Genomic DNA, 66,464 nt, shown 5'->3' on the forward strand with positions numbered 1-66,464 from the left:
GTAACCCGAGAGTCGCGTGGATAATGTCGCTGTGATGGAATGATTGGGGCGCGCGAACTGGACTTGCAATATCAAAATCTCGCCGGTTCGATCTTCTGGCATGGTGATTACTATTACACCTGGTTTTATTATTTTACGAAGTTCTTTTTTTCAGAAGCGACCTGGCCATCCCAAATGATAGCTCAACGAAGTGGCTCATCGCGCGGAAATGCACAGCAGCCAAATGCTCTAAAACGCGTGACGTTGATTCTAAATGTGGAGGGAAAAAACAGGAGGACTCGGAGAAAAATACACGCGACCACGGGGAAAGAGACACCGCAAACTCCAAATACGCAGCGGGCATCAGGGTCGGGTTCGAACCCACGACCTCCTGCATACCAGGCGAGGGAGTTAACATCTCTTAGCCACCGTGGCATCCGTGGTGCGAGTTTCTCGAACCCCCGATCGCCTCTGCCCACCCAGCGCTGTGAGTGATGGGTAACAAACACCTGCACGCTTCGTACTCGCCGAGTATCGGGCGCGGGTGGTGGGGTAGAGCAGAGTGTGGGGAAGCATTTGCACTGAGACACCTCCTTTACCAGTGGCAAAATATAGATAGGTTTTTACCCTTTCCACTGGTACAAAAACTGACACATTTATACAAGGCATCATGTTTGCAATAACCACAACACAAGCAGTCAAAATGCAAACAAAATATCATTATGATTATCAGAGTTGTTTCTTTTTGTTTGCATGTTTGACTGCTTATGTTGTGGTTATTGCAAACATGATGCCTTGTATAAAGGTGTCAGTTTTTGTACCAGTTGAAAGGGTAAAACCCTATTACTACAGAGTGTGGGACTTCTGCATCTTCAGAGATATCTGGCCAGCGGTTGGAAAAGAGTAGGCCAAATACCATGTAGCTACAGGGCTCCCTCTAGTGGAGGCGGCTTCTTCGCCAGCAGTGGCGTGGGCGAGCAATTGCACGGCTGCGCCTGAACCATCGCCGACCAAGCTAGGGCGGTGACGCGGCCTACAGCGGGTTCGATATACAGCGGCAGCCCTGGTTAATCCTGCGGGTGGAATTTATAACGACACGTCGCTCACGCACCGACTGCTTCACCCCATCGTGGACGTTAAAGACACCGTGACGTCTTTCACGGGTCCGAGAAACGACACCGCGTGCCACTCTGCTGGGTTCACGGCAGCTGCAGCTGCAGCGGCAATAATCGCCCGCAAACTGGCCAACGGATTTCCCAGGTCACAGTTCCGCGTGCGTTGTATGGAAGAGCGCAGCACTCGCTGCTGATTAATGTTATACGAGAGAAGGAATTGGGCGCCACGGTGGCTAGGAGATGTGAACTACCTCGGCCTGATATACAGGAGGTCGTGGGTTTCGATCCCGACCTTGACGCCCGCTCTAGATTTAGAGTTTGCGTGTCTCTCTCTCTCTGTGGTCGCGTGGATTTTTCTCCGGGTCCTCCGGTTTCCCCCCTTCACGTTCATTTGGCCGCGATAAATCTCCACGTGGATAAGTCACTTCGTTGAGCTGCCATTTGCGATAGCCAGGTCGCGTAATAAAAATCGCTATATAGCTCAGTGGGCGTAACCTGGAAAGATAAAATAATACAAGTTATGTAATCTCTCTCCGTGGCAAGAGTCCAGACTTTTAAACGAAGATTCGTGCATCCCACGACCGGCCGACACGGGCTGGCTGGGACACGTGCCAAACACATGGAACATACATCTCTGAAAAACCAAGCAACCCCCCCCCCCCCCGTATAGCCTTAACAGACTGTTGGGGCAAGTGCTGTTAGCGAGTACCTATTAAGGCCGGCACGGCACACGAAGGGGTTGGGTGGCCAACGCTACGCCCGGACGCCTTTGTCTTTCCAGTGGGCCAACCGTTGCGCCACCGCTCCCCATTGAGTCCACACACCGCCACGTCTCCAGATTAACAACTCTGCCAAGTGACCTTGTTTAAAGGGGGGTGGGGGGGGGCACGACGCAGTCGATGCTAAACAAACTTTAGACGAACGTGAAACATTACTGAGTAATCCGCTGTTGCCCATCGTGAATTCCGCTCTGGCTCTCGTGTCCCCGTATTACACACACCACGTGCGCACGCACCACGTGTGTACGGCCCCTGTGCGCACGCACCACGTGCACACACGCACCACGTGCACACGGCTCACGTGTACACATACCACGTGCGCACACGCATCACGTGCACACGCATCACGTGCACACGCGCCAGTGTACATGCACCACGGCCACACGGCCCACGTGCGCAGTGCAGGCCACCGTTGCCGCAGCAACATTCTTCGGCTAAATATAATAACGCAGCAGCGGCAGCAGCGGCAGCAGCGGCCAGAGCTTGACAAACATGTATTTACAAGAGAGGCTCTGAAGTCTTCATTAGTGGGGCTAGAGGGAGGAGGAGGGGGGGTCCACAATCCTCCGCTCAAGGGGGTGCGGTGGGAGAGGTGGGGTGCGGTGAGAGGGGGGATGCGGTGAGAGGGGGGGGGTGCGGTGAGGGGGGTGCGGTGAGAGGGGGGGGGGGGTGCGGTGAGAGGGGGGGGGGGTGCGGTGAGAGGGGGGGGGGTGCGGTGAGAGGGGGGGGGGGGTGCGGTGAGAGGGGGGGGGGGTGCGGTGAGAGGGGGGGGGGTACTGCAGTCCGTGGGTGACCGTCTTTGGGCTGGGGTAGAGAGAGAGGAGAGGGGGGGCTTGTCAATCCTTGCCGGAGTAAAACCGCCCGGCCGGGCGTGGCCGGCGGCTCACGGTGCGTCCGCGGTATTTATATTTCGGCTTTCACCGTCGCGTCCTTGCGCCCCGCGCCCCGAGATTAGAGCCCCTGAGAGGCTCCAATCAACTCAAGTGCCGCCACTGCGGCTCAACCCGGGCGGGCGGGCGGGCGGGCGGGCGGGCGGGCGGGGAGGGCGGCGCGGGGGAGAGAGGGAGGGAGATAATCTCCTGCTGACGAGATTAGCGGTGGGGAACACGACAGCCAGCAGAGACAGAATGTTCACATCTGCACCTGCCTGGCCGCATGCCCACCTGGCTCGCATATTCATCTGCCCACCTGCCCACCTATTCACCTGCCCACCTATTCACCTACCCAACTATTCATTTACCCACCTGCCCACCTATTCACCTTCCCACCAATTCACCTGCCTACCTATTCACCTACCCACCTTCCCACCTACCCACCTGCCCACCGATTCACCTACCCACCGATTCACCTACCCACCTGCCCACCTATCCACCTGCCCACCGATTCACCTACCCACCTGCCCACCGATTCACCTACCCACCTATTCATTTACCCACCTGCCCACCTATTCACCTACCCACCGATTCACCTACCCACCTGCCCACCTATTCACCTACCCACCGATTCACCTACCCACCTATTCATTTACCCACCTGCCCACCTATTCACCTACCCACCGATTCACCTACCCACCTGCCCACCTATTCACCTACCCACCGATTCACCTACCCACCTATTCACCTACCCACCTGCCCGTCTACCCAACCGCCGCGGTGCCGAGATGTTAACTCCCTCGCCTGGTGTACAGGACGTCGTGGGCTCGATCCGCTACCCAGACGCCTGCTGTGTATTTGGAGTTTGCACGTCTCTCTCACCGTCCCCGTGGTCGCGTGGAATGTTGTCCGGGTCCTCTGATTCCCCTCCTCCTCCACATTTAGAATTAACATCTCGCGTACTTGGCGACTATGAATTTCCACGTGATAATCCACTTCGGTGAGTGAGTATTTGTGGTCGGGTCGCTTATGAAAATGAGCTGTGTAGCTCAGTGGGTCCTGCCGAGTAAAACAAAAGTTTCACTTTCCCACCTCCACGCCCGGCCATTCGCGAAATCGCCGTCAATCAACACACGTGGATTATTCTCTTACACCATTGGAACCTCATTTGCCAGTAGCAAAATATGATAATAGGTTTTTTACCCTTTTATCTGGCAACAAAACTGAGACCTTTTTTTTTTACAAGGAGTCAAGTTTGCCTAGACCACAATACCTGCAGTAGGAATGCAAACAAAAAACATAACTCTGATGTTTGCACTGTCCTTGAAGTTGATTGGTCCACACCAGAGACAGCTTTCTTTAGAGCCTAGTCTCACCCTGGTGTTGGACCAGATGACGCCAAAAGGCGCACTCGGGTGTGGACCAATCAATTTCAAGGACCGTGCATACATTATCAAAGTTATGTTTTTGGTTTGCATTCCGACTGCAGGTATTGTGGTCTATGCAAACATGACTCCTTGTAAAAAAAGGTGTCAGTTTTGTTGCCAGATAAAAGGGTAAAAAAAACAATTATCGTGGATTATTCTCTTCAACTCAAAAACACTTCCCCCCATAGCCGACGTTTGGTGCAATGGTCCTTCTTCGTAGCAGAGGCACCAGAGGCTGAATGCACGAAACACCACCACACGGTAACAAGAATACTCCTACTGCACCATGAGTTTTAACAGTGTTCACAGGTGGAGTCTTAACATTGGAATATGAAGATTTAGCCATGAGTGGATATTCAGTAACACATTCACAATTATGTTTTGCATGCATTTGTAAAAGGTAAACATCATCATCAGCCATGGTCAATCCACTGCTGGATGAAGGCCCCCCCCCACCCGTGACCTTCCTCAATGAGTGCGACGTTAATCATCAACCTGCTGACACAAACCGATGTCATCGGTCCCATCTCCGCAATCCATCGCTCCTCTCTCGGGCGCGTTCCGTGGCCACTGATCCACCCTCACTCCCTCCACGCTGGCGAGGCCGGCTTCTAGGAAGAGCTGGGAGGGGGGGGGGGCAACCACACTTGACCCCACCACGGGCACACCTACCGATGGACTCTTGACCTCTGCTGGACCCATGCGTGCCGCTGTGTGGACACAACGCGGGGGGGGGGCTCAACCGCCGCGCGAGGAAAATCGAACTGAACTGGTGACCTCTGGAATGGATTTCGTTTTTTATCGATGATTAGCGACTTTCTTACCCTGTTTTTGCACTCCGATCGGGTTTTTCGTATCGATCGTTTGTTGTAACTTGCTGACCCCGTCCCATACGGCACCATCCGTGAAGATTTTTTTTAGCTCATCGGATTCCTCCTGCAGTTTAAAATAAAGATTCTGATCCTGGAAAGGCAACCGGTTACCGCAACCCATTGAAGAGCACGGCAGCGGTCGCAAGCAGCAAGCAGCAGCAACTCCGTGCGTTGCGTATTCACTTTGTTTTATTTAGCTCGCTTCAAATTCCAGAAACGAGATCGGACAAACCAGAGCGAGAGCGAAAACAAAACCAGCAGTAAACAGTAAAACTGTACAGGGCAGTGAGGGTGTGGGAAGGGGGGAAAACTCGCGACAAAATAATCCCGGCGGAGTTTCAAAAAAAAAAAAGTCGTGGTGCCGGAACTTCCAAAAGTCGTCCCGAACACGCCGCTCACAGCAAGCAGCAGCACGGCGCGCAGAAGCTGCCGCCGCGAAACGACGGCCAGGGAATCGAGAACCAGGGGGGGGGGGGCATTCCCCGAGTCGCGTTTCACAAAACTGGGGGGGGGGGGGCAGCTTAAGTCGGCGAGTTTCACGATGCACGGAGCTCATCTCGTGAAAGACCCAATCCCGACTGATGGGGGGGTGCGGGTGCCGCGCCGATTAGCGGACTGCGATCGCCCCCCCCCCCGCACCACTTAGCAGTCCACAGCCGATTTGTGGCAAAGCCGCGTGTGGCCGTGGTCTCTCGTCTCCCGGCTCTCCCCGATTGCAGCCCGGTCAGTGTCTTGCTGACGCCAACCGGCTAGCCGAGTCACTGCACCCTCGTGCACGCACCGACTACCGGAGGAGACTTCGCATCGGCACGGTGACGCCGCCACTTGCCACGAAGTGGCAAGGGACTTCCGATTTTGGTTTTTGTTTCGTTACTTTCATAGAGGTCTGAAATGTCAAAGCGACGGACATCGTCAAGAGCGAACGATTGAGGCAGGCTTTGCAGCTAACTCTCCACGATGGTGAGATGTTGACTACCTCGCCTGGTCTACAGGAGGTCGCGGGTTCTATCCCGACCCGGGCGCGTGCTGTAGATTTGGAGTTTGCGGCCTCTCTCTCTCCCCGTGGTGGTGTGGATTTGTCTCCGGGTCCGCCTGGTTTTACCCCTCACATTGAGAGTGAACGTGCGTTAGAGTATTTGGCTGCTGTACAGAAACAAGAATCCACATCATAAGCCACTTCGTCGAGCCGTCATTTGTGGCCAAGTCGCTTCTGAAAATGAGCTACACACCTCAATGAGCCTTAGCTGGCAACATAAAAAAGCGGAACAGTTTGACGCACGCCGAACACACACACGGGGTCATTGGTATCCAGCGATCCCACGAACGACGAATCTGTGGCGCTCCTCTCGCTCGCTCACCGCGGTCCCTGCACGCCCACCAAGCGCCCCCCCCCCTCTGGTCTACGACTCGACGTATGAATAATAATAATACGCCATCGGCCGATGTGGCTTTCCAGATCAATAATATGTTCCAGCAGCATTCATCATCATCACGACGCATGGGCAGATCGCCCGAAGGTGTCCACTGCACATTTAATCAATTGTTTCCACTTTCCTCTGCCTTGGTGCCAGTACGCTCAAGCATGCGCGCATCATCCTGGCATCAATCTCGCAGGCTGCCATCAAGCCATTCTGTGATTAGGCCTTCCTCTCTGTTCGGCTCCTTCACATATTTCCCCCGAGCAACAACAACAACGACGATGTTTTCAATGTTCCTGTTGTTCTCCATCCTACTGCATGTGCCCAGCAACGTTATCAGGAACATCACCGCACCTGATAATTGTTTTTTTCACCCTTTTATCAGGCAACAAAACTGACACCTTTTTTGACGAGGAGTCATGTTTGCATAGACCACAATACCTGCAAAAAAGGTGTCAGTTTTGTTGCCAGATAACAGAGTAAAAACCCAATTATCATATTTTTTACTGGCAAATGAGGTACCAATGGTGTTAATCACCGCACCTGTCACGCAAAGGCTGGTGAAATATAATGTTGCCAGGGGGGGGGGGGGGGTCACCAGATGTGATTTCGTCGATGCAAGGCGCAAGCCTCGCGACTGGTCGGCGTTGTCGAGACGGGCAACAGGCGAGCGTCTCTCTTGTGTTTGGTTTGGTAAAAAAAAATTCGAAATAAACAGTCGACGCTTTTAAAGTGACCCAACATTGCGACTTCGAACTAAAGTGAATATTTGTGTTTGGTTTGTCGCCCTTGCCCCCCCACTACCCCCCGTCCACCGCACCTGCGATGAGCAAGGTTGGCTGTGCAATGGTATGGTGCGAAAGAAGCTCAACGTACACACGTACGTACGAAGTAAGCGAAAGCACTTTCGTGGGAAATGAACTGCACGCCGGACACAGATTGCACGTGGCCTTCAACACAAAAACAGACTCACGCCACACCTCCAGGGCCTTCCAGACTTCACCGGCGACTTGCGGCAAATCCGCGGCCTCCATCTCCATCTCGCCATCAGATGTCGCTACGTGCAGGGCGCAGCGTGACAGCCGGCACACTACAACAGTGCCGAGAAAACTGTTTCTGAACCCCAATGATAATTATGGAATTCCATAGTTCCGCCATGATAGTCTTCTTGAATCAAAACTGGTATTTTCTTAAATATCCAATAGGGTTTAAATGAAGCAATTGCATGTATTTTGAAACAAAATCATGTACGAATTAAATTAATAATGAGAAATGAAGGTTCCGGGTGTGTGAAAAAGTAAGTGAACCCTTGGTTTCATTTGCCCAATTAAGGGAATAATTAGAATTAGGAGTTTAAATAATTAGGAAGATCTTCAGGGGTGAGTTTGGAAGGCCCCCACCCGACAAAACGATCAGAATCTTTGCGAGCTTGAGCCTCACCATACAGGTGCGTGTGGACACAAGTGATGCCACGATCAAAAAGAAATCTCTGAGGACCTCAGAAGAAGAGTTATTGATGCTCATCAGTCCAGAAAGGGTTACAAAACCATTTCTAAGGATTTGGGGCTCCACCAATCCACTGTGACACAGAGAGTCTACAAATGGAGAAAGTTAAAGACCGGAAAATTATCAAGAAAGTCACAAAGAAGCCCAGAGAAACATCCAAGGATCTGCAGGCCACTCGCCCTGGCTAATGTGAGTGTCCATGACTCAACTATCGGAAAAAACTAACAAGAATGGTGCTCGTGGAAGGATATCAAGGAGAAAACCACCGCTCTCCAACAAGAACATTGCTGCCCGTCTGAAGTTTGCCAAAGAGCGCACAGATGATGAACAATAACTCTGGAACGATGTTCTCTGGACAGACGAGTCAAAGGTGGAACTTTTGCCCTCAGTGAGAAACGTTTTGTTTGGCAAAAACCACACACCGCTTTCGAACAGAAAAACCTCATCCCAACTGTCAAGCCCGGTTAGTGGGAATGTGAGGGTTTGGGGTTGCTTTGCTCAGGACCTGGACGGCTTGGCATCAGACACATTTCTGCATTGCATTAGAAGATTCTAGAGGAGAATGTCAGACCACCCGTCCATGAGCTGAAGCTGAACCGAACGTGGGTCTTGCAGCCAGACACTGATCCTCAACATACAAGCAGAGCTACAAAAGAATGGCTGCAGAAGAGGAAATTCTACATTATACAATGGCCTAGTCAAAGTCCGGACCTAAACCCCATCGAAATGTTGTGGCAGGACCTGAAGCGAGCCGACCATGCAAGGCAACCCTCAAATGTCCCCAATTTGAAGGAGATCTGTGAGGAGGAATGGGCCAAAATCCCTCAAATCCGAAGCGAGAGACACTGACGAACGGGTTACAGGAAATGCTGAGGTGCAATCATTGCTGCTCAAGCGGATGTCCCCGGTTATTGAATGAAACCTTACCTTTTCACACCTGCTTATTGAATGTAGAATCATTTGAAGATGAATGAATGTTGAAAGAGTATCCTGTAATTGCGTCATTTGTTTATAAACATGTCATCTTTATCTTTTGTTAAGATTTAGATTCAGATGTAATAACATTTTAGGTTTCAAATAAGTAAAATATGTCAAAATCCTAAAGAGGGGGGTTCACAAACTTTTTTCGGCACTGCACGTGGCTAAACGCAGGGTGCACTGTGACAGCCGGTACACCACCAACTACAACTACGTCACTGCACCCGGGAGGGAGTCTGCTGCATCGAGGGGAAAGGATCTCGGCGCACGCCGGACAATCATTGAAGAGAAGCCGAGGCACTGGGTGTGGGGAAGCAGCGACTCACGGACTCCGACCGGTAGCCGTTGGCACATTGAAGCGATTTGCCCTGGCAACTCGGCTGCCCTGGCAACTCGGCTGCCCTGGCAACTCGGCTGCCCTGGCAACTCGGCTGCCCTGGCAACTCGGCTGCCCTGGCAACTCGGCTGCCCTGGCAACTCGGCTGCCCTGGCAACTCGGCTGCCCTGGCAACTCGGCTGCCCTGGCAACTCGGCTGCCCTGGCAACCCGGCTGCCCTGGCAACCCGGCTGCCCTGGCAACCCGGCTGCCCTGGCAACCCGGCTGCCCTGGCAACTCGGCTGCCCTGGCAACTCGGCTGCCCTGGCAACTCGGCTGCCCTGGCAACTCGGCTGCCCTGACAACTCGGCTGCCCTGGCAACTCGGTTGCCCTGGCAACTGAGCTGGCAGGTCGCGCGACCCCCACGGCCCTGTGCTCGGCACGCAGCGGTTACATTCAACGTCCCTTTGGCAGAATAACAACGAGAATGGGCAACACCGATGCGCACCGACGCGCTTTATGTACACGCACGCACGCCACACACGCACACACATCCAATGTATTTACAACACTGACCCCCCCCCCCCCGTCCCAAACGCTGCTGCCACCTCCAGATGCGGGTAAAGGAAAGGGGTCTGTGGGCCCACTCTTGGCCCTGCACATATTTGTACAATCGCAGGCCAAGTGTTCGTCCAATGACAGCGCTTTCTTGGGCTTCCGTTGGTGAACAATGTCAAGATTGACCTATGGAAGGTCATGAATTTGTTATTTAGTCGTCATGGTTAGGGGTCAGGATTCCAGGTTATATGTTTGAGGTTAAGGGTGAGTCTGGAATCACGGTTTAGGTTCAGCGTTTTGTAGTTGTCATGTATACGTTTGGTTTAGCTGTTTGGGGCGAAGGGGGTTTTTACTGGTTAGTGTTAGGGTTGGAGGTTATGGCTCAAGGTTTTGGCTCAAGGTTAGGGCTCATGGTTAGGGCTCTAGGTTAGGGCTCATGGTTAGGAGTTTGGGGTCGATGTCAGGAGTGCCCAGAGACCACTTCTCTCATCCCGCATCTGGGGTCTAAACAGGACTTGGCCTTTTACACAACTGCATGCTTGTGAAATACGCAATACACTGGGAGCTTTTGCCACCATCCAAGTGTGGAAATAAGAAGAGGTTTTACCCTTTCTGGCAATAAAACAGGAGGTGTTAAAATGTTCAAACACCAAATAGAAACCTCTTGCAAGGCAGCAAGTCTGAATCTTGCTACAAGTAGTGTGTGGTTAACGGTAATGGTGATGGTCGAGATGGTGGTGATGGTTGTGGTGGTGGTGATGTTAGCGGTGATGATTGTGGTGGCGATAATTGTGGTGGTGATGGTCGAGATGGTGGTGATGGTTGTGGTGGTGGTGATGTTAGCGGTGATGATTGTGGTGGCGATAATTGTGGTGGTGATGGTCGAGATGGTGGTGATGGTTGTGGTGGTGGTGATGTTAGCGGTGATGATTGTGGTGGCGATAATTGTGGTGGTGATGGTCGAGATGGTGGTGATGGTTGTGGTGGTGGTGATGTTAGCGGTGATGATTGTGGTGGCGATAATTGTGGTGGTGATGGTCGAGATGGTGGTGATGGTTGTGGTGGTGGTGATGTTAGCGGTGATGATTGTGGTGGCGATAATTGTGGTGGTGATGGTCGAGATGGTGGTGATGGTTGTGGTGGTGGTGATGTTAGCGGTGATGATTGTGGTGGCGATAATTGTGGTGGTGATGGTCGAGATGGTGGTGATGGTTGTGGTGGTTGTGATGATAGCGGCGGTGATGATTGTGGTGATGGTTGTGGTGGTGATGGTTGTGGTGGTGATGGTTGTGGTGGTGATGGTTGTGGTGGTGATGATAGCGGAGGTGATGATAGCGGAGGTGATGATAGCGGAGGTGACGACTGTGGTGGTGGTGGTGATGAAAGCGGCGGTGATGATTGTGGTGATGGTTGTGGTGGTGATGGTTGTGATGGTGATGGTTGTGGTGATGATAGCGGAGGTGATGATAGCGGAGGTGATGACTGTGATAGTGGTGATTGTGGTGATGGTTGTGGTGGTGATGATAGCGGAGGTGATGATTGTGGTGATGGTTGTGGTGGTGATGGTTGTGATGGTGATGGTTGTGGTGGTGATGATAGCGGAGGTGATGACTGTGGTGGTGGTGATGATGAAAGCGGCGGCGATGAAGACGCACAATCGGAATAAAATCCGGAAAACACTTAAAAAAATCAGTTGGCATCAAGTTCACAAGCTTAACAACAAGCCCCCCCCCCCTCCCCCCTATTCCACTGCCCCGGACTTGTCGAGCAACCAATCACATCCGATCGACAATTCTGCGAGTCAGCTGGCGTCTCGCTACGCGCGCTGCTCCGAGTACGCGGAGCGAAACGTCGGACATCGTCCCCCGGAAGACGATGACGACGACGGCAGCGGCGCGGTAACAAGCCGCGAATGCGCCGGACGGCGGCGCAGCGGTAAGAAGACGAGAGATCGTTGGGGAGTGCGACACACTGCCGTTGGGTCGACTTGGGGCAATGGTTGGGTAACGATGCGGCCCCGTGGAGCATGTTGATGCTGCCGGGTCTTCGCACCTGAAGAGGCTCACACGGCAACGTTAACATCACCAAGAGCAGAAACAGGAAGACTTTCTTCACAATTCTGGCGACACGTCACAGAACTCGAACTGTAAATGCTGTGGGCTTTACTCTTGCCAACGCACACGCAGCGGTGCGTGGCCAAGTCGTAACACATTGCCATGTTTTGTTCGCGTGAACAAAACCTCACTAAAATTGGCGGTGTCGGGCGGTGGCGGGTTAGATGACATTGATATTTACGAGATCCAACCCCAAAAACACGGCCTGGTCTAGGTGTGTCTACGGTGATGCGTGGGGTGACGGTGAGCGCGCCGAGCACAGAGTGAAGCTTGGGGCCTACCGAAGTTGACGGAGGGGTCGTACCCACGTGGCCCCACCGCCCACCCCCCCCCCCCCCCACCAACTTGTCCGGCTTGCCCATCACCGGGATTGCGGTCCGTCCTCCTCTAACGCTCCGTGTTCTTTTCAAAACGCGAATTTAGATGCAATGCGATAAATGCATTGGGGAACACGTTTTTGTTTATAATGCGGATGCGATTGGGATATAACGCGACCGAGTGGGATAAGCGGGCAAGCGGTCTGCCTCGGCGTAGCATCATCGCACGAGGCACTGGGATGCTGCTGGATGCTTCTCGATGCTACCCACGTGCCTCAGTCTTTGTTCAGCCTGCGGACGCACCTCACGTTTTATCGCAGACTGTGCTTTACCCGACATTATATACGAGGACGCGATTTTTCCATAACTCGGTGTTCTTCAGGAATGCAACTACAACGTTGTTACAGAACAGACTGTGTACGCAACCTTTCGTAGTCATGTGACCTCCTCCTGCAAGCTGATTGGAGGCTGCCATCCCATTTGGCCAATAGGGGGAAGCGTAACTGTTTTCATTGGAGAGCGACACACAGCGCAAACACACCCCTCCATGTGAGCGCAAGGGTGGAAGAGGTTATCTTCAGCCCCCTCAAAGCAGCACTCGAAACCCCCTTCATCACACTTCATGATTCAAGCCGACCCGTGGCGATTCGCAGGAATCTTGGAGACAAGGCAATTGGTGGTCAGCCAAAGGCACTTTTCACAAAACGCACTGGAACACAGCGAGAGACAAAAGCTCTCCCCCCGTGGAGCCTCCACAGAGCGTCGGGGCGAGTGCTGTTAGCGAGCACCTGTCAACACGACCCGGGGCAAGCCCCACAGCCGGCCACCAACCTTTCCGCCCAGTGCACATGTTTGCAAAGCGCACCAGGTACTCATTTAAAGCTAAAGTCAAACTCGAGGAGGCACAAGAGAGGTTCAGACACCACTTTGCCACTCGTGTCAGCCGTGGTCAGGAATCGAACCAAGGTGTCCGGGATCGTAGTGCAGTCACACACAGGGCTCGAAAGACACACACGGACCGAGATCTCAGAAAGACATGACAAAGACCCCCCCCCCCCCCCCCCCCCCCGTAAAGCCTTAACAGGCTGTTGGGCAAGTGCCGTTAGCCAGCACCCTATCAAGGCCGGCATGGCATGCGAGTGGGTGAGGGGCCAGCACCATGCACGGCCGCCTTCGTCTCTCCAGTGTTGATGTTCACACACCGCACCTGGCAGGCATTTAAGGCCGAGTCGACCTAGGGGAGGCCAGCCCAAGACCGGCTCAAATATTCGCCACCGTTGTCGGCCGCGACCGGGCATTCGAACTCGGGTTTGCCGCTTTCGCAGCGCGGCGCGCTAACCGCTCCGCCACCGCTCCTTCACGGAATCACCGGCCCCCCCCCCTCCCCCCACCCCCCCACCCACCGCTGGCGCTACCCGGCCCCGAGGCGCACGGCGCCCATGAAGGTGGCGCGCGGGTGGGAGGTGATGTGCGTGCGCGGGTAGAGCGCCGTCAGCGCCAGCCGGTCGCCGGCGCGCAGGGCTCGCACGCACGCCGCGTGGCACGTGCCGAACCCCCCCCCGCCCCCCCCAGAGCCCCCCCCCGAGCCCCCCAGGCCGACGCCGGCACTGAGCGAACACTGCAGGAATTCCTCACGACCGTTCAGCACCAGCACGTGGCCCGTTACGTCCGAGAAGTTTCGGTAGAACACCTGGGGGGGGGGGTGAGAGGGTGAGAGAGGAAAGGGGGGACAAGGGGGGGGGGAGGTTGGGGGGGGCAGGGCTTTGCCGCTTGCTTTAATGCTTTAGCAAATCAAAATAAATAAACGAGTTTTATTTTAGCAGGTAAGGCCCACTGAGCTATGTAGCTAATTTTCAGAAATCACATGGCCACAAATGACAACTCAATGAAGTGGCTTATCATGTGGAAATGTACAGCAGCCAAAAACTCTAAACGAACGTTGATTCTAAACGTAGGGAGAAAAACCGGGGGACATGGAAAAAAATCCATGCGACCACAGGGAGAGAGAGAAATATGAAAATGCCAAATATACAGCAGGCATCAGGGTCTGGATCGAACCCACGACCTCCTGTAAAACCAGACGAAGCATCACGTTTCAACCGTGCCAATGCCATGCTGTAGTCCAGCCTAGGTGTACACATAGCCTCACGGTGGCTAAGAGATGTTAACTACCTCGCCTGGTATACAGGAGGTCGTGGGTTCGATCTCGACCCTGACGATGCCCGCTGTATATTTGGAGTTTTGCGTGTCTCTCCATCCGTGGTTGCATGGATGTTTCTCCGGGTGCTCTGGTTTCTCCGTCCACATTTCGAATCAAACATGCGTTTAAGAGTATTTGGTTGCTGTAAATGTCCACACGACAAGCCACATCGCTTCAGAAATAAGAGCTGTACAGCTCAGCGGCCCTTACCTAGTAAAATAAGAAAAAGTTTTTGTTCGTAGTTTTCCCGAGTTGATGTGGCGGTGCGAGTACCTGGCTGTAGATGAAGTAGAGGCCGGGCATGAGCACCTCCAGCTCGCCGGAGCGCAGGAGGCGAAACGCGCCGGGGGAGAGGAGGAGGCGCTCCCTGTCCCAGTCCGAGAGCACACCCCCTTTAAGATCTCACGCACACCACGGCACACACACGCACGTTAGCACCGTACACACACAGCGTGGCACACACACACACACATACGTTAGCACCACACCCCCTTTAAGATCTCACGCACACCACGGCACACACACGCACGTTAGCACCGTACACACACAGCGTGGCACACACACACACACATACGTTAGCACCACACCCCCTTTAAGATCTCAGGCACACCACGGCACACACACTCACGTTAGCACCATACACACACACACACACACCCCCTTTAAGATCTCACGCACACCACGGCACACACACGCACGTTAGCACCATACACACACACACACACCCCCTTTAAGATCTCACGCACACCACGGCACACACTCACGTTAGCACCGTACACACACAGCGTGGCACGCACTCACACATACACACACTCACGTTAGCACCATACACACACACACACGTTAGCACCATACACTCACAGCGTGGCACGCACTCACACACATGTTAGCACCATACACACACAGCGTAGCACGCACACACACACACACGCTCACACACACACGTTAGCACCACACACACGTTAGCACCACACACACACAGCGTGGCACGCACTCACACACACATTCACGTTAGCACCATACACACACAGCGTGGCACGCACACACACACACACGCACTCACACACACACACACTCACGTTAGCACCATACACACACAGCGTGGCACGCATACACACACACACGCACTCACACACACACACACACGCACTCACACACACACACTCACGTTAGCACCATACACACACAGCGTGGCACGCATACACACACACGCACTCACACACACACACACACTCACGTTAGCACCATACACACACAGCGTGGCACGCACACACACACACACGTTAGCACCACACACTCACATTAGCACCACACACACACAAAGACAACGATCCTACGTATAGCCTTAACAGACTGTTGGGGCAAGTGCTGTTAGCGAGCATCTATGCAATCCGGCACGACACACGGGGGGGGGGTAAGTGGCCAGCACCACGCCCGGCCGCCTTTGTCTCCCCAGTGGCGATGTTTACACACCACACTCATGAGGCCGAGTCGACCTAGAGGAGCCCCAGGACCGGTACAGATGATCGTCACTGGCGTTGCTCGTAAGTGGGAATTGAACTCGGGTTGCCGGGTTCGTAGCGCAGCGCGCTAAACACTGCGCGACCGCTCCCCTTATGCACACACAGACACACACACTCCACCACGGTACACGCACACACACAGACACACACACCACGGTACACGCACACACGACCGTACACACACACACAGACACACACACTACGGTACACGCACACACACAGACACACACACCACGGTACACGCACACACGACCGTACACACACACACAGACACACACACCACCACGGTACACGTACACACAGACACACACCACAGTACACACACCATGGTACACGTACACCCTTGTGTTCGGGTCCCACCTAGCTGACCGTGCGACGAGGTACACGCGTGCGGTCACCCCACCCGCTACTTACCCTTCTCCACGCTGACGATGGCATCAATGCCGGGCACATGGGCCACCTTGACCATGTCCTGAGAGAGAGGGGGGAGGGGGCCACAGTCTCTCTCACCTCCTCAACCACCACCACCACCACCACGTCACCTCCTCAACCACCACCACCACGTCACCTCCTCAACCACCACCACCACCACCACGTCACCTCCTCAACCACCACCACGTCACCTCCTCAACCACCACCACCACCACGTCACCTCCTCAACCACCACCACGTCACCTCCTCAATCACAACCACAACCCCCACAGAGATGACGGAACTGGAAACTCGGAACACGACAATCGTATTGTGGAACATCCGCAACGAGAACGTGCCATTGTGGGACTTCAGTCACCATAACAAAAAGGCATTCTGGGAAAAAAAACGAAAAACAGGACACGGAATTCGCGGGAAGAGAGCCATAACGGGGAAACGTTTCCCATTCCTGATCGCGGTGGAAGATCCAACAACGCAAGGGGGGGGGAGGGTGTAAAAAACACGGCCGTGTACTCACATCACACGATCCGGGCGAGCCTGCGGACACACAAAGACAACACGAGCGTCAGGAGACACGGCGCGGGAAGCAGCGGCACGCCGAGCGACGGCGGCGTCCGCCTACGGTCGACGACACAGCGCCGAGGCGGTGCAACGCCTCGCAACTCGTTGCAACGCCTCGCAACTCGTTGCAACGCCTCGCAACTCGTTGCAACGCCTCGCAACTCGTTGCAACGCCTCGCAACTCGTTGCAACACCTCGCAACGCCGTGCAACACCTCGCAACGCCTTGCAATGCCTCGCAACGCCTCGCAACACCTTGCAACGCCTTGCAACACCTTGCAACACCTTGCAACACCTTGCAACGCCTTGCAACACCTTGCAACACCTTGCAACGCCTTGCAACACCTTGCAACACCTTGCAACACCTTGCAACGCCTTGCAACACCTTGCAACACCTTGCAACGCCTTGCAACACCTTGCAACACGTTGCAATATCTCGCAACACCTAGCTGATCTAGTCAAGGAGCATAAAACATCTGGTGAACTCCGGTCACCCTCACAGCCGCAGCTTCTGGCTAACCATCGAACAAAGACGGTCAACTGCGTCGCGTGATGTCAGATGCGTGTCTGCGGCCGTCTGGAATGCACTTCCTTTCGATATTAGGAAGCCATTGGAGCCAAGCACTTAAATCTAGATAAAAAACCCAGTTCTTTAGAACTGCTTTTGTAGTTTAGTTTGTTGTCCTTCCCCCGCACCTCCGATTAACACGGTTGGCTATGTACGGTGCTAAAGAAGTTCAACACACACGCACAGTACATACGAGGCAGTGGAGCAACTGGGTCAGCGACCGTCACCATCAGTCTCTGCGCTATCGTTGGCCTTCTCCGGGCAACGCGAGATCCCTCCACGGAATGACGCGTGGCCCGGACGCTCCGGGGTCCCATCGGATTTGGGAGGTCAAGCAGAGGTCAAGCAGAGGTCAAGCCCGCAGAGAGCTGGGGGTTTGGTGCTCGTCCCGGGCTTGCCGCGGGGGATGCACGGTGGGCAACTCTCGAATGGCCAGAAGTGGTAACGTTTTGGTAAATTCACCTCGGCACGACCTACACGACCTGCAAGGCATGGGGAGAGGCCCCACCCTGTCTCTCTGTTCAACGTCTTGGGACTCCACTGTGTAAATCCCCATTGTACTAACCTGCACAGAGACCCAGACCCACACAGATACCAGACTTAGAGTAATCCATAGACCGATGCAGAGACCCATAGACTCGTACGCAGAATGAAAGATTGAGACTCACAGACTCGTACAGATATCCATCGACTCACACAGGGAGACCCATATAATATTAACATGTCTGTTGACCGCCTCCACAAATGTAGCACGCCTACTGTTTCTGTGCGGCGTGTTGAGATGTGGCCGGGTTCCGATGCAGCTGTACACACGATGCGGTGTGCATGCAACGCATCAATGCTGAACTTCTTTTGCACCGTACGCAGCCAACAGTGCTAACTCGCCACTGACCTGCCCCGACTGGGCGTCTGTGAACAAAATAAAAAGAGCTTCACAGCTCATCAGATTCCTCCAGACGAAATAAAAGATTCCGATTCTGAGACGCCGCGTAACCGCACACTGCAGCGCACACTGCATCTTCTCCATCGCTGCTCGTGGCTCACGGCACGTGGCGGGGCGAGGGGACGCAGATCGGGGCCCTGGAATTGAACCGGTCCATCCCTTGGGCCGGCACAGCCCAGAGGGAAAAAACGCAGCAGCAGCAACTGCAGCAGCAGCAACTGCAGCAGCAGCAACTGCAGCAGCAGCAACTGCAGCAGCAGCAACTGCAGCAGCAGCAACTGCAGCAGCAGCAGCAACTGCAGCAGCAGCAACTGCAGCAGCAGCAGCAACTGCAGCAGCAGCAACTGCAGCAGCAACTGCAGCAGCAGCAGCAACTGCAGCAGCAGCAGCAACTGCAGCAGCAACTGCAGCAGCAGCAGCAGCAACTGCAGCGGCAGCAACTGCAGCGGCAGCAACTGCAGCGGCAGCAACTGCAGCGGTAGCAACTGCAGCGGCAGCAGCGGCAGCAACTGCAGCAGCAGCAACTGCAGCGGCAGCAACTGCAGCAGCAGCAGAAGCAGCGGCGGTGGCCTCACCTGCTGGGCCGGGAGGTCCTGGGATTCCGTCTTTCCCATCCCTTCCCGGGGGTCCGGGGGGCCCTGGAAGGGAAGACAAAGGAGACGCACCCCCAGTCACTCTCTCGGAGACGCACCCCCAGAGACGCACCCCCAGTCACTCTCTCGGAGACGCACCCCCAGAGACGCACCCCCGTCACTCTCTCGGAGACGCACCCCCAGAGACACACCCCCAGAGACACACGCAAAAAGACAAAGACCCCCCCCCCCCCCCCCCCCGTATAGCCTTGACCGACTGTTGGGGCAAGTGTTGTTAGCGTGCACACACTCACACACACGCTTTCACACAGACACACAGACACACATACGATCGCAGACACACACACGTAAATCAACACACACTCACATTACAAAGATATATGCACCACAGACGAACTCTCCACAGTCGCCAACATCCACTGAATCAGCATTCTTTAGGAACAAAAAAATGTAGAACACGCGAAAACACGTGAAACTAAAGGAAAGTCGTGTAAAACACAACCACACAATTTCGAATTAAAGTTTTCGTGCCTTACAGAGAAACAAACTCCTCACGGACCAGGGGGAGAATTGGCATCCGAGTCGGGAATCGAATCAAGGCACTTTTTACTGTGAGGCACGAGCGTGACCATTGAATTTGGCAAAAGTATCGCTCTGGAAATGCCAAATATCGACGTGACTGTCATGGGAGGACATTTACAGTCATATTCAGCTGTATGTGGGTACCATGGTGGCAAGACGTTAACAAGTTCCAAGTTCTCCCCATGGTCGCGCGGATTTTTCTCCGAGTCCTCCGGATTTTCCCTCTACATTTCTACATTTAGAGTCTTTGGCTGCTGTACATTTCCACGTGATGAGCCACTTCGTTGAGCTATCATTTGTGATAGCCAGGTGGCTTCTGAAAAAAACAGCTATATGGCTCAGTGGGTCTTACCAGGTAAAATAAGCATAGTAGTCGTATGTATGTTGAACTTCTTTCGCACCGTACGTAGCCAACCGTGCTAATCGGAGGTGTCAACTGGAGAGGTCACTTGAAGAAGGGACTTCAGCGGTAGCTCTGCAGTGACCGCTTCTGCGGGGGGAGCGTTCCCTAGCGCGGAGGGTCGCCATTTGCTCTGCGAAGGGTTTCCGAATGTATTCTTCATGGCGACGTGAAAACCATCGCAAAAGTCACCGGTTTGGCCGCAGTACGACAACCGTCAGCTCTGGGCGATGCCGACAGCACAACTGGTAAGAAACCGGAAGAAATGCAACCAATGCGTAGACAGACAGAAAGAGAGAGCGGGAGAGAAAATCCATGGGCCCTGAAAATGCAGAATTGTGGGAGTAATTGAGAAGCCGTTGTGTTTGTAATTGAACTGGCGAGCGTGTGCAAAGCCCGACGCGAAACTTGGCGTCTTGTCAAGAGTCGAGGGTTAATTTTAGCCGTTATGCAAAGAGAGGAGCTCACTAAATTAACAGGCGCTAATGCACACTTAGTGGGGAATGTGTGAAATCCTACCCGCGCGTGCGAGTGTGCTCACACTCGCACGCGCAGTGTACGCAGGCACAGTGTACACACGCTACACACTCACAAGCACATTCACACGTGCACAATGTGCACGTTGCGCACAGCGTGCACACACGTAGATAATTATGACGCACACGACACTTGCAGCATAAACTCACACACACACCATGCACACATGCACCATGCACACACATGCACCATGCACACACATGCACCATGCACACACACACTCGCTAAGACCACTCACACACACAGACACAAAGTTACACTACATGCAAAGATACAACACACATAGACAGACCACTCGCACACAAGACACACAAAACACACACGAGCACGTACATGACCAATTCACCCCTAATGCCCTCATCACATCTCTAACAAGCCGAGCAGGCTGCAGCCTGGTTCGTACTAGGGTGGGAGGCTGCCAGGCAATGCCAGGCGTTGTACGCTTGGGCTGTGTGAGACGAACAGGAAACGATGGCGGCGCAGCAATGGGTTTCTGTGCGGACGCGTTGAGCGTGCGACTCCCGCGTACGCCTGGCGGGCCGTCTCTGGGTTCTCCGGTTTCCTCCCACGTGGATCCAAACTCCCATTCATGGAATCAGTCAAACATCCCAAAAGAATCTCAAGGCTTAAGTGGAGGCTTTCCAAGGCAAATAGATGGAATGATTATTATTACTACTGCTCCATACAAACACACAACATAGGGATGGACACACACACACATTATAATCACGCACGAAAACACACCCAAACAACATGTAAACCAAGACACAGGTGATCGATCCCCTTGAGACCACGTGAAGCGTTGAAGGCTCGCTTCTGATTAAAGGCCACGGAACAGACCCAGGTGTTACGGCTTGACTTGGATGTCTGCCGAACGCACCACCTGTGCTGCCCACTGTGCCAAGCGGCTGCGTTTTGGCCGCCCGGTGTTCCGCTCGTTTGTCGCGAGCGTAGCACCACCGCCCTCCATTGCCACGGGAGGGCGACGGTTTCCCATATTTCTTCTTCCACTGACACCATCCGAGCCGAGCCGGCACGGGGTCCTCGTGGTACGGGTCGTTTTTTCCACTGGCTATTTGCCGTGCTGAGCCGGAAACCGAAACCCGCGATACGCTGGCATCGCAAGACATTCGAATCTGGTTCCGGGACAAGCAGGGCCAGTGCAGCGTGCGTGACGCGAGTCAGTAACACTGCCGGGACTGAGGTGTCACCTCGTCGTCACCTACACGCATCTCAGTCACACGTCGCGTGCGACTTGAGTGGCACGGCTCGGCATCTGAAGCGGAAAAATACAACTTGGTGCCTTCTTAGCTCGGCTGTTGAGTGGAATAGAGGTGCAACTGGCCAGAGGCATACACAAAGATAAATTGACACATACCACAAACAAACACGAATATAAATATCCCCCATATAGCCTTAACAGACTACAGGGGCAAGTGCTGTTAGTGAATAACACCTACGAAGGTGATCACGGTTACACAAGATGGGTGGCCAGCATGACGCCAGACCGCCTTTGTCTCCCCAGTGGCGATGTTTACACATCGCACCAGGTATTCATTTGAGGCTGAGTCGACATAGGGGAGGCCCGGGACCAGTTCAGACAATCGTCACAGTTGTTGGCCATGAGCGGGTATGGAACTCGGATCGCCGGGTTCGTAGCGCTGCGCGCTAACCGCTGTAGTGTAGCTGTTAGCGCGCTGCACAAACACACGCACCCACCTTTCTTTCTCCTATCGCGGGGCCTCTCCCTCCGTCGGCCCGGTGCCTCCCTCCTCTCGCGCATGCCCACCGCCGCCGCCTCCTCCTCCCACAGAGGTTGCTGTCGCATGCACAAAGGTCAGACGTAAAAGGGCGCCATTGCTACGAAGGCACAACTGCCCGACCAGTTCCACACGGGGCAAGGGTTGCGTAACTTTATGACAGGGCAGAGGTGCCACGTTTATAGCTGCGGGTCAGACGTGCCGAGATGTAGGGCCCGCTCACAGGCGTGAGCTTAACAGATCTTAATCCGCGCATTGTTATGTGCCCGACACAAAGACTTTATATCGTCGGTCATGTTCAATCCACTGCTGAATGAAGGCCTCAAAGCCACCGCCACATCTCACGTTCTTGCAATGTGATCATCCACCCTGCATCTGTAATAGGAACTGATTTAATCACTCCATCTCCCAGGAAGTCATCCTCTTGGATGTGTTCCCGTGATGGACTTGGCCCAACAGGGAAATGTGGAATTCCCGCCATTGGCTCAAGGTCAGCAATCATAATGAGCACCATGCCAAAGCTAGCAGACTTTTTTCGTGTATACTTGCCCAGGAAGACCCTCGCTCAGTCTCAAGATTATTTTTCAGGAGGGTTTCTGCTGCATTGGGGTGTTTGTACAATTCCATTGACAAGTCTTTTGCATTTTAACACTAAACTGCTATGGTGACAACTCCTCAAAGTGTGTGTGTGTATATTTTTGTATAGCATTCCCTCGTTATTCATGAGGGATACGTTCCGGAGACGCTCATGAAAAGTAAATCTCGTGGATGATATTGGCCTACGAATATTGTATGCGCAATGTCTGCAGATGCTTATAAGGTTCAAGAAGTTCTCTCCATCTTTCTCGTCTGTTTAACTCATCACTTTCTCACATCACATGCTCTCTCGTCAATTTCTTTCCTCTCTCTCGATGCAGTTGTGTAGAGTCACAGATGTGATTCGCGATAGCTAAAATCGCAGATAGCAAGTTCGTGAACAACGAAGAAATACTGTACTGTGTATATACTCTCAACCGTTTCTCCAGTGTCGTCTCCATTGTTCTTCTATCGGCGCCATAAAACGAAGAGCGGGCTCTGAATAGCAGTGCGCCACTGTCAGAGCGGACTGCAGAGGCAGACCGCGGCGACTAGAGAATTGAACCAACATTGGCACTCCATTGGAACTGATAGGCCAATGATAGGCCAACGTTGGGCCAACGTTGTTTATTGGGGAGATCCCCCAATTGTGAAGTCGTGGCACTCACGTCTCACATCAAAAAGTCGCTGGCTTCGATTACCGACTCCGCTGCCTTTCTGTGTGGGGTTCGTATGTTCCCTCTCCCCCTGTTCTGCATGGGTTTTTTCCAGATTCTCCGGCTTTATCCCATAACTGACTGATATTCGCCAAACATCCCGATGCTGAAAACGAACCGCAAATGACTCAAATGGCATTACACAGCAACAATATCGCGATATGAAAACGTCGCTAAAACAGCCACGAGACACGGCCTTCCGAGGTATACAGGCGTAAGATTAACATTCCAGCTCTTCAGTTTAAAATCAATCTGATTTGACTGTCACGCAACGAACATCTCTATTGCAGGGCGTGTATTAATATGCTGCACCCTAGTGGGGATAAGAGGTCGGTTGAAAGAATCTCGGATGTAGTTCTGTGATGTCTTCTTCCGTGGGCCGCTCTGGGGTGATGCACTTCTCTGGCAGGGTTCCGTATGGATTCTTTATCTAATGACCGACGCCGATTGCACAATTGGGAAATACATTTGGAAAAGTCACGAGCAAAGCACTGCAGATATTCGTCAGCGATCCTGGCTGAGCGAGAATCGAATTCGGGTCACCCGGGTTTATAGCGCAGTGCGCTAACAACTGCGCCACGACTCCCCACGTGTTCACACACACACATATAGAACACGAGACAAAGACCCCCCCCACCCACCCCCGTATAGCCTTAGCAGACTGTTGGCTTAAAGTGTTGTTATCGAGCACATATGAAGGCTGGACACAGCACGCGAGGGGGTGGGTGACCAGCACCAACCCCGTTCGTCTTTGTTCTACTAGTTGCGACGTTTTACACATCGCACCAGGTACTCAATTAAGGCCGAGTCGACCTAGTCGAGGCCCAGGACTGGTTCTAATCATTCGTCACCGGCGTTGGCCGTTGAGCGGGGGACGAACTTAGGTGGCCGAGTTTGCAGCGTAGCGCGCTAACCGCTGCGCCACCGCTCCCAAACACGTGCCCACAAACGTAAACACGCACGTGCACGTTCTGCTCGTGTCGACTCAAAGGTCAACAAACACAACAGCAGCAGCAAAGATCCCCGGAATAGCCTTCACAGACTTTCATGAACACACTCACGCACACGAACGCGCGTACACACACACACGTGCCAACCACACACACACCACACTACACCCCACCTGCACCCAGCCTCCTCCTCCTCCACGCTCCGCCACAGCCACGCAGCGCCTCTCCAGCGCCTCTAGGCGGAGCCTCACGTCCACGTACGCGACCACGAGCAGCAGCAGCAGCAACAGCAGCAGAAGTAGCGGCAGCCCCGGGAGTCCCGCGCCGAACCCTCTCCTCCGTCCCTCGTCGCCGGGGCTCGGCGCACCTTCCCCGCCGCGGATTCTAGGCGAGCTTCGTGGTCCCGACTCGGGCCTACCCACGGCGAGGCGGTCCGCGGGGTCTACAGCCATTGGGAACGCGCGGACGGGCTAATGCATCGCAGAGGAGGGCGGGTTTGATTGGGGCTTTCTCGCCTTCGCCCGCGCTCGACTGGCGAATGTTGAAAGTTTATTGTCCAAAGTTTTCGCGAAACACTCCGGGAGCCGCTTTCGGGCTCCGCTCTCCGCGCTCTTGGTGCGAGGGGGCGGGGCTAAGGCACAGGCCACGCCCCCCAAGACTTAGACTCCGCCCCCTAAAGCTTAGACTCCGCCCCCTAAAGCTTAGACTCCGCCCCCTAAAGCTTAGACTCCGCCTCCTACGGCTTAGACCACGCCCCTAAAGCCTTAGACTCCGCCCCCTAATGCTTAGACTCCGCCCCTACGGCTTAGACCACGCCCCCTAAAGCTTAGACTCCGCCCCCTAATGCTTAGACTCCGCCCCCTAAGACTTAGACTCCGCCCCCCTACGGCTTAGACCACGCCCCCTGGCGTGCCCCCGCCCACCCAGGCGATAACGGAAAACCCAACCAGTTATTAACATTTCGCGACGTTTCGGGCAATGGCCCTTCTTTATAGCACATTTATAAGAAAGACCAGATAGATAGAATGATGTACGTAATTATTGATGATAATTACGATTGGTTATTTGAGATTTTTTTTAATGTGCTGTGAAATCAACGAACATGTTTTTGATGTTTTTGGGAGGATTACGGTAATATTGCACTCGTGATTGTGGGCATCGTTCATTGATTATTGGAAATATTAAGTTAACGATTGGTGACTTACTGATAATCTTCGTCGTTACCAAGATTAGAATCGTAGTGATTTCGAGCTCAAATGAGAAGTGAGGCGGTTCTTACCTCCTGTTTACAGCCCTGAGCCAGTGGTAGATTCCACGTTCCAATGGCGGGGCCTAGTCTATTCATAGAACTGCTGTTGAATTTCAACAAAATGGTATTTTTTTATCGATCCTGTAAATATGATGGGTTGAGCCATCCTGGTCGGATATACAAATATATATTGGTGATGTCTTTTTACGAATATTGCAGATTATAATTATTGGTTGATCGATAACGGATTATGATTGACAATTCATTGTGATTATAACTGGTTGTTGATTATTATAAAGATGTGTACTTTATTATGATCATGGCGATGTGTTGATAATGATGAGTTACCCCCATGTATTCTACTTAGACGTATACGCTATTGAGACAAAGATCATCCGTGTAACCTATACTGTTGGGGCAAGTTCTGTTAGTGAACACTAACAAGATGGTGGTGAAAATAGCCCCACGACCGGCCGCCTTTGTCTCCCCAGTTCTGATGTTTACACACCACAGCAAATACCGTACTCAGTTTGAGGCTGAGTTGACCTAGGGGAGGTCCAGGACCGTTTCGATATTCAACCGTGAGTGGGAATCGAGTTCGGGTCGCCGGGTTTGTAGTGCAGCGCGCTAACCACTGCGCCACCACTCTCCGCATACACAAAAGAGAAACACACTGGCGACACACGGAGGTGTGTGTGTGTGCGTGTGTGCGTCCGGTGTTTCTGGAACCGCAGTGTCCCGGGAGGCCGCGCGAGCCGCACCGCGTGTCCCGCGCGAGGGCTTCACGACGGCAGCTGTCGCCATCCACAGCGCGAGAACCCGAGCTGCGACGGGGAACAGAGACCCCAGCTCCTGGGACATCCACCTCTCTGCAGCCCCATCCCTCCTCCCCCCGCTTCATCCTTCAACACCCCCGACCCCTCCCTCTTCACCCATCAACCCTCCTCCATCCTCTTCCAGAGCCTCAACCCTCTAACTCATTCTCTCCTCGACAGCCTCATCCTTTAACCCTCCTCCATCTTCTCCAGCATCAACCTCCTCCCCTACCTCCTCTCGAACCCCTCACTCATCACCCCTCCTCCTCCTCCTCATCCATCCCTCAACCCTGCTCCTCCTAAGCATCCTCTTCCATCCTCCTCGACCTTCCCTCCTCCTCCCTCCACTCCAGCTCCCCGCCCCCCCCTCCTCCTCCTCATTTATCACCGCCGTGGCTGCACCTGTTAGCGATGCTCCGAGTTGATTTCCAGCGTCGGGGCACGAGCCGGAGTTCCCATGGAAGCGGAGAGCCGCTCTGATGAATCGGCCAAAGTCACGATCTAGCCACTGGTGGATGGATGCTATCCAAGCCATGGCCATCTCTCACGGGCCTACGATTCAACATTCACCAAGCACATGCGCACGACATGAATGCATCGTGCCGCCTCTGCAGGTGACGTTCTCTTAGCACATACAAAAGTAAAATTGTATGTTCTATGAAGGGTCATTGCCCAAAACGTCGCCTATTGTATTTTTTATTCATTTTAAAGCCGCAGTATTAAAGTGTGCACCACTGCCAACAGCAGCAGCAGCATCGCCAAATAATTCCATTAACTTTTCAAGGGTCGTGACATTGGCTGACAGGAGCGCGTTCGCCGCTTGTTCCAGAGGTCCGCGGATCGCATCCAGCGGCTGCCCTGGTCATCACTGCGGTGTGCAATCAGCCCTGGTCATCACTGCGGTGTGCAATCAGCCCTGGTCATCACTGCGGTGTGCAATCAGCCCTGGTCATCACTGCGGTGTGCAATCACCGCAACGATACTACGCGCCGTCTGCTTCACAGTCAACGTGAAACACCCCCTGACGTCATTTGCAAGAGGAGGACCTTGTGTGCCGGCGTCAGGGTCAAACTTTGCCGAATGAAAAAATTACCCGCAAATTATTAAATGACAACACAGTACATAATCATCGTCCCCTACTGACAAGACTAATGCCGAGGTCACGTTTGCGAATGACTCATGCTAGTCTAGATTTGAAGCTTTCGTGACTGCAAGGATTCATACTCTTTGGTTTTTTTTCCGGTAAAGTCACGCAGGTGAAAAAAATAAAATAAATGAATTTCGATTTAAAGCTTTCGTGACTGCAGGGATTCATCTTCTTGGTTCTTTCGGTAAAGTCACGTAGAAGGGAAGTAATAAAATAATAAAAATAAAACATAATAAAATAATATATAATTCACACTATTTTATTTTTATTATTTTATTACTTCCCTTCGACGTGACTTTACCGAAAGAACCAAGAAGAAAAATAAATGAAAACTAAATTAAATCACGTTTCGGGCGCAACACAAGCGTCCTTCTTCTGGTGGGGACAATGCTACGTTGATTTTTTCACCTACGTGACTTTACCGAAAAAAAGTATCATGCTAGTCTTTTGCGCTCTCACTTGCTGCATCTAAATATTAACTTAAACCCGTGGTTCACAATGGCCAGCAGCAGCAGCATCGGCACTGTGACAGCAAAAACTTTTCTCGCAGATCCACCCACGAAACCCCGCCCCTCGCCCCTTCTACCCCCCGCCCCTCCCCCCTGAAGGCCACAGCCGACTCAATAACATCTCCACCCAGACAGGTGCCGACGATATCAATGCCCTCACCATGGGACCCAATCGCGTGCACTCGGCCAAATTCATCTGACCACCTGAATGAACCATTCCCTTACTGCGAGGAGTCAACTCGCGAGCGGCAATAGCGCACTGGAGCTAACACTCCAGCGTACTGGAAGACGATTTGGTCGATGATGATCGCGAAATTCGTAAACTACCGGAGCTCTGCACGTTTAAATGTAGATTGAAAACAATTTGTTTTTTTCGAACTGCCTTTTGTGTTTAGTTTGTTGTCCTTCCCCCGAAACTCAGATGTACGGTGTGAAAGAAGTTCAACATACAATACTGCGAACACATTGTTTATAATTTAAAAAAATGTTCTCCCCCTTGTTCTGCATGGGTTTCCTCTGGGTTCCACAGTTTCCTCCCAGATCTAAACATAATGCAATGTAACCGGTACTGTATTGAATCTTGATTTGAAGCTTTCGTGACTGCAGGAATCCATACTCTTTGGTTCTTTCGGTAGTCACGTAGGTAGAAAATAAATCACGTTTCGGGCGCAACACAAGCACCTGATGATGTACGTTTGTGTTGCGCCCGAAACGTCGTGATTTATTTTATTTTATACCGACATGACTTTACCGAAAGGACCAAAGAGTATGGTACTGTATTGGCCAAACATCCCAATGATGATGATGGGGTCGTTCGCGTACTGAATTTTTAAGTTACCAAACATGTGTAAGAGTGGTGTGCACATGTAATTGCACGTGACAGTGTGATTGTTTGTGCGATTAGTGCAGGGATTAGCACACTGCAATGCCAACCAGGCGAGCGAGTTCAAATCCCGTTCACGGCCGACACCAGTGGCGATTATCTCAAACGGTTCTGGGCTTCCCCTAGGTCGACTCGGCCTCAAATGAGTATCTGGTGCAGTGTGTAATCCTTGCCAGTAGGGAGACAAAGGCGGCCGGCCGACTGGCCAGTCACCACCCCACCTTGTGTGCCATGTCGGCCTTCGTAGGTGCTACTCGCTAACAGCACTTGCCTCAACAGCCCGTTAAAGGCTTTTCGGGGGATCTGCCTTTTGTCTTTAGGAGTGTGTGCAAGCGCGTGGCCGCGTGTGCGCATGCGTCTGTGCGAATTCACGCGTTTGTGTGACCGTGCGTGCGCTCGTGTGCCCGTGCGTGCGCGCGTGCGCTCTCCGCACGCATGGCAACTGTGGGAGCGGTTGCCACAAACACAGGTGCGGAGCTAAACTTAGCAGGCCATGCCTCGAGTCCGGGGGATCGGGTCTCTGCGAGTGGTGCGCGTCCTCCACCCCCTCCGCCCAGCGCAGGAGCGGGCTGCCCCCCCCCCCCCAGCGCAGGAGCGGGCAGCCCCCCTATCGCCAGCCACGGGAGCGCGTGTCTCTTTGTCCGTCCTGTCAACCCACGTGCCCCTTCCCCTCCGTTTCTCTGGCCGTCTTGTCCTCCCGTCGGTGTGTGATCGGCCGTCCCCCGTCGCTTCGCGCGTCTTTCTCGTCCGTCTATTGTCGCCCACCACCACATCTGCCCATCCAATTTGTGCGTCTGTCCATCTGTTAGCCTGATCCATCTCTTCGTCGGTCTATCCATCCAGCAATCCATTCGTCTGCCAGCTTGCGCACACACACAAGGTCATCTTTATCACAACATTAGTTGTACTTAACACGCTCAACAAATCCGAATTGTATTTGTACAGTTTGCCACGGTTATCAATGAAACTTGACGCATCATCACAACGGAAACCACAACGGTGATGAAATCACGAACAAATGCGTGTTAACACCAGGGATGCCTGTTCCGAACAAACAAGCCACTAGTCGGGAACAAGGGGAGCGGAACACATTCATATTGACAGAGGAACTGCTTGGGCCTCGAGTTCAGAACCCCCCCCCCTCCCGTAAAGAGGAACAGAACAAAGTTCCGAGTGTGGAAAAAAGTGACATCTGCAGTCCACTCTCGATCACCCAGGGGACATGGGGGGAGGAAAAGCGGGTAAGGTACGGATACAAGAAAAATCATGCGCACGCATGAGTTCTGTACCGCGTGGAAATATTTAGTTTTAACACGTCGGCTTTCGCGACCAATATCATCCATAAGAGGGTTTTTTTGGGTTAGATCGCGTAAATATATAAATGTGTCGTTAAAACCCACCACCACCCGACACAGCCAACTAGTAAGGGGTTGTCGCGTAAACAGAACGTGGCCAATTCGTCACTAGTACAGCACACCGGTGTGTTTGAGAGCCAAGCCACAACATTAACAATCTGAGTACGAGGTTTCGCCAGTAATTACAACCAGCTTCATCAGGCGACGCCTGAATTGGCACGTTCTGTTTAAGTGACAACCCCTTACTAATTGGCTGTGTTGGGTGATGGCGGGTTTTAACGACACGTATTTACGCACTCTAACCCAAAAAAAAACCTCTATTATGGAAATCTTTATTTAGCGGAAACGCCACGCTCCAAGCCGACATCACGCGTCACGACATCATCAGCAGGGGAGGTTGGGGGGTGGAGCCGAGCTGGGAGTGGGCGTGGCATGGCTGTGCAAGTCGCGTTCCGATTGGCCGGCGGCTCCTGGGTGGTAGGAGCTTCCTCACTGGACGTCGTCATCGTCAAAGAGATCATCGAAATCTGGCGACAGAAAGAGAGAGAAACAATCGGAGCGGGTGGAGCGTGCGGGGAGGCGCACTGCGCTCACCAACTCGGCGACAGTGGAGCTATCGGCAGTGGTGAGCGATATCCGAAGCAGTCCGGGGCTTCCCCCTCCCCACTTCACCACCTGCCACCGACTGGTCTGAAGTGCGGTCAAATAGCTCCCCTGACCGACACAGCGTGGGAGACAGGCACCTCATTCAGCAGTGGATTGACAAGTGGGCCGCACATGCTCAGAGATACGAGGCTCTAGCGTCGCATATGCACGAGCCACAGAGCGTGCTGTGAGTGAGAAGAGTGCGCAGTGAGTGTTGTGTGTGGCAAGTGTTTGGTGTGGTATGCGGGGAGTGTGTGGCAAGTGTGTGGTGAGCAGCAAGTGTGGATGAGAAGAGTGCAGTGTGAGTGTCGTGTTTGGTGAGTTTTGTGTTGAGTGTTTGGTGAGTTTTGTGTTGAGTGTGTGATGAGTTTTGTGTTGAGTGTGTGGTGAGTGTGGTGAGAGTGTGTGGGGTTGTGAAGAGCGTGGGGAGTGTGTGGTGGTAGGCGGGTGCGGCGAGTGGTGAGGGTGCAGATAATAATAAGACTGTAAGGGGCCATCCATTTAGTACGTACGCATGGAGGGGGGAGGGGGGGTTAACCCAAATGCGTACGCTTACGTATGGGGGGTCTACTGACAATGTACGCAGGAAACGAGGGGGGGTGAAGCCTTGATAATAATTTATTTTGGCCTTCAAATGAGCCATAGTTCAGTGTCTCCAGCTGTCAGACAACAAGTACTGCCGGGAGAAGTGGGACTGTGGGAGAGGTGTCACTTGTATGCCACCGTACCCCCTGACTACGAGCTATCACGCAGCTCAGCAAAATAAGTGACCAAGGTACACAACTTAATTCTTTAATGCAGCCGGCGGTGGACTATCTGTTTGCTTAAACACGTTAATATTATTAATCCTTGATCGTTTCTGCGTGGATTAAATATCGGCCGTTCTATCGGATTCGGGCAGGTGGGGGGGGGGGGGGGGTAAAAAGTCCGTGTGCGTACAGGGAGGAGGGGAGGGGTCAGGTTTTGACAGATTTTTGCGTACGTACTAAATGGATGGCCCCTAATTTCAACTTATAACACGCCACCAACTCTCGCTGCCTCCACAGTGCTGGAGCACAGGCCACGTGAAGCATCACCACCACCGCCCGGTTGAAGAGGGCACTGACCATTGTAGAAGTCGTTGTGAACCGCCTTCTCATTGGCTGCCAGGTCCATGAGCAGCCCACTGCTGCCTCCTGCCTTCTCTCACACACAGAGACACACGGAGATTTGTATCGTACAAAGACAAAGATCCCCCGTACAGCCTTGACAGACTGTGGAGACGAGTGCTGTTATTCATAATCAACGTTTTTGGGTTTAGATCACGTTATTTATAAATGTGTCGTAACCCTCCACCACCCGACACGGCCAATCAGTAAAAAAGTGTCACGTTGACAAAAGACAAATAGTTCACTGCTTTAGCCCACCGGTGTGTTGAAGCCACAACATTTACAATTTGAGTACGACGTTTCGCTGGTAATTGCATCCAGCATCATCGGGCTGTTAGCGAGCACATATGAAGGTCGGCACGGCACACGAGGGAGGGTGGGTGGCTAGCACCACGCCTGGCCGCCCGTCTCCCTAGTAGCGATGTTTACACACAACACCAGATGCTGAGTCGACCTAGGGGAGGCCCAGGATCAGTTTAGATAATCGTCACTGGTGTTGACCTTGAGCAGGAATCGAGCCCGGGGCGTCGGGTTTGTGGAGCAGCGCGCTAACCACTACAATACCGCTCCCCACCCAGATACACACACATAGACACACACATAGACACACACATAGACACACACATAGACACACACATAGACACACACATAGACACACACAGATAAAACTGCCGGTCGCCACTAAGTGGTGGCGACATCACGACAGCGCTTTGCCAAGCTAGGTGCACTTTGAGGGTACAAGAAATGTCGAAGACCCCCTGGCAGGTCACGGAACAGACCCAAGTGCCATGGGTTGACCGACTGAGATGGCTGGCAGATGTACCACCTGTGCCCCCTACTGTGCCAACTTGCCGCGTTTTGGCCGCACGGCGCTCCGCTCGTTATTGCAAGCGTCGCTCCTCTGCCTCTGTTGTTGTTGGAGGGCGACTGCCTTCGACTGCCCAGCAGCGTCCTTCACGAGCCTCTTCCACAGAGGCCGATCTTGACACCGCTGGTACAGGTCATCGGCAAGTCCACTCAGATCCACATCCTTTTGTACCGCATCACTCCATCTCTTCTCTAGCAAGTTCCACGCCACGTTTAGCCCCCTCGATCCGGTCAAACAGGTGCTCGGGACATGTGGTGGCTATGGATATGGGCTACATGACCTAGCCAACGCGAATATGAAATAATTAAAATAACTTGCGGTTGCCCGGATATAGATATACAGATATTGACACATGTAGCTACTATACATGTAGCTACTACACATGCAGCTACAACACATGCAGCTACTACACATGCAGCTACAACACATGCAGCTACAACACATGTAGCTACTATACATGCAGCTACAACACATGCAGCTACTACACATGCAGCTACAACACATGCAGCTACTACACAAGTAGCTACTACACAAGTAGCTACTACACATGCAGCTACAACACATGCAGCTACAACACATGTAGCTACTATACATGCAGCTACAACACATGTAGCTACTACACATGCAGCTACAACACATGTAGCTACTACACAAGCAGCTACTACACGTGCAGCTACTACACGTGCAGCTACAACACGTGCAGCTACTACACGTGCAGCTACTACACGTGCAGCTACAACACGTGCAGCTACTACACATGCAGCTACTACACATGCAGCTACTACACAAGTAGCTACTACACAAGTAGCTACTACACATGTAGCTACTACACATGCAGCTACAACACATGTAGTAGCTACTACACATGCAGCTACTACACATGTAGCTACGGGCCCCGCACTTTCAAGGGCCCCGCGCGAAACGCTTTCAAGCTATCAATTCCGGTTCAGTGAGTCTGCACTTGCTCTATTACTATAGTACTACACCGCCTTTAACTTGAACGAACGAGCGGGTGTTTAAGGTGAGCGATTTGCCGTATTATCTGGCTGTATAGCGAATGAAAACATACAATTACTTTACCAAGCAAGTTAAACATTTGTGTTTTAATATTTGCGTGTTTTATTTATTTATTCAGGGCCCCTTTATAACACCAAATGCTACAGGCCCCGCACTAGCCGAGCCCGGCACCGACGTCACGGACACAGGGCGCGAATGGCGAACTGCGTGGGGGCCGTGCACACGAAGCTCAAAAACAACAACAACAACAACAACAATGACGACGGCGAGGCCGTAGCCCCATCGAGCAGTGGAGAGAGCCCGGCTCCGGCGGGGCCTCGTCACCTCGTCCAGGTCCACGTAGGGCCCCGCGCCCTCCGGGAACATCTCATCCACCACCACGGACGGCTTCATCGCGGGGGCGCCGAGCGACGGGGGCGACGGCAACAACGGTGGTGAAGAGCGACGACGATAACGAGGATGTTGTTGTTTTTGTTGTTTTTGTTGTTGTTGTTTAATCGCTACAATCCTCACTCGGGGGCCTGGCGAGAGAGGACCGCGTTGGTTGACGATGGAATCGATTACGTTGTGCGATTCGACTCTATGCGCGTCGATTCCTCGCGCTGTGTTCGATTCCCGCGGTGTGCTGGGCGTGGAGAGGGGGTTACATCGATAAGGGGGAGCCGTGGGGAGCGGTGGCGCAGTGGTTAGCACCGCGCTGACAAAAGGCGACTCCGATTCGGGGTCAATCCATTCTTATTGTATGAGACTGAGAGGCGATTCGATTAGTAACATTCATCCAAGTTTCCGAATCGATTCTACAAACGCATGTATGATGTCGAGTTGCCTGCGGAGGACATGACGTCATCACGTGAGCCGTGAACAGGGCGCTCATCATCCACTCACTGCGCCACTACTCCAATAACAACTGAGTCGTGGTGACGTCACCACGGCGCAACGTGCCAGGCCAGGTGCACCAAGGCACGCGGACAGACAACACAGACACGCGGGATGACGTCGTCCAGCAAACGTTCCCAGGCACTCGACGGTGGAAGATGACGTCATCCTGCGTGTTGTGACGTCATCGGACATCTGGTTCTTCGTGCGTGACGTCACGCTCCAGGCCAATGACGAAGAGAGGAGTCGGGCTCAAGAGAAAACCGGACGAAGCAAAGAGAACAATAATTTAAAGTTGATGCCACATCACCGCGTCGCATTACGACTCGACTACTCGATTATAAGCAACGCGATCTGAACACGGTGCCCTGCTTGGTGAGGTTAAGTGGTGAATTATGCCAAGCTCCTGCATGAGCGGCTCGTTGGTCTAGGGGTATGATTCTCGCTTTGGGTGCGAGAGGTCCCGGGTTCAAATCCCGGACGAGCCCAGATTTTTATTTTATTTTTTTTAATCACCGATTGATAAATCAATAAAACATGAATTCTAGATTTGAAGCTTTCGTGACTGCAAGGATTCATATTCTTAGGTTTTTTCGGTAAATTAATGAAAGTAAAATAAAATATTTTATTTTACTTTCATTAATTTTAATGTTTTACCTACGTGACTTTACCGAAAAAACCTAAGAATATCAATAAAACATGCTCGGGCAACCTGCCGAAAGTCGCCGGTTGGCATTGACGTTTTCCGACGTGGCTATTGAAACATCGAGCACGTGCTGCTGCTGTTGTTCTTGCCGTCACCTCCCGCTTCAGTCCACTCAGTGATGGGTAAAGCCGCAATGTGTCCGTCCCATTGGCAGGTCCGCGTGTGGCGGGGTAACGTGTGGGAACTCGAGGCGCCGATATTAACTACCTCGCCTGGGGTTCGATCCCGACTCTGACGCCTGCTGCTGCTGTGTATTTGGAATGTGCACGTTCTCTCTCTCCCCGTGATGTCGTGGATTTTTCTCCCGGCCCTCCGGTTTCTCCCTCCACATTTAGACACAACACGCGTTGAGAGTATTTTATCTGCGCTACATTTCCACGTGATGATGAGTCTTTCGCTTCTAGAAAAACAGCTCCGTGCGCCTTACCTGGTAAAATAACATTTAAAAATGTTTTAGTGTAAGGGACAGCCAAGACACAGCCTTGTGTGTAACCGCTCGAGACATCTACTCGGCGTGCGGCGACTTGATGGAGTATAATGACACATCGGTGCATCGTGTTAGGTTGGCGCGTTGCGTCGATGGCTCTGGGAAGGGAGGCCGTCATCCAGCAGTGGAGTTGAGTGGTCGTGGTCGACGGCGAGGGATGATTTTAATTTTATTTTACTTTTATTAATTTTAATTTTTTTACCTACGTGACTTTACCGAAAAAACCTAAGAATATGAATCCTTGCTATCACGAAATCTTCAAATCGAGAGGGATGATTTGCTTTGTCACTTCGCTTTGCGAGTCACTGGCGCGCATTGGCCACGTGGCGGCACGCGAGAGCCCCCCCCCCGCCACCATCAACCGCAACAACAAAAAATCTTAACAATTTGAATGCAGTGCTGCATCTACACAAGTCAATGTTGTTAATGTTGTTTAGGTTGCACAAAAAATAAAAATATATAACCACAGCAACGTGTGGAAAGAACACTGCGGGTGGAACACGGTTGAAGTTGGTCGGTAAGATAAAATAAAAAGCTGGGCTCGTCCGGGATTTGAACCCGGGACCTCTCGCACCCTAAGCGAGAATCATACCCCTAGACCAACGAGCCGCTCATACCAACGCACCGGCACGCAGCCACTTAACAGGGCGCCCAATCTCGACAACTTAAATATTTATTTTCATTTCGGTTTTAGTGTTCATTTATTTGGTAACAGCCCTGTGGGCCATTCGGCTTTTTGAATCGGGTGCAACCGCAACAAACAAAAAACATGAACAGAAAATCCAAGAAAAGACAACAAAATATATACTCGACCCACATAAACTTTGCTTTTGTGACCAGCACACAAAGGCAATGTATGTTCATAATCCACTCCATCACTGTGTAACAAAATTTATTTTGTTCCTAGGGTAGTAAGTGTTATTTTCTCATTGCTTATGCCTACAAAGTATAGAAATTGGCTGTTATTGCCCCCACAAACTTTGCTTTTGTGACCAGGACAGTGACATTTTGAAATGCACCTATTTACACGCTTTTATTTAACTCTGTTGTTGTCGTATCCTCAAATCTTGGAGCTCAATTGTAACCCACTTCCCAATGTGGTATCGACTGCAAACTTGGTATACTTATGTCAAACTGATGACAATACTATGTTATATCATAAAAAATGAGAATAAACATATTTCAAAACATTATTTTTTATATGTTATGTTTCGGCTTGGGTCTAATTGTCCACGTTCAACTGACGTTGGCTGTAATTGGCCACGGACCCTTACGTTATAGCAAGCTTCGGGGCCACTTCCTGGAGTCGTGGAGTTCTTCCATTACTAGTACATTTCATGAAAGCGTGTTTTAAAAAAATTTGTTTTAAATATTACTTTTTCAGAAGCGACCTGGCAATCACCAATGATACAACTCAACGAAGTGGCTCATCATGTGGACATGTAAAGCGGCCAAATGTTATACTTACTGTACTCTAAAAGCACGTTTCTAAAACAATTGCTCAACACATTTTTCAATTGCACTGAGTGGCCTTGAAATGTTAAGGGGCCGTCCATAAATGACGTCACGCGATTTTGGACGATTTTGACCCCCCCACCCTTCGTCACAAGACGTCAGACCCCCCCCCCTCAAATATGACGTCACAAAGCTCTGCCCCTCCCCCCCAAAAATAAAACATGCTTCAAATCGCTTTAAACTATTGTCATTTTAGTGCGTATTTAATGTGGAGCTGCACTCTGATGTTGTCGGAGAAAACATTTATAAAAACGTATATTTAATTAAGTAGAACGTGTTGTCTATATTTATGTGACGTCACATTTCTCAAACCCCCCCCCTCCCCTCGTCACACATCGTCACAAATGTCTGATCACCCCCCCTAGGTGCGTGACGTCATTTATGGACGGCCCCTAAATATGATATCCGACGTGTCTGGTACTGGTCCTTATTCACGGTCGACACACCTGAGGCTGATGGACAAACGGGTATGATGTATGTCACGTGTTGTCTGTATATGGAGACAAACGGAATCGTGCTTTTGTTTTACTAAGACCATGACAGTGGCGTCACTGCCATGGGAAGAGTTGTTTGTATCACAATCTGTTTGGCTCCAAGATTGTGATTTGTCTCGCACGGCGGCACCCAGTCCATATATCTCGGCTCCTCTTGCCGACTCACAGCATTACGCCCACGGTCTTGAACAATTTTTTGTTGCTTTTTCTGGAAGACTTTGCAATTTTTTCCTGGATTTTTCTGTTTGCACATAGTCACATAGTCTCTTTAAGATGTTTTCTTGTTCATGTTTTTGCTTGTTGCGGTTGCACCCGATTCAAGAGCCGAATGGCTCACAGGGTTATACCAAATGAACTGAAACTGAAACATTTAGCGCTATAGCGGCGCTCCGTTTTAAATACTTTTTTTATATGGGGCCGTCCATAAATGACGTCACGCACCTGGGGGGGGTCAGACATTTGTGACTATGTGTGACGATGGGGGGGGGGGGGGTGAGAAATGTGACGTCACATGAAAATGCGCAACTTCAAATAAATATAAACACGTTCTACTTACTTAAAGATTTTTTTATAAATGTTTTCTCCTACAACATCAGAGTGCAGCGCCACATGAAATACGCACTACAATGACAAGAGTTTAAAGCGATTTGAAGCATGTTTTATTTGGAGGGGGGGGGGGGCAGAGCTTTGTGACGTCATATTTGAGAGGGGGGTGGTCTGACTTTTTGTGACGCCGTGTGACGAAGGGGGGGGGGGTCAAAAATCCTCCAAAATCGCGTGACGTCATTTATGGACGACCCCTATATACTGCTTAAAACATCATGCTGGCTGCCAAGTGGGGCCCCAACCCTTGGTCATCGCGCGCTTGTGACCCAGTGCTGTCGAGGCAGCAAGGTTGGTGGATCACACACAGATGTCGTGAAACTCCCTTGCAGTCGAAGTCGATGAGCCATACCCTGGCTTCGCCAGAAGCCACTACAGCAGTGAGGACTGATCTCCATCTGTCCCTATGGAATGGGAATGGAGTGTTGTCCCATGGCAGACTTGGGCTTTTATCCGGTGGCTCCCGATTCCTCGGACATGCATAAACACTCATTATTGGCTGAAAATATAATCTTAAGAGGATTGCAAAGCTCGGGCAATTATTGGCACCGACTCATCGCCTGACGACTGCCTCCCCGCTTGTGTGTGGTGGTTCCTCAGTGATTGCAAGATATTGGCATGAATGAGGCTATATATTTAAAAAAAAACATTAGTGTTGCATTTTGCGGTGAATGGGGTCTCATTTAACAAGGAGTGCTTGAGACAATAAGATCTCATTAATTATCCATCAGAATGTTGAACGAGTCTGACTGCTGATGAGACCCATAAAGTTGAAACCGCTCCGACTGTCAAGAATTATTTCAAATATTCCAGCGGAATCGTTCAAACATCCCAGCGCTCTGGATGGTCACAGCGGCAGCCATATGAAGCCACACGTGACTGGCCCACATCAACTCGTGGTACATTTCCCCTCGCGTCTCAGCTAAGCTATTATATCCACCACATTCTCAGCATCACCACCATCTGGCTTTAGGTGTTATGCTTTTTCATCATCAGTCATTCTCTATCCACTACTGGGTGGCTTTTCCAAGATATTGAAATCTCTCTGCTTGTTACAAAGGTGACACATCCTTCAAGGGCAACATCTTAAGTCTTATCGCCATCTGCCTTTAGCTTTTCCCATGCGGGTAGCATAGCCGTTGGGAGCACGTCAGTAGAGTACAACATCGTATTGCACCGCCCGCTGTTGCCCATCACGTCGCCCCACGACAGCCTGCACAACAACCTATTCCGCATGGTAGTCGCCCATCCAAGCACTACGCAGGTTCTGAGATCTGTCGAGAGAGGGCGCATTCCGGTCGAGATATCATTAAGAGGCTCAAGATTAACGACCGACGATTAAACAAATAATATCCAAGGACATGTCATCTGAAAACAAAGCATTTTATTATCATATCATCTCATCAAATGTCACTTAACCATATGTACAGTTTAAACTACACGCCACATTCAAGGTGACACGGGGCCGCGCGTGTGTGTATGTACATGTGGAACGCGCGTGCATTTACACGTGCCCAGAACGCAGTCACAAGAGAACACGGGGGGGCTACATATGGGCTTAGGGCCAGGTTTAGAGATGGGGCTCGAGATTGGGAGTAGGCGCATCAGGTTTAGAGCAGGGTTGAGCAATCTTTTCCTTTGCGAGGTCCTTCAATACCTCTGGTGGGCAACCACACATTAACACGCACGCACACACACACACCTCGGACACGTCTGTGACTGCAAGAGGCTGAGCGTGATATAGTTAAAAACAGAAGTGTCGGCAGGTCAAAGATGTTCGCCTCTAGTACCCGATTAGCACAGCTAAGATGCTTACAATGGCTCATGATGAGGGCCGAGGGCCGTGTGAAATGAAGTCGCAGGTCGGTTCCTACCTACGGCCTGCCGAGATCCGCACCCCCGAGCTCGAGTTGGCGAAACGTGATTATGGGGCAGCAACGTGATGATGGGGCACCTCCGATTAGCACTGTTGGCCACGTACGGCGCGAAAGAAGTTCAACATACTTATGGGGCAGGATGAAAGTAGCGGGTGCATGGACAAGCTGCACCCATTACATACGACCTATACGAATAGACGTCGATTCCATTTCACGACTGATTCAATGCATCATTACACCCCTGGTTATACTGTTAGTGTTGGGTAATGGAAATTATTACTGATAGGGCGGTTAGGGGATAGTAAGAGTTCATATTAAGGGTAGGGTTCGAGTTGTAATCATCGTAGTTATGTTTTTACATAGTTTGGTCAATTCATTTTTTATGGAGTGGTTTGCTTGATGTGGAAGAAATTTGAGTGCCCAGAGAAAACCCACAAAACATAAGAGGGGACATAACACTCAATGGTCCCATAAATTGGTTCATGAACCCACTTGCTGTGCTGCCATCTCCTGGCCACCTCGCAGCCCAGCGGGTTTGGGAGTTTCATAACTCTGTGATCCACAACCCTTGCCTCCAAAGCCCTGTTTCACAGGCGTGCACAACCACACCAATCGTAAGAGTTGGTGCGAGGGTTAAGGTTTTGAATAAAGTTCGGGATATGGTTTGGCATGTTAGGGTTATGGTTAAGGGCAGGGGTCGGCAACCAAAATAACGAGCCATTTGATTCGATTTCAGTAAAAAAAAACCTGAATATTTTAAGAGCTGCCAATGCATGTGAATCCGAGACAGTTCTTAATGAATAACGTCACGAAGCAGTGCTTAGAGCCACAGATTGCCGACCTCTGGTTTGGGACTACTATTAGCAAAAGGGCTCGAGCGATGGAATTTGGAAGTGTTCGCATAAGGGCTAACATTAGCTCCAATTTTATGTCTAAGGTTATATAGTTTGGGATATGGTTGGGGCAAAGCGAGTCCAAGTGAATATCCCAATCTCACACCTGCGCGAGGAGGGGCTTTCCCTCAGTCCCGTGTCCGTTTGGCAACGCAGTAGGAAACACTGATGCTGCCATTTAATAATTCTGCCCCCCCTCCATCCCTATTACCAAACGTCATCTTGGATCCCAAACCCGATTGTGATCGATGGTAACAGCACATCGCAGGACAGCGGCGTGTCTCAACACACGATACGCAGGGGGCAGGGGTTACTGTTTCCATGGCCCGCATCGCCAACTGTGGTGGCAGCCAGTGGGTCCCCTTGGATATTAAAAACTGGAACAGCCTAAAAAATACAATGCATGTAACAATTCGCATGTAAACGCAAAATCGCGCAGCGTGGTGGATGGATGGCAATAATTGGCAATAGAGAAGTAAAATATCAACGCATGGTGACCTCCGTCATCAAAACATCGAATGTCTGACTCCACAGAGTTAGGTGCAAAAACGGCCTCTTACCCACCAGATCTCCCTTTTGTCACGGACGCGTGGCCTCACGTTATCAGATGCATAATTCATCAATCAACATCGACTCTCACGAGACACAATACATACACTGAACCATGTATTCCAATCAATTACTGATGATGTATGCAACGTATACGCAAGTTGTATGCAAATTATACTTTCAGGATAATGGCATGAGGCAGATGAAAGCTAAAAACAAGGGACCTACATACAGATGAGACGGACAATACAGAAGACAGCATAGAGGAGACAGAAGAGACACAGTATAGAGGCAGAACTGGACAACAAATTGCTGAATCGAATTGTGAAAGTTGACAGTGAATCGTCCACAGGCCTACACACCAGCTCTTTTTCACGTGGGTTCATGCGATCAATGGGTTAACACTACCACTTTACTCAAAACGTTTAAAACACCACTGCCTCTTTGGGGAGGGATACACAGTAGCCTCTCGATTATCCGCGCGAATGATGGGGATGACGGCCGCGGTTAATTAAAAATTTCGGATAATCAAAAATTATACAATGCTCGCGGATCTCTATGGCAACAACCAACGATCGACCGATCGACGCGCGTGTTGAGTGATAGTTTATTGCTCCTGCGCAGAAGACTCCACCCACTAAGTGGATAGCAGAACTACGACAATCAAAATCAATTAAACTCCATGCACGGTTGTAAAGATACGCAACTACTGTACTGTAGAGGTAATGACGTGGTTTTCGGATGAACCGAAGCACATATTCGTTCGGTTATTAATTGTTGTCAAAATCTCAGGCGCGAGGTTAATCCGCAAATCGGATAATCTGCACGCAGATAATCGAGAATCTACTGTAATTATCATTGAGAATTTTTTTTTTACCTGGTTTGTCAAAACCTGTTTAGGTCAAACTGGTGGGACTAAACTAGGTTAACATCATATATTCTACTTAAAAAATAGCCTCTCTTGAAACCCCAAGCAAAAGTGGGGGGATAATAAATGAGAGGTGGATTAGGAAGGGAGGGGGGGGGCAGAGAGGGGAGTGGGTGAAAAGAGGATGGACCCACGCAGTTATAACACCAACCCTTCACGTGGGAACTGAAACACGCGGTCAGACGGGGAAACGCAACCCGGACGTCTGGTCCCGTACGACGCAAACACGTGCGCAAATAAAATAAAACATCGATCGTTCTGGTCAGAAAACAAAAACTCCCAAGATGAAAAAGAAAACGCCTCAAATATAAAACGGCAGAATCTTTGTGCATGCAGCGTTCAAAATGCAAGAACGCCGAGCGGATAGATTGGTCACGGAAAGGCATCAATTACAGTCGTTCTCAAGACAAGCACAACCCGAAACACACACGCGCCTGCATTCACTCCATTTACGGAGGCTCAGCCAAGCCGAGATCTCATGGGGTGTCCACCAACATTGGGTGCGAAGCCTCGTTACTGAGAAAATCACATTTCCGATGTATTCTTTTCATCGCCATTGTATACGCAATAATGGCAATCAAAATCTATATTCCAATAGTCGTGCTATTATTAGGCAAAACAATATTCCTTCGGGGAGCATTGTAACATCACCTGTGAAAAGAATGGCGTGTGGAAAAGGACATCATCTCACTACCACCGAGATCCCTTCAAATGCCTCTACAGCCGCACACAGCATGATGGTGCACCTTCCCGTGCCCGCCATCGAGGGCTCGTCGCTTTGCAAAGCACACTCGGGGCACCGCACTAGCGCACATGCACTGCGGTAGAGATGGTGGTTGGTTGCTTGGCAGCCAAACTAAGATTTTATTCAACTGTCCATCACTGGAATACATTTCCCGTGACGTGTTTCGTGTGCGGGTCATCGGTGATCGAACTAAGGTCATCAACTCAATACACTTCAGAATGTGGATTAATCATGGCTGGGCAGCTAAAATCCATAATAAAAGCCAGGATCTCAACGGTGTCAGCTCAGTGTCTCCGACACAGCCATTATGAGCCCCTGCAAGCCACCCCATGAGAGTTGGCCAATGAGCAGGCACACGCTCCGACTTTGAAACTTCTTACCCTGGAATAAGGGCAACTCGGTGGAAGCTAAAACATTATTAGCTCGGTAATGAATTGTCCCCGTCTCGCGGTTCAATGATTTGGTATGATGCCAGGGGTCATGATTTGATCATCTTTTTTTTAATACATATCGTGATGTTCAGTACTTCTGGATGGCTGCAGCTGTCCCGCCAATGAACCCAACGTACGGTCATTGTGCTTCTTATAACATCATGCGGCACGAATATCGTGAGCATCACAATCACTTTTAAGCAACATTGTTACACCGCGAGTGATTATCCCGTGGATGAACTTGGCCCCACCATGAGAATGTGTAATTTCCACCCATGTCTAAGAACAGCCTAAAGAGATGAGTGTGTCTCACGCTCGTTTGGGTAGAAAGATGCGATGACATTGACACTGGATCACAACTAGGGTCGATAACAATTGCAATTGTGGCAATTGGTAACGAATTGCATTCACTACTGTCTATCATAAGTGGGCGAACTGTCGATTTAACGTGCTTGTGGAAAAATAAATAATGTTTATGCTTGCTGGTTGAATTATCTGCTCCTCACTAAGGATGAGCCGAGTGGCCTCGTGACCAAAATACATCACAAACAAGTAAACCGATTACTTTGCGAGGCAGAAAAAACACTCAAAACGTTTCTGAAGCTGCATTTACATGTTCAGCATTACCTGTGTTATCTGGGTCTTCCCTCACCCCGATTACCTTGGACGTATGTAGAACTTCTTTCACACCGTACGTAGCCAACCGAGCTAATCGGAGAGGGTCGATTGTAATTGGAAACTTGCCAAACAATAGAGCTGTAATCATAATTATGATCAGGACTTAAAATGTCAATATTTTCCGGGTTGCTGGTAGACAGTGGAGTAGGTGGCACATGGCTGGTAACCAAACAGACCCAGCTAATATGAAGCCCCGATTACAATCGACCCCAGCTCTGCCTTGGAATTCAACGAAGCAAAAGAGGTGTTGCCAGCCATACCCTGTCTCTCACACCTCTTTTCGACAATACAACCCTGCCAAGCCAGCTCGGCTCAGGAGGTTCCCTGGTTGTTTTCCACTGTAGATGGTGAGCCGTGCCGTTGCTGTCGCGCAGTTGACCAGGACTCACATCCCACGCAATCAACGCGTCATTAGCCCCACCACCGCTGGCCCTGTTTTGCCCCAAGCCAGATTCAATGTCACAAGGCTAGCGTAGTACGATGATTCAGTTCTGGCTCAGCATGGCAAACAGTCGGTGAAAAATCACCCGTACCACGAGGGCCCTGCGTTGCCTCGGCTCGCCGAGTATTTCTATCCATCATACAACCGAGCCGAGCCAGCACGGGGCGGGGGAGCGGCGGCATGGTACGGGTGGCATACGCATCATACTTCTTTTCCATCGTACAACCGAGCCGAGCCCACGAGGCGGACGCTGTGGAGAACGGAAAAAACGACGGGACGATGGGAAATGAGGTGAGGACGAGGCGTGATGGAGGCCATCACACCCTCTCCTGCACGAAGACGGTCTCGTGGGGGAAGAGGCCTGCCTGCCGTAGCGTCGTGTCTCCTCCCAGTGCCGCCAGCTTCCGCCGTGGGAAGTTGGTGACGAGCTCAAAGCGGTCGCCTGGGAAACCGCGTGCCTCAACTAGGCTCAGCAGGGCCTGGTGGTGCAGGAGGAGGGGTGGTGCAGGAGGAGGGGCGGTGCAGGAGAGGATTGGATTGTCGTTAGAATCTACGCGAGATCCGTGTGCGTACCAAAGAGTGTACGTGTAGTTGGTGCTCATTAAGAGCACTTTCCCCAACAGCCTATAAGGCTACATACACATTGTCTGGGGATCTTTGTCTTTGTGAGAGAGAGTGCATATGTACACATATGTAGGTAGATGTGTACATGTATTTGCATGCGTGTGCACGAGTGTTGCTAGTGTATGTGATTTATGCATGTGTAAGTGTGTGAGTGTGTAAGTGTGTGAGTGTGTGAGTGTGTAAGTGTGTGAGTATGTGAGTGTGGGGCTTACAAAAGTAGTAACAGCTGAATCTTCATCACATGCACATATTTCGTTTGTGTGCGATGTCAGTATACTTTTAATGTTTGTACACATTTGTATTCGTGTGTGCGAAATGTGATGGTGGTACACGTGTGTATATTTATGTTTTCGTGGTGTACGAGTATGGTTCTATGTGGTGCATGCATATGCTGTGCACGTTTTAAAGATAAGAGTGGAGATGTGGTGTGTGTGTGTACAATATTCGTTGGTGTGTTTTGTGGTGCACATACGTATGAATCTATATGTGGGTGTGTGCATGTTGCGAGAGTGTCTATGTGCAGGGTGTGCGTGTGTATTCGAGTGTGCGTGTGTATTCGAGTGTGCGTGCGCCATTCGCGTGAACTCTGTGTACCTGTCGTGTGCTCTAGGGTGCGTGCGTGCTTTGTGCTCACTCACCGTTAACGTTGCCTCTGCCGCCATCACCACCTGCTCGCGTTTCCCATCTGGGAATCGAACCATGAGCCGAGACTGGGGGCCTGAGGACAGAGACAGACACGTACACACGTACATTGAGCAGTCCCCTTCCTTAACCGCCTTCCATTCCTCTCTTAAAACTTAACACTTCTCTGTTTCCCATTCTCTTCCCTCCCTTCGCACCTCCACTACTTCCCATCCCTCCCCTTACCTTTTGTGACCCCTAAATACGCTCGATCGTGTTCACTCATTCCTCAAACCTTGCACGACCCCGTTTTTTTAAACCGCGTTAAGCACCTTGAGTGAAGGCGCTCTATAAATATAAAACACGTACACACCGACAGGGACGGCAAGCACATACACACACCCATGAGCCCAGGAGACCTGAAGCCTGAGACAATTTCATGACCATGTACAGAATTTTTGTCAATCCACTGCTGCATAAAATCCTACCCATGCCATGCGGGTCACGGGGGTGATTTGCACCAACCTACTGAGCCGTGGAGTTGAAATGAGATCTAATAACCCCCACAACTCGCATGGCGTGCGGAGGCCCTTATCGAGTGGTGGTTTAACAAAGGGCTGCACCTGTACACGTACATTTTTACTCCGCTACATGTCAGTCATAATAATTGCGAGTTTGTTGAGATTTTCAAAAATATATTTCGCTATCCCATAACTTATTTGTGTGCGAGCATGTGTGCTGTCTGGCGCTGGCTTCTTGATCGAATAAAGAGAGCACCCCCACGCTCCATCACCTTTCTCCTCTCCCCCCGCGCTGCCGCTGTCCTCCCACGCCGGGTTGGAGCCCTCGGTGGAGTCGACGCAGACGTCTTCATCGTCGTCGTCGTCGTCTTCACAAGTCCGAGCTGCACCGCCCGCACTGCCCTCCGCCACCTGCACTTATGCGCAGACGGTGCATACACACGCACGCAGTGTGGAGGCGCACGCACGCACGCAGGCATGCACACAGGCAGCACACGCACACAGGCAGCACACGCGCGTATGCACACACAGCACACAGAATGCACACAGTGCACATAAACACACAGGTATGCAGACATAGGGAGGACACACACACATGCAGGCACAAGCGGTACGTACGCACACACAGTGCACACACACACGTATGTACGCACAAGCAGCAAATACACAAGCACACACAGACAGCACATACATAAACATGTACCTTTGAAGTGCAAATACAAACGCACAAATTGCTCAGTCACATGTAGGTATGAAGACACTCAAACACACATGCACGTGTAAGTATCAACACGTACACACACACGTACAAACACACACGCCACCTCGCGCACACGGCACCTCATTGTCGATCTCGTCGTCATCGTCGTCGTTGTCATCGTCAGAGGGGGCCCCTGACGAGTGGGGAGGAGAGGGGGCGGCCGACGGCCCGTAGTGCGTCTCCTGGGGGGACCGGCACGGCCGAATCAGCACAGATCGTTGCAACTTGGCAAAACACAGCAGCGCTCGTCAAGGCTTGGTGAGACATGACTCCGCAAGACACGACATGAATTAGAAAGATAGAGCATGGCTCGGTAACACAAAGCATGACTCGGCTTGGTGAGACATGACTTCGTGAGACACGGCAAGAATTAGAAAGATACAGCATGACTTGCCAAAGACGCAAGGCAAAACTCGGTAAGATATGGAATAACTCGGGAAAACAGAGCATCGCTCGACAAGGCAGAGCAAGACATAACTTGGCATTACACACTAGTGCGACTTGACGAGGCATGATGTGATTCGGCGTGACATGACAATTTTACGTACCACACAAGGCAATTCGGCAAAACTCTGAATGGCACGGCATTACTTAAAGACACAACATAACTTGGTATACATGTACATTGAACTTCTTTCGCACCGTACTAAGCCATCCAGTGCTAATGGGAGTTGCGGAAGCAAACCCGCCAAATTGACTGACAACCCAAACGATTCTTGTTCAGCCCCCAATGTAAAGAAGCATGCGCGATTAAACCATGCGACAGCCATCGCTGCGAGGCCCACACTCACCTGAAGTGAAGCCTGAATAGCGGCTTCCAGCTGACTGTCCTCGCTAGCATCTATCAGGCTCGCCTGGGAGAACAGGCCCAGATGGGAGGGCGTCACGTGGTGTGTGCGTGTTGTGGGGATATCACAATGAAGCAGACACGCGTAACCCAGAGAGAAGCATAATTAATAATGCCTGGTCTAGACTTGGCAGTTTTTACTGGGTGACACAGGAGAACAACGGTGCTATTTACGTAAGCAACAATAATCAAGTTTAGTGCAACGATCCAAACAATGACATTTCCTCCTTGTGGTTTCCAGAGCATCTTCGATGTACCGTGGGCAGATATATAACGTGTCCTGCAAATATTGGGGGCTTTTGGAAGACCCTTAAACAAATGTGGATTCCATGACTTCTGGAATCAACATTCGATGAAATTTGTTTTTATTTAACAACCATCGTATTGAAGACATCCGTGCCATGTTCTCATCACCATCGTTACTTAATATACACCAAAAACTTGCCCATCGCAGGTTGTCCCATCACCGATTTGATCATCCGAGCCAGATTTACTGAGGTACAGTCCGCCAATTGCACCCCTGTGCGTGTATTAACCGTAAAACGTGCCACCAGCCTCACAGCGGTCGTTAAAAGTTAAAAGATCCCGCAACATTATTCTAAAAACAGTCGGCCATTGTGTGCTGGTATCACAATCCAAAATATGCCAAATTTGAAAAGTTAGTGGGAAACGAATAACAATCGTCGCCCCCGCTGCAAAATCTTAGTGGGACCCTCCTGATGAAGGGTCTTTCGAGACCCAGCGAGTGTCTCCTGGTTGAACAGTGCCGAGAGAGTGGCGAAGTTACCGTGCGCGAGCGTTTCTTTGGTTTCCCCGGTGAGGCCTCGTTGAGGTTGTACGTGGATAGGAACTCGGTGACGAGCTCAAGCAGCGAGTTGGCGTCGAGCCGATGGCACTCGAGGAGTTTCTCCCCTGCGTGTGCGCACGTGGAAAACAAAAACAGTCGGCACCAGGCTCACACCGCTAACCATTCATCATCAGCAGGCACGGTCAAATCCGCCTGCTGGATGAAGGCCTCCTCTAAGATGCCGCCACCACCACTTGCAATCCGAAGCGCCGTGTGTACATGTTAACGCTGTTTGTGCGCATATGTGTTAATAGCGGTGGGTGTGTCTTTGCATGTGTGAATGCGTTAATAGTTGCGCATGTGGGCATATTGCACGCTTGCCTGTCCTAGGGTCAAGCACGGACACGTATGGGAATTCCGTCAGCTTGTAGAACTGCATGTACCTCTGCCCCTCCTCACTGTCGTGATAAACCTGAACGGGCAAACACACCGGCGATGCAAACAAACGCATTAAGGCATGTTAGCGCACGTGTACAAAGATGAGAGAAATCAGGATATGAATGAGCAACGGTGGGGGGGGGGGGGGGTCGTGTGAGCAATCAGATGAGACCATGAGTGTAAAGTGAAAGAGCTGCAAGTGAGTAATGAAAGACGTGAGTGATCAGGGAAAGATGAATGATTAAATCATGAGGCAAGTGATCAAGCTATAGGTCGTGTGACTGAACGAGGGGTGAGAAATTGGGTGACCAAATGGGTAGACACTGAGCTATCTATAAGACGAATGGGTGAGCATTCATGCAAGTGACAGATCTAGAAAGGGGCTTAAATGGACTAAGCAAGCGAATGAGTGAGGTGTACATTTATCGAGAGAGAGCTCCAGCATGTGAGCAACTGTGATTGGGTGCAGTGGCCTCACCTGCCAGAAGATGAAGTGCTCACGGATGACAGCCTTGACTGCCTCGTGGCTCCACACGTCGCGGTTGAGACACTGGCAGGAGAAGTCCTGCACATTTTGGATATTCACCATGAGCCACTTGCGCTGCGACTGCCCCGTCTTCTTTGCCTGCCGAGCCCAGTGCGCATTCATGGTGGGAAAAGGGCAAGGAGTAAAGAATGTAAGCAGTGCCACCCAATTCTCTTTACATATTATCTTCTTCCCCAATTTGATCCTGCTTGTGATATTGGCGCCTTGTCAGGAGACTCCTGTTCAGGAAGGTCCTGCTACCTTGGGATGTTTGGCCAACTCTATTCGCGTTTGGCTTCACGTGTGAGGAAAATGGATAAACTGGAGAAAACCCACCACACGCACCGAGCGATAACACTCAGCAATGCCATCTCCTGGCCACCTCGCAGGCCCATGGCTACAACACGGCAAGCCATGGTCGGCCCACACAAGCGGACACCACAGAGTTACCACTGAGATTGCTTCCGATTCACAAACTAAGTGACAGGAATTTCCCACTCGCCCTTCCACTGAGAGTAATGTTTATTGCATGACAGTAACACTGATATCTTTGACACCGAGAGATTTAATTTGACCAAATCAAGGGAAAAACCAAGTCTACGTTGATGTTTTATTTTGTACAGCCAATGGTGACCAAGCCAACTTTACCTCACTACACTTGAAAAATTGGTTTCATCACAGGCAATTTTTGGGATTCGAACCCAGGATCTGAATGGTGCAAACTCAGCACTCTGGACCTTTGAGCCACACAGCCTTCTCAATTGCAGACTAACCCTATGAATCCTAAGGGTGCCTTTGACTGGCTCGGTGAGAGTAACAATTTGGAAAAGGCCAAACATCCCAATGCTGGATCCTCCTGGAAGAGATGCATGTATTTATTAACCTACTTGTTTAAGCAATGCACAATAACAATCCTAAGAGTGTCTTTGTCAGGCTTTGAGATGAAAGCATTAGCAATGTAAGAAAGTGAATGACTCCCAAATGAATGAACAGACCTCTTTGAAAATAGTATTTTTTATTTATAAATCTCGATGAAAATTCATGAAGTTGGCATGATGAAAAAAATCTATATTTTATACAAATGAAGCCATTTCAACAGAGGGACATCTAAGAAAACAGATGAAGCCACTTAACTGAACAGCTCTATACAAACCAAATCACTGTAACGAACAGACTTCCATAAAATTAGTAATCATTTCAGCATCACTACACAATGACTTTTGTGCATCAAGTGGCTCCTCACAATGCCACTCCCCCCTTTGCCCCTAACTCACCGTCTCGAAGGTGCCCTTGTGCATGAGGTCGATGGGCGGTCTGAAGAGGTCGGCGAGCGTCTTTAACCTCCTATCGACTGCTCCACCGTTCAGAAGCTCCTGCTCCTGCCTGACTGTGGAGAGCAACGGTGAGTTACCCACCGCAACACGTCAACTGCAACCGTTTCCTGGTAACCACTACCTGCAACCTAGAAACTGCCACCAAGCAACCAAGATCTGCTACTTGACAACTGTGACACAGCAATGACCACTGCGCAACTTCCAATTGCCAAATTTTACTCTATCCGCCACTGAGCAACCACTGACCGCCACCTGGTACTCAATAACCCATAACTCAATTTTCTTACTCAAATAAGTATTGAGGCAGTGCTCATCTGCTATGTACAGCCCTGAGCAAGTGGTGTAATTTCACATTCCTATGGCAGATGCAAGTCTATCCATAGGACAACCACTCTTGACTTTCCTGATTGCAGGCCGCTTCCTCTACCACTGAGCCGCCTGATAACTGCCAAGAAGCAGCAGCTAACCTCAACTTGCTAACTGGCACCCAGCAACTTCCAAATGCCACCTGACAACCAACTGCCACCATGCCGACATCTGCCTCACAGCACTTAACAATTCTTGTGTTGAGAAGTGACCATTCTAGTGCTACTGCTGCAGATGATGATGCATCACACTCCTACTTTTGCTACTTCTGCTGCTGATTCCAACAATACTACTGCTGTTGCTGATGATGATGCTGACACTCCCACGGTTACTGTTCATGACAGTAATGAGGCTGTTACAGTTATGACGCTGCGATGAAAACGCAATGGAGCACGGCGAGCGAGTGAAAGAGCGAGCGAGTTTTTGTACTTACTCGCTTCGGTCTGGAAGTCTCGGAATCCGTCGAACACCGACTGCGAGAGTCGGCTTCGCTTGGGGGCTGAAACGTCAAAGAGGGAGACACAAACGTCACATGCCCTGGCATTGATGGAAGCCGCTTTTACAACCGCAGGGGGTTTCTCAGCCAGTGGAGGGGCACAGTAAGCATGTGGCAATTGACCCCCATCCACCCATAGATTTTTACAGAATGTAACCGTTTAGATTGCCGTGATTTTATAGACTTCCTTGAATCGATACTTATGCTTTTTTACATCTCGTTTGTAAAATGTTGCTAACTCCATTGGTCTAAATGTAACACGTGCACATATACAGCCCTTTTTGTCAATCTACTGCTGGATGAGGGCCTCCCCTATGCCGTGCAGATTGTAGAGGATACCTTTTCCTTACTTCACCATGCGGATCAGTGGAGGCTTAAGGTGAGGAGCATTTAAGCGGCAGCACAGAAGTAGAGTACTGCACACAATGTATGTTTATGCACTGCCCTCTGCTGCCCAGAACGTAGCTCCACAGAAGCCTATAAAAACTGTTTTAGGTTTAACCCTGCTTTCCAAGTGATTTGATCTTAAAGTGACAATAATGGATTCTCATACACACAATTGAATGTTTTAGATACAATGTTACATTATGAATCGATGCAGCATTATGCAAATCATATGGTGATACATTTAGGTAAATGCAATGAACAAAATTGTACAAACAAGACGAAATATTATGGAAGACAAAAGAAATCAAAAAGCAAAAATGTGGCTAAAAATAATCTATTGTTGACTAAAATTGTCACTTTTCATCAAATTACTTGAGGTGTGAAATATTACACTCCTGAGTCAGGAGGGAATAACGTATCAATGAAACTTTTGTCAGGGAGAAGCAGGATGCCAAAATAAGTCCCATAATAGTAAAGCAACGAATTTGTAAAGGTATCTGATTATTCATTAGAATTTTCCCGCCAAAGCAGAGACAGCTTGCTGGGCATAACGCTTAATGCAATGGTGGCATTTCTCCAGCGAGCCTGTGGCCTAACTGGCTGAGGAGTGGAAACTGCCCTGGACTCACCCCCAAAGATGGGTTCTGGATCCACCAGCACCTCCTGTTTCTGTGGGATGGGTGCCCGCACCTCCCCTCTACATACACAGGTGCACACGGACGCACAGGGACACGTATACACACTCACACAACCTGTATATCCATACACGCTGTTGGGGAAAATTCTGTCCCCAAAGCGGATATTGACACAAAGCACCAGGTAATAATTCAAGGCCACCTAGGAGAGGCTGAGTAACGGTTCACATATTTGTCACTGATGTTGGCTGTGAGCAGAATTGAAGGTCACCGGGTAAATAAAAGCATATACTGTAAATGCAAGTGCACACACACACAGCACAATCGATCAAGAAATCAAGAAATCAATCAATTGAGCAACCGAAAGCTGGAGCTACCTACAGAACTCAATCAAGTGTGCGAAACAATAAAACATCCGAAGATTTGAACAATATACAGCACAACCAATGGAGCAACCAACATCGCATGATATCAACCGATAATCGTGCCCAATCGGTTGCCCCGCTCACCCGTCGAGGTCTTCCGCCTGTTGCGACGTGCCAGCCGCGGCGCCGATGGTGGCCGCGGTGGCGGTGCTGAGGGCGTGTCGCGCGCGCGGTGCGTGCACCCTCCCGTGCGTGTGCGACCGCGAATGCGAGCGCGACGAGCCGGGGGGACCGTGTGCGGCATCCAGCGGGGAGGCAGCGGCCGTGGGCACGGAGCCTGCGCCGCCGTCGAGGAACATGGTGACGGCCGTGTGCAACTCATTGCCGCACGCCTCCAGCATGTGTAGCGCCACATCCTGAGATGCACCTGCAACTCAACATCAGGGAGGGGGGAGAGAGCACACAGAAATAGATAATCAGGATGGTGGGAGGTAACCAGTAAGAACAGATCACCAGGGAGGGGTAGGGAACCAGCAAAACAGGCCATGAAGGAGGGGACAAGCAGATATGGTTCATCAGGGAGGGTGAGGGAGGAATGGGAATGAGTTTCAGACACCAGACATTTCTTTATTATTGAGACACTAATGACATAAATGAGCAACCACTGGCATAAACAATTAAGTAAATGATGGCACAACCATCGAACTGCAGAATATATCAAATATAGTTGTAACAAGGTTCAGATACCAGACCTTTGATTATTAATAACACGTTGATGAAAGCTTGAATGTATCAGCTTTGTCTGTCTGAAATGTTAAGGCACGATAACCATTGTAAAGACAATCAAATTCGGAAAACTTTAGGATAAAGTTGCATTGCTATTACTGATCTGCCCTACAAAAAATGGCTGGATTGATTAGAGGCTTCCCCAAAAACTTTGAAGACAAAATCCTCCGCTAAACGGATTCGCCTTGGGTCATTATCTCACAATGGCATGTGGCTTGTGACATGATCTCTGTATGCGGTTTGAATACATATCGTTATTTAAAAACTCCCGAGCATAAAAGCACGGTGGAAAGCAATCCAAAGTCCTGCATTTGCATGATTCTATTCCTTATTGATTTAGTCTACAGCCATATCCATCCTTGAATATGCCCACTATCACGAGAAGCCAGATGCTACGCAAAATTGAGGCTTGTTAAGACAGGACTTATCGAGTGTTGCAGGCATGGGGCTGCAGTGTGCGGACAGAAGCCAGTGCTATGTTCACCCCTTGGTAAGTCTAGTAGGTACTGTATTCTTAGTCTGCTCTGGTTTCCTCCAACAAAAAGCCATTAACTAATAGAATTGACCAAACATCCCAATGAAGCAGGACCCTCCTGAAAAAAAGGGTTTCCTCTTAATATAATTGGCATTATCAGTGGGATTCATTTGGACCGCAACTCCTCCCACATCTTCCCCTGGGTCTCATTTGCCCCGGTTCTGTTTGCTGTCATGCAGCTTCTCTCGCCCTCATCTGTCCTGGATACCCTGAACCCTCCTGGTTGGCTGGCCTTATCTGTTTGGTGCTTTAGGCTTTGGCTGCCCTGGGCTCATCCAGGCTGGATGCCTCACGTATCCCTAGGCCTCGTAAGTACTGTTGTATATATCATGGCCAGGGATAAAGCCCAGTTCAACAGGTATGTACTGCTACGTACAACACTCTGCATCACCAAACACACAAAAGACAACATTTCCCTTCGTAGCAATACAGGCGGTTGGGGCAAGTGCTGTTTGCAAGCACCTATTAAGGTCGGCACAACACACAAGGGGGTGGTGTGGTGGGGAGTATGTTGGCAGTCGTGTGTCTCTCCAGTGCTGATATTAATGCACAGCGGTCGGTACTCATTGAAGGCGGAGTCGTCCGAGTGGAGGCCCCTCCACACATACACTGTCACAAACAGCTACAGAAACAGCTACGCTCGCCCACAGAGTAAATCATATCAATAGAAATGCAAGCACAGACAAATACAGATACAATGCTAACAATGAGGAACAGAGAGAGGGAAAGTGAGGCAAAAACACACACCATTGCGTTGTACACACACACCAGTGACAGTAGGTTCTTTATTTGAAAGCGGGTTAGGATACATTAAGAAAATATGTCCAAGCAAGGGAGAGGTGGGGTAAACAGGAGGCATGATACAAATCACTGACACCTCCCCCTAGTTATTCAATGAATTGTCACGTTCATGATTGCGATTGAATTTTATAATCATATACGTTTTAATTAATTCTGCCATTCTGCTTGTTCAGATTGTAATACCCGTCTCAATTTTTGTTTGTTCATTAGTCTGCATAATTGCTAGAATCGATCTTATTTAATAGATTGAAGCGCCATTACATGCCTAGTAAATACATACAAACGTACAGCCCATTATCAATGTGCGGCTAAATTCTGGCTTCCTCACACACCTTTTCGATCATTGCCGTTGTTTGACCATACATCGCCGTGTCGGTCATTATAGTTGGTGAAAGGGATTTTCAAGACTAGTTCAGATATCACTCGCCACTGATGTTAGCTGTGGCCGGAAATCGAAATCAAGTGCCGAGTAAACGTGCAAGAACAAAATCGTTCAGAATAAAATAAATGTTAAACATTTATTATGTAGAGTGCGAACACAGTTTAGATTTCTGTACTGTACATTCAGTTGCATATCCAATCCATCACATATCTGCATTCATCAATTAAATATCCACCAGTGCAGTATTTGCCTCGTGTTTAATTGTAATATTCTATAATTATCAGATTGTTCACACATCTAACCTTTTCAATTACCTGCCAATACATGTCCCCCCGGCAAGTTGCACATGCAAGGTTCTCCTGTATTTAAGTAAGTTTTATGGTTTCTCACTAAACAGAGGTGAGTGCTTAATTTCTGCCAAACTGACCTGTGTGGCAGTCACCCAGCAGGGGATTGATAATAATATTGACTGCTTTCCAACCATGTGGTGCAAATTCCACATTCCTGTGCCAGAGGTCAGTCATTCATAATCAATCAGAATCTCAACCATGCTTGATTTCCATGAGCCATCAATCCACTGCTGGATGAGCACAATATTCCACCACGCTGGGCAAATGTGGGGTGGTAAGAGCGGGGAGGCACACTGAACTCTGCTGCCCACCACATGTCCCCCCACCAGCCTATAGCACCTGTTATGCACGGTGGGGGTATACATTCTACACAGGGTCTCATCATCGTATATGATTAACCATTGCTGATTTCGAACCAGTTGTTGAAAATTACACATTCTTGCTTAATTGCAAAGATAGTTGCTGTCCTTGCAGTGTTGTATAAATCCACAAAGTAGTACTTATTTTACTGACCTAGCAAGAGGAATGAAGATGATAGTCGGTGTGAATTCTTAACAATATGCCAGGCTCTGATACTTAATTATTTAAGGTCAAACTTTTACTGCGTAAACAAACAGCATTTTGCCAGAAACGCCATTCCACATTTCCATGCCCGGGCCTCGTACATTCAAGAGACGACCACCGTCGACTTCCTGTAAAGTGGTGCTCGTTTTATCTGCACCATCGAGATTACTGCTTCATATTGTTAACTTTAAACATTTGTGGATGGTTTGGACTGGAGGTTTTATCAGTACTTAAAAGTTATCATTCATAAGTAATTACGAAAAATAATGAGCTTATAAAATCCACGTAAAAAATATTGTTACGAAAACTTAAATCTAAATTCTGCACTTGCCACACAACCAAATCTAAATACACACGCATACATATCTATCGTAGGCTACAATGCTAAACATAATGCCTGCATAAATGTTAGATATATCTGACAGAAACGAGCAAGCTGATCATTATAAGCCTATCGTAAAAATTATTATTAAATACTTTGACTGATCAAGTCAACATTCGCAACCCCCGCCTGACACATCAACAACATTGACATCAACTCTTCTCAAAACTTAATCACCGTCAGTGCCGCGAATAAATAACACCTTGAACGATAGTCCCGAAACAACTATCACTGTTACATTGTGTGTACAACGACAGCAACAACAGCAGCAACAACAACAACCGCCACCACCAAAGACGTTGATTACGCCACCACGGTCGGAGTAGCAGAGGCCTGAGGTAAAAAAAAATTTAAATATTTCGAAAATAAACAAAGATGCTACCGTTCGACTTCAATCGCTATGCTGATTATTTTTAAAAAGACTACGACCAGAGACGATAAGCGATGTTGGGTGTCGGCGAGCGATGGGATTCCGTTACCGGTGATCGCGCAGAAGTCGCCCACCATGGCGCCCAGCGACTCCGCGTCGCCGCTGGCGGGAGACGACGACGCCGCCATGGTCGCGCGCTGCTCGCCGGACGCGCCGATTGGCCCGCGCTCCGTCACGTGGCGAGAGGTCGCGCGCGGCCAATCGGAGCGTGAGGGCGGAGCGCGCGGTTTACCCCCCGCCCCACTGCCCCTCCCCCGCCCAACTGCCCCCCACCCCACTGCCCCACTGCCCCCCCCCGCCCCACTGCCCCCCCACTGCCCCCCCCCCCCCGCCCAACTGCCCTGCCCAACTGCCCCCCCCACCCCACTGCCCCCCCACCGCCCAACTGCCCCCCCACCGCCCAACTGCCCCCCCCACCCCACTGCTCCCCCCACCCCACTGGTCCCCCCACTGCCCCCCCGCCCCACTGCCCCCCCACCCCACTGCTCCCCCCACCGCCCAACTGCCCCCCCACCCCACTGCTCCCCCCCGCCCCACTGACCCCCACTGCCCCCCCGCCCCACTGCCCCCCCACCCCACTGCCCACCCCCCCGTCCCACTGCCCCCCGTCCCACTGCCCCCCCCCCCGCCCCACTGCCCCCCACCCCACTGCCCCCCACCGCCCAACTGCCCCCCCCGCCCCACTGCCCCCCCCCGCCCCACTGACCCCCCACTGCCCCCCCGCTCCACTGACCCCCGCCCCACTACCTCCCCACACGCGCACGCGCGTGGGTTCCAGCCCCGCCCCCTTTCTCGCCCCGCCCCTTCCCGCCCCTCCCCGTCGTTTCCGCTTCGCCCCCCTCCTATAATCGCAGCAACTCCTGTAATCCGCGACTTCCCAGTTATCGGAGTGCGCTGAACATGTTAAACACGTGGCGGCCACGTGGCTTTCACGTGGTACCGGTTCTGGGTTCCCTCTCTTCACCAAATCGCACTCACCAGCGTGGTGGAGGTTTTTGGGTAAACAAATCCCCATGACCGACACGCCGTGGTTGAGGTCTTCATCCAGCAGCGAGACGTCTGGCCAAAAAAAACAACCATTACCAAGCTGCAGCAGCGTGTTCAAAATTCTCTGGCACGTGTCGTGACGGGGAGTGCGAGATCCGACCATGTCCGACCAGTGCTCACCGAGCTGCGTTGGCTTCCGGTTACCGAACGAATACATGATAAGGTTGCACTCATTCACACCACACAAAGTGCTTGCCACAAATGACCCACAATACCTTTCTGATCTCGTCAAGGAGTATAAACCATCACGCGAACTCCGGTCAACCTCGCAGTTCTTTTGGCTAACCATCGAACAAAGGCGGTCACCGCATCGCGTGATTTCAGATGCGCTTCTGCGGCCGTCTGGAACGCTCTTCCTTCCAATATTCGGAAGCCACTGTAGCTATGCACTTTTAAATCTAGATTTGAAACAAATTTCTTTAGAATTGCGTTTTGTGTTTGGTTTGTTGTCCTTCCCCCGCACCTCCGATTAGCACGTTTGGCTACGTCCGGTGCAAAAGAAGTTCAACATACACACACACATACGATAAAGTTCTATAAATTGTTATTGTAAGAGTGAAGCGTCTCCGAACCTCGAGACTCGTTGTCAGGAGGGTGCCGCTGCATTGGGATGTTTGGACAATGGCATTAATGAGAGGTTGGCTTTGTGTCGGAGGAAACCGGAGAAACCTGGAGCAATAACCACTTCGAAGGGGCGACAACTCAAGACTCCATTGCTAGACGGTCATCTCCGGACCGCCTCGCATGCCGAGATTGCATCATCACCTTCATTATCACCAACAGCATCAAAATCTCGATTTAAAGCTTTCGTGACTGCAGGGATTCATCTTCTTGGTTCTTTCGGTAAAGTCACGTAGAAGGAAAATAATAATAATAAAACATAATAAAATAATTCTCACGACGTTTCGACCTGTTCTCCACCTGAAGACGGCTGCTTGCGTTGTGGCCGAAACGTCGTGAGAATTATTTTATTATGTTTTATTATTTTATTATTTTCCTTCTACGTGACTTTACTGAAAGAACCAAGAAGAAGAAGCATCATCATTATCTCGACCGGGTGGATCAAATAAGTAGCACTGGAGAAAAGCAACAGTGGGTAGCACTGACGGACAGACTGACCCATGCCATATGAATGTGGAATTTCCACCACTAAGTCAGGACCGCCAATATAGATGGGCACCGGTAATTAATTATGGTGCCTTTGTCTGGCTACGTAAAAATACCAAAAAGTAAAACCTGCTGACATTTTCCGTGAGTTGCCACAGCTATGTGGCTTATGTCGAGATCCGATCCTCGAAAACTCAGATGCACGCTGCCCTCTTGGAAAAAGCATCGTTTCTGGAATCACTCGGCCTGTAAATTGCATTTTTTTTATCATTATTACGCTTTTTTTAGGGTGCCACGATGGCTAGGAGATGTTACCTACCTCGCCTGGTATACAGGAGGTCGTGGGTTCGATCTCGACTTTGACGCCTGCTGCTGCTGTGTATTTGGAGTTTGTGTGTCCCTCTCTCATCATCATCACGGTGGCTAGGAGATGTTAACTACCTCGCCTGGTATACAGGAGGTCGTGGGTTCGATCTCGAATTTGACGCCTGCTGCTGCTGTGTATTTGGAGTTTGTGTGTGTCTCTCTCCCCCCTTGGTCGCGCGGATTTTTCTCCGGATCCCCTGGTTTTTTCCCTCCGCATTTTTAATCAACATCACGCGCTTAGAGTCTTTGGCTGCTATACATTTCCACGCGATAAGCAACTTTGTTGAGCCAATCATTTGTGGCCAGGTCGCTTCTAAAGAAAGAGCTGTATTTTAGCTCAGTTGGGACTTACCTGGTAAAATAAACAATTGTAATAGTTTGAAACAAGAGGCAATGCTGTGTCACGGGTCTCAACGGGTTTATTTCATCTCGTGGTTAAATAAAGGGTACAACGGCAAACGAAACTTCAACCCAGCATATGAAGCAAAGTGAGAGGTCCACACGGCCTACGCCTATACTCATAGCTGCAATACAGCGACTTACTCAGACGAGACGTTCATTTTAGTTTTTTCACGTGGCGTTAAGTGTTCTAGACGCATGTAAAACTTTGCACCAATGGCACACCACAGGGCGGGGAGTGCAGCCAATGATATAATGCACGGGGATTATAGAGGAATGGGATTCGTGCATAGAGCACGGGAAAGAATGGGAAATAAGAGGAAAATGTGGGAAGGGGACAGATACATGTGACCAGAGAAGGAGCGACTGGGATTGCAGCAAGAGCAGTTTGTGTGAATGCAGTCGCAAAGGTTCCTTCACTGGCTTCGCTTGACGAATGAATGACCTAATGACCTAATAAACTAATGACCTGATGAATGAAATGAGCGGCGGGGCAGGAAGGGGAGGAGGGGGAGAATGAATGACGAAGATGTGGGGGATGAGATTGTGGTAATGATGAGAGGGGAGGAACGAGGGTGGGGTGGGGGGGGTAAGACGTGAGCTCGCAAGTCTGTTTTCACAGGGGGCGGTAGGGAAGAGGGGGGATTCAGATGCGAGGTGGGGGGGCACATGTGAGTCACGTGATTTGCGGGAGGGCTTGAGCTGATTTAGATATACATTTGGTCATTCAAATCCGACACTCTCTCTCTCGAGAGAGAGAAATTAGGAGAAACCCACACCCCCCACCACCCCATACGACAAGGGAAGAATTCGTGCATCAGGGCGAACGCGACTTGGAATTCCGCTGTTGATTGGCGCTCACAACTAGCCACGACTCGCGTCCATTCGCCTTGCCACGTGACCGCCGCATTGCACAGACCCAGTGGTTCTCAATCTCCTGTTGGCTACGACTGCACCGCCCCCCTCCCCCCCTTGTTGAAGGTTGTCTCAACCGAGGAGTGTACAACCCCCCCTCCCCCCTTGCCTCGCCCAACATGGCTCTGAGAAATAAACGCACGAATAAGAAACGTCAATTTTTTTAAACCAATTTGTCTATTTTTGGCGAGGTTATCCTCACTTGTCTAAGTAACTGCAATTTCGATCGATGATTACCGAATTGTGCTTAAAAAAAACGATTTTGGAATGAATGAATTATAGCGCCTCTAGTGGCTGCACGGGTCGGTCGCGAAGCCCCCATTGTGACTTGAGTGACACGCACACGATACACAAACATCATCATCCATGATCGTGATCTGTGAGAATATTAATCTGTGACGGATCGATACGTCGATACTGACCCCCCCCCCTCGCCCGCCCGCTCCTCCTCCTCTCCCCAGTAGCCACGACAGCGACTTGCTGTTGTCGATGAAACCTCTTCGGGGCCGTCCATAAATGACGTCACGCGATTTTGGACGATTTTAGACCCCCCCCCCCTCGTCACACGGCGTCACAAAAAGTCAGACCCCCCCTCAAATATGACGTCACAAAGCTCTGCCCTCCCCCCCCAATAAAATATGCTTCAAAACGCTTTAAACTATTGTCATTGTAGTGCGTATTTAATATGGCGCTGCACTCTGATGTTGTAGGAGAAAACATTTATTAGAAAGTCTATTTAATTAAGTAGAACGTGTTGTCTATACTTATTTAAAGTTGCGCATTTTGATGTGACGTCACATTTCTCAAACACCCCCCTCCCCCCTCGTCACACATCGTCACAAATGTCTGACCCCCCCCCCCCCCCAGGTGCGTGACGTCATTTATGGACGGCCCCTTCTTCTTAAACGTTGATAACGGCTTCGCCCAAAGTTCCCCTTCAACGTCATCACAGTCACCATCGCCGGTCGCCCCGGGGCGCCGGTCACGTGTCGCACACCAATGCGAACGCGGCCCTCCGAGTGGGGGGGGGGGGTCGATGGAACGGGCGGCCGAGGGGGGGGGGCGACTGACCCACGGTCAGGGATCTAAATCTGGCTCTGTCCGCGCCCGTACAATATTTCCGCACCCGGCACACCACATCGAGCGAGGCCTCTGGCGATGGCTGTGGCTGCTACTCTACCGCTAACTCGCCTCCCGCCGGCGGCCCTGGAAAATATTCAGCGAGCAACGAAGCGCGGGCCCACAATGCCTAGCACGGTGCAGCAGGTGACCTGCGCTAAAACGCCGCGACCCCGACTCACAACGTCGCAGACACTACGAGAGAAACACGAGCCTCGAGTTAAAAACCATCGAATGTTTTTACAATTGAAAAATAACGATCGTAATATTACATTGAACCTTTGAGGTTAAATAGTCCCGTCGCCTAGAGCTGCGGTGTCTGCCCTATGATAAAGTGTGTATGGGTACGTGTGTATAAGTGTGTATGGGTATGTGTGTATGGGTATGTGTGTATGAGTAAGTATGAATGAGTATGTGTGTATAAGTGTATATGGGTAAGTGTGTATAAGTATGTGTGTGTAACTAGGTGTGTATGGGTATGTGGTGAGCGGTAGTGTAGCGGTTAGCGCAATGCGCTACAAACCTGGCCACCCGAGTTGATTCCCGTTCACGGCCAACGCCGGTGACGATTATCCGAACCAGTCCTGGGCCTCCCCTAGGTCGACTCAGCCTCAAATGAGTACCTGGTGCGGTGTATAAACATCGCCACTAGGAGGATAAAGGCGGCCGGGCATGGTGCTGGCCACCCACCCCCTCGTGTGACGTGTCGACCACCTTCATAGGTGCCACTCGCTAACAGCACTTGCCCCAACAGTCTGTAAAAGCTATACAGGAGGGATTTTCTCTCCATGTTTGGGTGCATGTATGTATGTCTACATGTATGTATACTGTATGTGTACATGTCGGTATACATGTACACATGTAGGCACACATGTACACGTAGGTATGCATGTACACATAAATGTAGGCACACATGTACACGTAGGTATGCATGTGCGCATAGGTCCAGTGTGTGCCGAGCTGTGTGTGTGCACGACGTGTGCGCGTCGACACGAAGCGCTGAGAGGGTTTCACTTCTTCTTCTGCAGGAGTTTCTCTGCCTTCGCCCGGCGGGACTGGTCGATCTCGCTGAGCTGCAGTCCGTGCTCCTGCCCTGCACACTCAACGCACGCGCAAGGCCATCAGTCGGCACACGGGACTCCCCCTAGGTCGACTCAGCCTGAATTGGAGTGCAAAATATTCGCCACTCGTGCGGCCAAAGGTGGCTGGCCACGTCACCTCCTCATGTGCCGTACCCGTTCACGTAGGTGCCCGCTGAACAGGACTTGCCCCAACAGTCTGTTGAGGTTATACGGGGGATCGTTCTCTTTGTGTGCGAGTGCCGGGTGTCTAATAAGCAGCGAGGTGAGAAGTGGACAATCCCAGCCGGTGCATCTGCCGGGTCCTCTCGGTCAGCCACCCTTAAAAACAAACCCACCTGGGTCTGTCGCATGACCCCCCTTCCAGCAGTGAGCCTGCGACACTTAACGTGGTGGCCTTAGAGAGTGCACCTAGCCTGGCGCAAGCGCCGTGGTGATGTCACCAAATGGCTGCCGTTTGTTGTGGTGCGCGGGTTTCAAGTTTTCAAGTTTCATTTACGAGGCGTAGCCCTGTGAGCCATGCGGCTCTTGAGTCGGGTGCAACCGCAAAAAACGAAATATGAACAGAGAACAGGGTAGGCAAATTGTGCAGGCGTGTGGGTGAGCGAGTGCGCGCACACTCACCCGGCCTGCACCTCCGGCGGGCGGGGAAGTGGCTTCATGAAGCCTTGCTTGCCCACGAGCCAGAACGTCTCCTCCACGCCCTTGCCCTGCGAGGTGGCGACAACACGACACGATCGGCGCACGGCGCTACGTGGAACTTCTCTCGCACCGCACGCAGACGACCGTGCTTAATCGCAGGTGGTGCACGGTAGGACAACGAGCCGTTCTAAAGAAATGCGTTTTGCACACAGGCGGAGTTGACTTCCACATTTGGGGGTGGGGTGTGGGGGGCAGGGATTCGCTCTGTCACACACATCAGGAATCGGGTGCTTAAAATGTATTAATTTTTTTTTAAATCTCAATTCTAAACTACCGAGAATAAATTCATAAAGGTGTCCAGTTGTGGGGAAATTGCCCCCCTGTCCCCCCCCCAAACTCTAGATTGGATTTCAATGTAGACGATGTAAAAGTGCATCATAGCTCCCAGCGGCTTCCTAATATCGGAAAGACGGCCGCGGAAGCAGCGCGTACGAAAGCGCCACGCGATGCGGCGACCGTCCTTGTTTGACGGGCAGCCAAAAGCCAACAGCGGCCACCGCCGCCGCTGCCGCCGCCGCTGCTGCTGCTGCGAGGATGAGCCGGAGCTCGCGTGACGATGGCTTTATGCTCCTTGACGAGATTGGCGAGTTTTGTGCGCGCCGCTCGTCACCGCGTGGTCTACGCGCGTCCCCGGATCGTTCGTTGCTGTACAACGGCTCGGCACGACTCGACTTCCGTGCCACTTGACCCGCGCTCGGGGTCGGCTCGGCAATAGTCCCTGGCACGGCTCGGATGTACCGGTGGAAAAAAAGAGCTGTCGGTGGCCTGTATTGCGAATTCGCCCTGGTGATGATTTCGGACGAGTCTCGCCCTTGCGTACCTTCAGCTCGGTCTTGCCTTGCTCTCAAAGAGGTAGCCCTCGCTCAGAGTCCAGGATGTTCTTGACTGAGATGTTGATGTGTATTCTGTAGGCTGCGATGCACACAAAGACAACGATCCCCATGAAGGCCGGCATGACACACGGGGGGTGGGTGGCCATCACCACGCCCGGGCGCCTTTGTCTCCCGAGTGGCGATGTTTACACGCCGAACCAGGTACCAATTGAGGCCGAGTCGACCTAGGGGATGCCCAGGACCGGTTAAAATAATCGTGTACGAGTGTGTGTGTATGTACGTGCCAGCGAGTGCGTATGTGTGTACGCACGCAGTCCGGTTGACTCCATGCGTGACGCGGTGTTGACCGTGTCACGAACAGGCAGTAGCGTGGCATGGTCAGTCCCCACGCCGGCCACACACGCTGCCTGCACACAACACCACCACACACAACACACACCCACACACACACACACACACAACACACACACACACACACACAACAAACACACACACCACACACCACCAC

General features: G+C 51.0%; 3 protein-coding genes, 2 non-coding genes and 1 pseudogene across 5 annotated transcripts; 1 reads left to right on the forward strand and 5 right to left on the reverse strand.

The window, feature by feature from the left end:
- LOC133341877 (UBX domain-containing protein 7-like) overlaps nucleotides 1–7,502 on the reverse strand; it is a 25,231-nt pseudogene extending 17,729 nt beyond the window's left edge.
- A 6,161-nt stretch (nucleotides 7,503–13,663) lies between these two features.
- LOC133341145 (ectodysplasin-A-like) lies at nucleotides 13,664–25,286 on the reverse strand. The gene is made up of 7 exons (XM_061549602.1): nucleotides 24,766–25,286; nucleotides 22,310–22,409; nucleotides 19,054–19,116; nucleotides 16,925–16,944; nucleotides 16,390–16,447; nucleotides 14,726–14,853; nucleotides 13,664–13,942 (listed from the first exon to the last, which is right to left on the reverse strand). Exons 1-7 carry the CDS (start codon nucleotides 25,042–25,044, stop codon nucleotides 13,664–13,666), a joined length of 927 nt encoding a protein of 308 aa, XP_061405586.1. The 5' UTR covers nucleotides 25,045–25,286.
- A 4,828-nt stretch (nucleotides 25,287–30,114) lies between these two features.
- Nucleotides 30,115–34,783, reverse strand: LOC133341339 (COP9 signalosome complex subunit 9). The gene is made up of 3 exons (XM_061549884.1): nucleotides 34,553–34,783; nucleotides 32,302–32,374; nucleotides 30,115–31,077 (listed from the first exon to the last, which is right to left on the reverse strand). Exons 1-3 carry the CDS (start codon nucleotides 34,619–34,621, stop codon nucleotides 31,040–31,042), a joined length of 180 nt encoding a protein of 59 aa, XP_061405868.1. The 5' UTR covers nucleotides 34,622–34,783; the 3' UTR covers nucleotides 30,115–31,039.
- A 737-nt stretch (nucleotides 34,784–35,520) lies between these two features.
- Nucleotides 35,521–35,592, forward strand: TRNAP-UGG (transfer RNA proline (anticodon UGG)). The gene has a single exon. It is a non-coding gene; the product is annotated as a tRNA-Pro (tRNA).
- A 1,242-nt stretch (nucleotides 35,593–36,834) lies between these two features.
- TRNAP-AGG (transfer RNA proline (anticodon AGG)) lies at nucleotides 36,835–36,906 on the reverse strand. Its single transcript has one exon. It is a non-coding gene; the product is annotated as a tRNA-Pro (tRNA).
- A 3,372-nt stretch (nucleotides 36,907–40,278) lies between these two features.
- Nucleotides 40,279–58,592, reverse strand: LOC133340931 (UBX domain-containing protein 7-like). The gene is made up of 13 exons (XM_061549438.1): nucleotides 58,439–58,592; nucleotides 54,304–54,586; nucleotides 53,789–53,856; nucleotides 52,710–52,775; nucleotides 51,851–51,963; nucleotides 50,529–50,675; nucleotides 49,994–50,084; nucleotides 49,613–49,737; nucleotides 48,770–48,832; nucleotides 48,059–48,160; nucleotides 47,491–47,629; nucleotides 46,715–46,794; nucleotides 40,279–45,931 (listed from the first exon to the last, which is right to left on the reverse strand). The coding sequence occupies exons 1-13, from the start codon at nucleotides 58,515–58,517 to the stop codon at nucleotides 45,770–45,772; spliced, it is 1,518 nt and encodes a 505-aa protein (XP_061405422.1). The 5' UTR covers nucleotides 58,518–58,592; the 3' UTR covers nucleotides 40,279–45,769.
- Between the last annotated feature and the right edge of the window lie 7,872 nt (nucleotides 58,593–66,464).

This window comes from Lethenteron reissneri, chromosome 2 (assembly GCF_015708825.2).
Source record: "Lethenteron reissneri isolate LAM-NWPU_2019-01 chromosome 2, ASM1570882v1, whole genome shotgun sequence".
In the NCBI taxonomy this organism is placed as follows: domain Eukaryota; kingdom Metazoa; phylum Chordata; class Hyperoartia; order Petromyzontiformes; family Petromyzontidae; genus Lethenteron; species Lethenteron reissneri.

Bases quoted from the DNA above. Each gene is read 5' to 3' on its own strand.
- LOC133341145 (XM_061549602.1), bottom strand. From the start codon at position 25,044: ATGGCTGTAGACCCCGCGGACCGCCTCGCCGTGGGTAGGCCCGAGTCG. The intron at 16,945-19,053 runs GTGAGGCCACCG...GTGTGTCCGCAG, and splicing joins AGGACCTCCCGGCCCAGCAG to GCTCGCCCGGATCGTGTGAT. The intron at 14,854-16,389 runs GTAAGTAGCGGG...GGTGTGCGTGAG, and splicing joins CATCGTCAGCGTGGAGAAGG to ATCTTAAAGGGGGTGTGCTC.
- LOC133340931 (XM_061549438.1), bottom strand. From the start codon at position 58,517: ATGGCGGCGTCGTCGTCTCCCGCCAGCGGCGACGCGGAGTCGCTGGGC. The intron at 51,964-52,709 runs GTAAGTACAAAA...TGCTCTCCACAG, and splicing joins AGACTTCCAGACCGAAGCGA to TCAGGCAGGAGCAGGAGCTT. The intron at 48,161-48,769 runs GTGAGTGTGGGC...CGGTCCCCCCAG, and splicing joins CTATTCAGGCTTCACTTCAG to GAGACGCACTACGGGCCGTC.
- LOC133341339 (XM_061549884.1), bottom strand. From the start codon at position 34,621: ATGAAGCCGTCCGTGGTGGTGGATGAGATGTTCCCGGAGGGCGCGGGG. The intron at 32,375-34,552 runs GTGACGAGGCCC...GTGTGAGAGAAG, and splicing joins CCTACGTGGACCTGGACGAG to GCAGGAGGCAGCAGTGGGCT. The intron at 31,078-32,301 runs GTCAGTGCCCTC...TTCTGTCGCCAG, and splicing joins TCACAACGACTTCTACAATG to ATTTCGATGATCTCTTTGAC.